This window comes from Dryas octopetala, chromosome 8 (genome assembly GCF_963921425.1).
Source record: "Dryas octopetala chromosome 8, drDryOcto1.1, whole genome shotgun sequence".
NCBI classification, from domain to species: domain Eukaryota; kingdom Viridiplantae; phylum Streptophyta; class Magnoliopsida; order Rosales; family Rosaceae; genus Dryas; species Dryas octopetala.
Genome location: NC_141373.1, coordinates 9,845,349 through 9,900,901, shown reverse-complemented (window position 1 = coordinate 9,900,901; position 55,553 = coordinate 9,845,349). Strand labels below are relative to the sequence as shown.

General features: G+C 33.7%; 4 protein-coding genes and 1 pseudogene across 11 annotated transcripts; 2 read left to right on the top strand and 3 right to left on the bottom strand.

Moving 5' to 3' along the window:
- Positions 1-428: 428 nt before the first annotated feature.
- LOC147277030 (DNAJ heat shock N-terminal domain-containing protein) lies at positions 429-5,529 on the bottom strand. Of its 2 annotated transcripts, none has more exons than XM_086253182.1 (10): positions 5,403-5,529; positions 4,989-5,105; positions 4,457-4,516; positions 3,974-4,056; positions 3,413-3,578; positions 3,193-3,322; positions 2,136-2,294; positions 1,845-2,017; positions 1,000-1,080; positions 429-815 (listed from the first exon to the last, which is right to left on the bottom strand). In XM_086253182.1, exons 2-10 carry the CDS (start codon positions 5,073-5,075, stop codon positions 735-737), a joined length of 1,020 nt encoding a protein of 339 aa, XP_086109308.1. In that variant the 5' UTR covers positions 5,076-5,105; positions 5,403-5,529; the 3' UTR covers positions 429-734. The 2 variants fall into 2 exon arrangements, with proteins under 2 accessions (XP_086109308.1, XP_086109309.1); XM_086253183.1 differs by having other exon boundaries at positions 4,989-5,092; positions 5,403-5,489.
- A 2,118-nt stretch (positions 5,530-7,647) lies between these two features.
- On the bottom strand, positions 7,648-11,373 carry LOC147277029 (chaperone protein dnaJ 10-like). The gene is made up of 9 exons (XM_086255594.1): positions 11,287-11,373; positions 10,996-11,055; positions 10,542-10,624; positions 10,118-10,286; positions 9,903-10,032; positions 9,249-9,463; positions 8,744-8,860; positions 8,435-8,515; positions 7,648-7,713 (listed from the first exon to the last, which is right to left on the bottom strand). The coding sequence occupies exons 1-9, from the start codon at positions 11,371-11,373 to the stop codon at positions 7,648-7,650; spliced, it is 1,008 nt and encodes a 335-aa protein (XP_086111720.1).
- Positions 11,374-15,349: 3,976 nt separating this feature from the next.
- Positions 15,350-17,707, top strand: LOC147277028 (pentatricopeptide repeat-containing protein At4g21065 pseudogene; annotated as a pseudogene).
- Positions 17,708-28,378: 10,671 nt separating this feature from the next.
- LOC147277027 (bZIP transcription factor 44-like) lies at positions 28,379-29,976 on the bottom strand. Its single transcript, XM_086254528.1, has one exon. The coding sequence runs from the start codon at positions 29,150-29,152 to the stop codon at positions 28,667-28,669; it is 486 nt and encodes a 161-aa protein (XP_086110654.1). The 5' UTR covers positions 29,153-29,976; the 3' UTR covers positions 28,379-28,666.
- A 10,856-nt stretch (positions 29,977-40,832) lies between these two features.
- On the top strand, positions 40,833-48,570 carry LOC147277026 (Homeodomain-like superfamily protein). Of its 7 annotated transcripts, none has more exons than XM_086255407.1 (15): positions 40,833-40,968; positions 41,572-41,640; positions 42,747-42,809; positions 42,902-43,290; positions 43,365-43,431; positions 43,517-43,753; positions 43,837-44,171; positions 44,286-44,691; positions 44,772-44,872; positions 45,028-45,071; positions 45,512-45,707; positions 45,812-45,956; positions 46,552-46,673; positions 47,479-47,822; positions 48,251-48,570. In XM_086255407.1, the coding sequence occupies exons 3-14, from the start codon at positions 42,764-42,766 to the stop codon at positions 47,629-47,631; spliced, it is 2,241 nt and encodes a 746-aa protein (XP_086111533.1). In that variant the 5' UTR covers positions 40,833-40,968; positions 41,572-41,640; positions 42,747-42,763; the 3' UTR covers positions 47,632-47,822; positions 48,251-48,570. The 7 variants fall into 7 exon arrangements, with proteins under 7 accessions (XP_086111533.1, XP_086111531.1, XP_086111535.1 ...); XM_086255405.1 differs by having other exon boundaries at positions 42,714-42,809; XM_086255409.1 differs by having other exon boundaries at positions 42,689-42,809; positions 43,520-43,753.
- The last annotated feature ends 6,983 nt before the right edge of the window (positions 48,571-55,553 follow it).

Here is a 55,553-nt window from a genome sequence, read left to right as displayed (position 1 = left end):
ATAGAATTAAAGCATCCAACCCAAAACCAATTGGCAATGGGAGGAGTAGCCCAAACCTTTAGACAAGGCCTCAGTCACAGTGAGAAAATTTTTAAGTGTAACGAATGTACACAACCCTTCTTTCACAACATCTCCTCACATGTTGATCACATTACCACTTATTAGAATAAAGCGTTGCAGAGACCTGTCGCACCTAAGAACTTCTCCAATCACCTCACCCTCTACAGCTCCAGCCTACCAAGGTCAGACTGCAATTTGACTATACATTCACTGGTTACCACCGTCAATAGAAAACATTTTCCAAATGTGGCAAATAGGTGATCAATCCTGCATCTAAAATTCACAAGATTTCAAGGTGAATTCTGTCAGATTTCGAATCAGCATTCCTGGGCCTAATGGCCACTCAATCATTATGGAGCTCAGTAAAATAGATTGCTAGCCTTAAAATTACTATTGGCTATTGCTTCAACTCATTCATATACATAGAAAAGGAATACAGTTAAACATGAGCTCACAAGGCAGCAGACATCACACAATAAATGATACATTGGAGCACAAATGGAGAAAAGCCTTAGGTTGAATCAAGTCAAGGGTGCATACTAAACTACTACAATCAAGTTTAAACATATTCTTCAAATTCAGCAGATGGCTATAACACTGTAAAGACATCCTATCACCTTCAACGTGGCCACATATATCGGTGAAGATTGAAGTACTAGGTGCATGAGGAAAAATTATGATGATGAAGCAGGATCTAGATTGCCATCATTTTCATGGCGGAGACTGTTCTCTCTACTGTAAGCAGACTTTGCACCCTGTCAAATAATCGAAATTTGAGATTGATTAGATGAAAACCTAGTTATATATGCAAATAATATTTAATGATTTCCATCTATAATTGATCCCTACCATATCAATGCAACTATAGCTCAAAAGTTTAGGTCCTGGAATAATATATTGTAAGAATGCAAAATACATGCAAAGGAAATTGATGCTTACCTGAAAGATTGTTCCGAGCTTTTTTAATGCTTTAGCCCGTGCCTTCAGAACATCCTTGGACACAGTGGGGTCTCTAAGTATCTGAAAAAGAACACAGTTATCAAATCATTTCTTCAAATGCTACTAGAGGTTGTCTTCAATTATATTTACCCTATATCTTTTTGTGATCACTCCCTTGAAATTGATTAATTTTCCTTTGCTTTTTCTCTGTTTAAATATAAGTTCAGCATGTAACCATGTTTACCATTGATATATCCACAAGTAGATATATATTATATATAGCAAGGAAAAAATCATTGATCAGATTAATTACAAGAACAAGCAGCACTAAAAGTAATTCAATACCATGGAAGATGGAACTCTTTCATCCGTCTGTAATTCAATTTAGGGGCTAGTACAAAACTTAAATACAAAGCAGATCAATGATATTAGATTTAGCTGCCAAATGCCACAAGGGCTGCACGGTAAGCAATTGAGTCTGCTGGCACCACATTTATTACCAAGTAAAAAAAGAATTGAGGTCGACTGTCAACCTAATGTTTTCAATCTCAAAAACCATTTAGAAATTTGAAAAGGACTCATCTAAAAACTAAGATAAGAGACCAAATCCAACCACCAATCTTTTCTTCCCTTTTGAACACCCAGAAAAATGTGAAGACAATACCGTTAATGATCTATTAAGATCTTTCAACTGAGTTATATCTTACGTCAAAAACTTGCATTAGACTATGCAAGACCCATAACCTAAGATATTACTCAAATTATTCAAAGTAATATGACAAAGGAATAGCTTGCAGGAAAAATGAATATTTAGTAAGCTAAGGAAAGGAAATACTGGCACTCACTGTTTGGCAGACACGTGACAAAGTTGACTCGATATCAACCACATTAATCTGCCATAGGGAATTAAGCACTGCATCCTTCTTCTCTTCAATGGCTTTCATTAAGTTCTCTTCCTTGTTTTCACCCTGGTTTATCTTCCTCAGCTCTTCCTGTAGTTGAATTAAAGATACAGCAGCTACAAGTAGAGATAAGCATCGTTTCGTCAGGAACTCAGGACCATAAATAGTTCTCAACTTTTAAGAATATATAGCCTGTGTTTCACCAAATATAACTCCCTGATACCGAAAGTGTACCTGAAGCTGCTGATACTTGTGACTTTATCCGGTGTCCTTTATCCCGCACCCATTCTGCTAAAAATGGTACCTTCATGTACCGTGTGTCCTTTCCAAGTTCTTTTGCAGCTTGCCTTGTGTATATATAACCAATTGTATGTAGCATAGCCTCGCCAAAGGCTGATTAAAAAAATAAATAAAAATCAATTATGGTTCAATGCAAATTGCAACTAGTAAAGCAAATTTAAAGTTTTGTTTAGTTATCATCCGAAAAGTTTGAAAGTTACATTAAAACCAATATAACTGAATCCAAACGCAAAATTTCTCTAGATTTTGTATTTATTTTCTAAACAAAGCATGTCATTTTGTGAGTTCAATATAAGAGAGAATTATGTGTACAGTTTTTAGGCAATTGCTTATCAAGAAAATTATATCTACTTTTTTTTCCGTCAATTATGTTTTTAGATGAATTTTTCAAGGTTATTGTCAATCAGAAAATTGCTTGGGTTAATATAATTTACTTAACAGATAATAATGGTTTTTTGAAAAAAGAAGTTTCTATTACCTAACTTTTTTGTCTCCCGTTTGCATTGCATGCATGTAAAACAGGTTTCAAGATATTTGCAATTGGGCTAATCATATGCATATTTTGGTGAGAAGTTACATATCCTATGGAAAATTTTGTCAAATATAGTTCAACCATGAGCAACCGAGTGGATGACATAACTTGGTGTGAAGTAGTTGTCAATGGGCTGACCAAGTAATGGCTTCAGAACACCTCTCTCTTTAAAGACTTACAATTAAACGTTATGACAGTTTTTTTAACTTTTTCTTTCGAGATAAACAGGACATGTATATTCTCATTGTCCTATTATACTATCACAATAGTACTTAAAATGAATTCTAATTTGGTTATAATTTACACATCATTATTCAACCCTGGGTAGATACTCATGACATCATTTTTTGTTTACGCAGATGTTCTGGTAGATTTTAAAAGTCGTAACTATGTGTTTTTCTAAATCTTTCTAGGAATACAATATACTCCCTTTGGAAGGAGAAAAAGAAAAGGGTTTACCTGCTGTTGAGAGGCGCCGTGCTTCTGAATTTGCCCATTTTACAAACTCATCTGTACGACCATCAACAAATGGTTGAAGACGATCTTTCAGAATGGCTACAAGCTTTGCTTCCCTTTCCTTTTGCAGTGTCTGCACAGTAAAAAATGGGGAGGGGATTCCATTAAGCATATTGAAAAGTCAACATTTTGATTACACCAGCGTAAAAACTAAAAAGCATACCCTCATTTTCTCCTGAACTCTTTGCCTACGGGTTTCAGGATCATGCATCTCTTCTTCAATTCCAATAGATGACAAAGAAGCCAAAGCAAGTTGACCAACATAATCTTCAAAGTATTCACTCCCAAAAAGCATCCCAAACACAGCTGCAGGGTCTACCATGGAGTCCCTGGAAATGAGAAACGGATTTACAGAAACCAATATCTTCCCACATATTTGACTTTAGATAAGTATCAAACAATGATTAAAATAAGAAATGAGCGTAATTTCAATTTAGGAAGACTGTAGGAGCCTGAGGGTATTATGCATTTTCATCCAAATGGTCTATACAAACTCTCTTATTAAAATCATTTCATCATTTGATTTATTGATGCAACCAAAGGAAAAATTCACCTAGGAATTAGAAAAGGTTCTTTTATGTAAAACTTAACAGCAAAGAGATTAAATGGAAGTTAATATTTTAAAAACTGAATTGCAACAACATCTGTCAAAGAAATTAATTAGGGAAGGGTATAATTGTTATATTAATAAAAGATTTTTTATTCCCAAGTTGTACAAACTTACTGTTGTATGCCTCCCTTTCCTTGCTTGTCATATGCTTCACGCTTCTCAGGATCACTTAAAACTTGGTAAGCTTCACCAAGTGCCTTTATGCATATACAACAGGGAAAATAAACCCCAAAATAAGAAAATTATACTTAAAACTGAAAAATAGGAAGCAACATAAGATGCCAGTGAAAATTTTCTCCTTTACTTTTACATGACTCTGAAACTATAAACCAACCAGCCAAATCACAACTAGTATGAGGAAATGTGCACATATGTTACGGGCACTAGGGCAGGTTACAATATAATTCTCTAAGTCTTGGATTTTTGTTTTTAAATAATGCATCTTGTGGCTTCCCAATAAAAGAAAAGCATTTAGTTTATAACTTTAACTAGATGACTAGTAATGTAGCTATGATTATGTACATGATGATCTCAATCATAAGGTATGCTTGCCTATAAACAATTGAATTTAATAGCTTATATTTGTAACTCGCTTACTTGGAAATTTTCAGCAGCCTTCGGATCTCCAGGGTTTTTATCCGGGTGAACTATCCTTGCCTAGAAAGAACACATAAACCATATTGTAATTTAGTAAATGCCACTATCATCAAAATGGCTTTTCTTAGTATACAAAAGAGCAAGTCCGAATTTCTAACATGAGAAGCGAATCAAGAAAATATTTCACAAAGCACTGTGCATAATGATGTGGGGGCAGCACTAATAATTGGAGCAATGCTGCCTATGACTCGGTTTGGACAAACAGTAACTTTGAGGCTTTAGCCTGTGGAGTAAAGCCAGATACCAAGATATTGAATTCAATCAATACACAAATAAAAAGGGGCAACTCGGTATTCAACAAGTACTTCAAAGCAGCTGCAACATGTCTAAACTTTTGATTGGAGGAAACAAAGAAAGAAACAGAAGCCCAAAATATAACTCTTTCCAAAAACTTATCTTTCTTGTCAGAATTGCTTCTAAAGGAGTAAAAGTTAATTTGAAGAAACTGGGAAATTGGGAAAGCTTTGATTACCTTGATATAGTAAGCCTTTTTAATCTCAGCAGAGGTGGCGTCAACTTTGACGCCCAATGCATCATAATAGGCAGTTTCCTTCACCATACTTCTCAGATCACAACCTTATCACACACACTGAAACCATTAAATGAACAAAAATAAATGTATATTCAAAACCTGCTTATACCAATCCATCATAAATAAGCTAAAAATAGCTTCGAAATTAACAACTCCCAAGAAACCAAAATAGGGTAACGAAAATAAAGAATAATTGTAAAACTCGAAAATGATTGCAATGAGCAGTGAGATCTGTTAAGAAAACGCAAACCCAGTACAAGGAAGTAGTATGCAATAATTATAGAATAGCCCAAAATCTAAACAAGGAAAATGAAAAGAAACCCAAAAAGGAAAACTTTGAATCTAGCAACTTACGTGTGGTTCAGCTCAGGTAATGAAATTTAGAGACGATGTGAAGAAACAAAGAATAAGCCAGAAAGAGATCGCTGTTATTGTTTTGCACTATCTTTTTTTTTTTTTTTTTTTTTCCTAGGCAGGTAAGGTAGATACAATTATTTTTTCCGTTTTGTCGGTAACGAATTTAACTGACCCCTCGCATTATGGGTTAAAAAAAAAAAACTGACCCCTCGCATCTTTTAATCTTTTAGAAAACGTATATGAGTAGAAATTGAAAATTGCGGTCCTTGAAGGCCTGAACGTACATTATATAATTGCTTAATTGGCTATATTATATGATTAGTAATTTAGTACTTATGGTTTAATATTTTTGGGAAATGATTTTCACACTCCACATTTCTTCATATGCACTCCTTTTATTTTTTTTTTAAATATTTTGATTATATTTTATTACTTATATTTCCAGATTCACCCTTATAGATTTTTACTAGCAAAATATTTTTTATTATTTTTAAAAATTTTCATTGAAGACATTTTTTATTATTTGTTCTTCTAATTAAAACGTTAGTCTTCTATATGATCGTCAAACCTTTTCTCTTTCTGCCTCTTTCTATATTCCTAGTGTTTTCTTTCATACCTAATCCATTTTACACTTTATTCTTAATTTTTATCTAATTACAAACAATATTTTCAGCCTCTATGATTGATGGTCAAAGATTAAAAATGAATGAGCAACACACCATGGATCCGGAATTGCAGAAAATTTTAGACATGGTATATATGCAAAGATGATATGAAAAAAATTTCAGAGTTTAATCATCCTTTTAACTCGTTTGTAGCTATTGATCATGGTGAGTTTTATTACTAAGTATAATTTTTTCATTGTATTATGTACTTTAGATAATTTTTATAATAATCTATTGGTGGGTCTCCCTTACAAGTTGCACTTTTCTCATACTATCTTTCTAACTAATATATGATATAATACTATATATCAATTAATTAGTTGTGGTAATAGTTACTTTTTATCATTACTTGCAAGTAGTGTGACTTTCTTATATACAGAGCATTAGTTTTACAAGAATTCATACTAACTTACTATTGTTCTAAGATGATTATACTAACTGACTATTCATTCTAGAATGCAGTGTTCTGATTAAGTTTAAAGAACTCAATTTTGTAATATGTTTAATTGTTTTAATAAAGAATGCACAAATGAGGGAGTACATCAGTCTAAACAAACAAAAAATTAGTACAACGGTCTTTTAAACAAAAAAACAAATACAGAAGTCTCCTAATGAAAGGATTGTGAGGACACAAAAATTCACCAATTAAAGGCAAAGGTTAAAGTTGTATAATTCAAAGAGAAGCATATAGTTCATAGAAAAAAACATAGAGAGAGAAGTGTACATGGCTAAATCTAATCGTATTAAAAGAAAAGACTTAAATGTGTTAAAAAGAGAATTGAAAAAAAAATAAAGAAATTATTTTGCAAGTCAAAGCCATAAGGATAAATTTGGAAATATAAGTAATAAAATATAATAAAATATTTTTATAAAATAAAAGTGGAGTGCGAAAATTGCCTCCCATATTTTTTAATGTTAATTTTGTATTAATTTTTTTAATAAAACTCTATATAACAAAATCTCAATTTTCACCTAAATGAAGAAATAATACAAGGTTCAGTACACCACGCAGAGGGACTCAGGTTTATGTCTACGGGACGACATCCATATGATATAAAATATGGTGAAAAAATAGATAACATTTGTCTGTATTCTTGGACTGACATCAACATAATAAGTCATAAGAACTAAATTCATACACATGATCCCGCATTCACCCAAAAAGGTTATGAATTTATCAATTTTTTCTCACATATTCTTTAATACATTTCTATTATTACAAAGAGAAGCTATTACTGTTGGTGTCAAGACTTCACCAAAATGTGAATTGCCTAAATATTTGTTAACAAAATTGGTTAACACAATATAATTACACATTTGAAGGATACACATTTCAGTTTGACAGCAGAAATGAACCAAAATTCCGTTGAAAATATCTCACAATTTACTTATAGCATTATTTGTAACTTTTTTTTTAATATGGGGGAGGAGTTTAAATTACAAGGACGAATTAGAAACCCACGTAAATTGCTGAGATGAAAAGTGTAATTTGGAAAAGAAAAAACAAGGGCACATACTAGACTAATACAATCAATAGCAAACACATTTTTCGAAATTTATGAAGCGATTATGATGAATCAAAATGTTCCTGGTATATATTCTCTGCGGAGACTGAATTCTCTGCGGTAAGGAGCCTTTGTATCCTAAAAAAAATTTGAGATTAATTAGATTAAAACCTAATTCTATGCAAATAATAATTACTCCTTTCAAGCCAAGTTGATCCCTGCCACATCAATGCAACGATAGCTCAAAAGATTAGGTCATGGATAATATGGAGGCAAACTAGTTAGAACCTAATTAAGTTGAGGATTTAACTTGAGGGCTACATATGGAGCTCATTCCGCAATGTGATCTCATGATTTAAACCATCCATTTTTGAATGTTAGTTGAAGGATTGTTCTTACAAAAAAATCAGTCAAATTGAAAATTTTTTAATCACCTAATTATGATAAAATAAATATATGAATACTGTAATTTTGTTAAACACTAAAAATAGTCATAGTAATGATAAATTGGTTAAACGGTATTTGGTTTGATTAATTTTCTACATGGATGATATTTGAAAAGGAACATGAGAAATGGATGGTTCAGATTCAGAATCAGAGGTGGGCTCCAACAATATGGTACTCAATTTAAGTCTTGGACTTAGATTCCAATAATGCAAGAGACAATCATAAGAATGCTCAAATTTTGATACCACATTATGTATCATATCTCTACTAAGCGAAACCCGGCTATAGGTGAGCTCTACCTCTATTAGAAATGTGGTTCATAGTGTGGTATCAAAATGTTGTATAAATAGTTTTATCCACCGGAATATGGCAAAAATGTAATAATACGTGCAAAGTAAATTCTAAGGCTTACACGGAAGACTGTTCCAAACATTTCCAATGCATCAGCCCGTAGCCTCAGAACATCTTTGGACACAGTGGGGTCTCTAAGTATCTGAAAAAGAACACAGTCATCAAATCATTTTTCTTCATAGGCTTCTAGAGCTTGTCTTCAACTATATGTACCTAGTATATCTTTTTGTGATCACTCCCTTTCGAAATTAATTAATTTTCCTCTGCTTTTTCTCTGTTTGAATATATAAGTTTAGCAGCTACGTACATGGTAAATCTCATTGGACCAGACCTGAATATAAGCTAAAGAAAGGAAATACTAGGAACTCACTGCTTGGCAGACATGTGACAAAGTAAACTCAATATCCAGCACATTAGCTTCCCACAGTCTCAAAATAGTTGAACCCTTCGAAACTTCATTAATTTCACTCCGTAAGTGCTCTTCCTTGTTACACTGTATAATTTCTTGTAGTACAACTATACGTTCAGCATCTACCAAAATTCAGATAATTAAGAATGAGTTTGCTGGGCAATCCGTTAAAAAAAAAAAAAACTTTAAAGGATGAATAATTCTAGAGGGACCACATTTCTCGATCACATTAATTCACCACATTACACAACAAGTGGAGTCGATATGTAATATCACTATGACCAATTGTTAATAAACGCATAGTGTGGTAAGCTGTTGTGACTCAAGAATATAATTCTTAAGCATTACTCTTAAAGGAGATATAACTTAATTTTCACGAGTTACTATTTGGACCACATTTAATGATCACGACTCATAAGTGGCACTCACCTCTATTAGAGAGATAGTCAGTAAATGTGGTCCAAATAGTTTCATTCTTAATTTCTATTTGTTTTAAATAGAACTCCCGAATAGGGGAAAGCGCCCCTGAAGCTGCTTGTACTAGTGACCTTATCTGGTATCCTTTGGGACCTTTACTTTTCACCCATTCTGGTCTTTCATACCTGAATTCAACCTTTTTTTCTTTTGCAGCTTTCATACGGTAAATAACACCAATCGTATGTAGCATAACCTCGCCAAAGGCTGATGAAAAATGTCAATTATGGGTCAATGTAAATTGCAACAAGCCAAATGCAAAATTAAGTTTTTATTTGGTTAGCAATTGAAAAGTTTGAAATGTATATTAACAGCAATACAACTGGATGAAAATGCAATATCTCCTGAACAAATCAGGCCACTTTGTGGGTTCAATATAAGAGAGTATTCTGTTTTCAGAAGTTAAATGGGGTTTGCAATTGGTCGAATCATATACAATTTCAGTGAAAACTGAGAAGTTACATATCCTTTGGAAAGTTATATCAAATTTACTTGTTGCAAAAAAAGAAATTTTACACACAACGGGGATATATAAAACCCCTCTGACAATAACAGGTGATGTAACTAGAATGTGAAGAATTATTGTGCAAGAGGTATTGTATGCAATAATTTTTCATTTTGAAGGTAGGAACACAAATGGATTTACCTGCTGTTGAGAGGCGTCGTGCTTCTGAATGTACCCATTTTTCAAACTCATCTGTATGACCATCAACAAATGGTTGAAGGCGATCTTTCAGAATCGTTATGAGCTTTTCTTCCCTTTCTTTCTGCCATAGCTACACACACAAAAAGATGGGGAAGGGATTTCATTAAGCCTATTGAAAAGTGGACATTTTGATAACACCAGTGTAAAAAGCATACCCCCATCTTCTCCCAAACTCTCTGGTTACGGACTTCAAGATCTTGTGTCTCATCTTCCATTTCAAAATATGATGTGAAAGTGGCCAAAGCAAGTTGACCATAATAATCTTCAAAGCATTCACACCCGAAAACCATCCCATATGCAGTATAACTATGTAGCCAGAAGTCCCTGCAGGCAAAGACAGTGTAAATTCAAATACATAAGCCTGCAAGAGCCTGAGGATGTCATACATTTTCATCCAAATGGGTTATACACCCTCTCTTACAAAAACCATTTCACTGTTTGAATATTTTATATTGGTTAATTAGCAAAAGCTTAAAATCAAAGAGATTAATTGGAAGTAAATATTTCAGAAGCTGCATTACGACAATGTCTTCCAAGCAAATTATACAAAATTATACTTCCCAAGTTGTACAATCTTACTGTGGTTTGCATAACTTTCCATGCTTGTTATACCATTCACGCTTCTGAGAATCGCTTAAAACCTGATATGCTTCACTGATTGCCTTTATGCAGATACCATAACCAGGAAAATAAGCCCCAAAATGATAACAAAATTCATATTAAAACAAAAACAAAAAACAAAAAAGGAAAGCAACATAAGATGCCGAGTGAAAACTTTCTCCTTTACATTTACATAATTACATGACTGATCTCTAACTATAAGCCAACCAGCCAAATAACAACTTGCTTAGAGAGGGAATGTGCATATATGTTAAGGGCAAATACTTCTCCAAGTCTTGAATTTTGGTTTTTCAATAATGCATCTTGGGAATTCCCACAAAAGAAAAGCATTAAGTTTATATGTTTAACCAGACGAACTAATCAAAAGGAACATATGCTTGGTATAGACGACTAATTAAATTTAAAAGCTTACACGGATATCTTCAGCAGCCTTCGGATCTCCCGGATTTTTATCTGGGTGAGCTTGTGTTGCCTAGAAAGAGCACAAAAAACCCTATTGTAACTGAGTAGATGCCACTATCTTCAAAATGTACTTTCATGCTATACAAATCCAACTAAAAGCAATTCCAGATTTTTATAAACATGATGAGAATGAAATCAAGAAAATACAGAATAGAGCAGAGTGCATATATAATGATGTGTGACAGCACTAAAAGATGGAACATTAATTTGAAGAAATTGGGAAATTGAAAGCTTTGATTACCTTCTGATAGTAAGCCTTTCTTATCTCAAGATAAGAGGCATCAACATTGATACCCAAAGTGTCGTAATACTCAGTCTCCCTCACCATACTTGTCAGATCACAACCTTATTAGACACACTGAATCAATTAAATGGGAAAAAAAAAATAGTATCAAGAAATAAAAAATTCTCAGAATATATAGAACGAAAATGATTGTACTGAAGGAGATCAATATATAAGCTTATTATAGAGCCTAATATCATCAGAAAAAGAACCCAATTGCAAGTAATTGTAGCAATGCAGTTTGCATATAGAACATGACAAATTTGAGGATTTTTCTTTTTTCAGGTAAATTAAAACTATCAAAATGAAAAGAATCCCAACAAAAGAAAACTTTGAATCTAGCAACTTACATAGTTACATGTGATAGTGTGATACATACAGTTGTGTATGACAATGAAATTAAACAAAGCATGGGCCAGAGAGGGAATGATAGGATCAGAGAAAAAAAAAAATTGGGTAAGAAAATAAGAAAACAAAATTAATTGAAGTGTCTAGCAAACTACCAATTTACTAGCAGCTCCAAATTCCGACCCAAGTAGAGCTCACCATGCCAACTGCAAAGATGCCCAGCAACACCACGTCGTCACAGACATTGCACCAAGCACCCATTCACTCATGTAGCTGTAGCCTATCTATCATCCCCATAAGGCCATAATTATGGGCCCATTCTCAGGCCCAGAAACAAGGAAATAGGGTCTTTGTATATACTCTGCATCTTCCCAAGTAGCATCCTGGGCTTCGCAGGTAACTCGGCCCATTGGATTAATAAGCGAGTAACAGGCCAAAATTGTAATCTGGCCGAAGAACACATATTAGACTAATACAATGAATAGCAAACAAATTCTTCAACATTCATCAACCGATTGTGATGAATCAGAACCATCCTGGCGAATCATGGACTCTCTATGGTAGGGAGCCTTTGTATCTTAAAAAAAAAATGGTAAATTGAGATTGGTTAGATGAAAACCTAATTATATATGCAAATATTAATAATTACTCCATTCAAGCTAATTTAATTATTTGATCTCTACCGTGGCCCCAAAAAAAAAAAAGTTGATCTCTACCACATCAATGCAAGGATAGCTCAAAAGATTAGGTCATGGATAATATATATAGAGGGAAGCTAGTTAGAGCCTAAATTGAGGATTTAGCTTGAGGACTACATGTGGAGCTCATTGTAGTGATTCAATGATATGAACCATCTATTTGTTATTTTTATTGAAGGATCATTTTTGGAAAAACTTAGTTAAATTAAAAATCGTTTAGTTATCTAATTATAATCAAATAAATATGCGAATATTGTGCTTTCGATAAACACTACAAAAGTCATAGTAATAATCAAATGGTTAAATGGTTTTCGGTTTGACTGATTTTTTGCATGAATGAACTTGAAAAAAAGACATGAGAAAATGATAGTTCGAATTAAGAGGTGGGCTCCAATAAAATTGTACTCAATTTAAATCTTGGACTTAGATTCTAACAATACAAGATGCACAATCATAATAATGCTAGATTGCTAAATGTATCTTATTTTGTATCATATCTCTAATATAGGTGAAACCCGTTGATAGATGAGCTCCACCTATTTTGGAGGTGTGATACATAAGTGATATTATAATATGGAATAAATAGTATTATACATCGGAATATTGCAAAGATAAATGCAAAGTAAACCCTAAGGCTTGCTTGGAAGATTGTTCTAAACATTTCCAATACATGAAAGCTTTGATTACCTTTCTTATCTCAAGATAAGAGGCATCAGTATCGATGCCCAATGTATCATAATACTCAGTCTGCCTCACCATACTTCTTCACAACCTTATCAGACTCACTTAATCAATTAAATGGAAAAAATACTAAAAAAAACATATAAGAAATTATATAGCATATATTCTACTTACAGAACTCCCTAGAAACTAAAATACGGTATCCAAAAAAAAAATTCCTAGTTTATACAGAACAAAAATTATTGTAATGAGGGAGACCCAATATATCAGCTTATTATATACAGAGACTAATATCATCAGAAAAAAGAACCCAATTGCAAGTAATTGTAGCAATGTAGTTGGGTATGAAGATAGGAAAATAAAACAAGAAATTAATGTGAAGTGTCTAACAAACCAGCAATCTTCTACTTCTGGCAGCTCTATGATCCGAAATTCCCGAGCAGAGCTCACCATGCCAAGCACCTCACGCATGTAGCCTTTCATCCCCATAATTATGGGCCTGTCCTCAGGCCCAGAAACAAGGAAATTGGGTCTTAATATCCTCTACATCTTCGAAGTGCCCAAGTGGCATTCTCGTCAGGTAACCCAGCCCAGCCCACGATGCCCAAGGAACCTTTGTGTCCAGCTAAGTAGGTTTTTTTTATTATCAACAAAGAACAACTATCATACATGATATTTGAATTCAGAACCTCCTCTCACAAAGGAGAAAATGAGGGCCACAACTAAACCAAATGGTCATTGATAGTTGGCCAATTTGTGACTAGTAAAAGAATGGAATAATGATATGATCTTGTTTAACACACTTAAATTTGTATGTTTGTTAGAGAGTTGTTATTGAGAGAGATAAACACATTAAATGTATACACCCGTGATATGAAAGTTTTTGTTTAATTTCTCTAATAGAGGTGAGACTCACCCATATAGGAATCATTCATGTCTGTCTCACATTTATTAAAAGATAAAATATCATACGGTTAGTTAAGATGTTCCCAATAGCAGTATTGTAGTAAAATTAGTGAGCTAAAGCATTTATTGCTACATTGTGTGGTTGTTATCTCTTCATATTATGTGGTTGGAGGTGACTACGATTTTTCACGACCATGTGTGATCGGTTTGGCTCGTCTATGTCTAGGTCAACCATGTTGAGATCGACTGCGTTGAGGTCAGTGACGTCGGAGTTGGCCATATCAAAGTTAGCCATGTCACGGTCGACCATTTTGAGGTCCAAATGTCGAGTCATCCTAAATGACAATTGTATCTGATAAAAACATATTAGATGTAAGAGCACATAATGCTAGTCTAATTTAACTGATTGAACAATCGTCATGTCATGTTATGGAAAAATGACCACGTGGCAGAACGTTAATAGTTATTTTTGTGGTGCTAGACAGGGGCGGACTTATAGAGGAGCCAGTGAAGGAAATTGCCCTCACTTATTCTTTTCCACAGCCATGAGCTTCCCCCAACAACATAAAAATTTGCTTAAGGGTAGGGGCAAAGTGTTTGATAAAATGCCTCAAACAAAAGCTGATAATGACAACTTGGCAAGCTGCAGGGAAAAAACACACGTGACTCTAATTCTCTAAACGCTAAAATTTTGGTAACTTAAAGAATCAGAGCATTGGGTTAGAAAGATGTTTTGGCTAGTGAAGGGGAGATGATGAAGAAGACTAGTGAGCAGAAGAGAAGGCAAATGGAAGTGATGGTTAATGAAGTAATCTTATGGGTATAGGTGGTTGCTGATTGTTGTTTTATATATTCTTATCCTCATTTATGTTGGCAGTGAGGTTAGAGAAAGAAACATAAAAGAGAGAGTTTGATTTAGGGAAGAAGACAAGTGTGAAGTTAATAGAGTTGTATTTTTTTCTTTTTCTATTTTTTAAATGAATTAACTATGTTTAATCAAGTTTGTGATAAAATATTTCATTATATTGCAGAAAGCGAAGTTACAAATTAAGCAAGATATAGATGTCACAAAACCACATAGAGGATAGGGTACGTGGAGACATAGATAGATCTATACTCTAGAAAAAAAAAATTCTAAATATTATAAAAATAAACACATTTTTAAGTGTACATGTTTTAAATTTTTAATGTTGAAATATTAGTTAGTGTCTATTTTATCGACGGTCGGTAAAGGTTTTTTTATTTTTTGGGTCCGCCACGGGTGCTAGAATCGGTATCAAAAGTATACACATATATTTATCACACATTCACACGATTAGTTATTGATTTAAAAATGGATTCCAAATTTCTTTGGCCCAATGATGCCAAAATTGAGATAAGATGATAAGACACTGCATAATGTACTAGGACTGCCATGCACGAGCATAGCAGCATCTCTCACTCTCTTTCAAACAAATGGAGATCACCACCATGTCCCAAGCCATGCAACTCCATGCCCAAATCCTCAAAACGGGCAACCAACAAAACCCAAACCTCTCTAAGCTCTTCACTTTCTCAGCTCTGTCACCTTCTGGAGACCTCTCCTATGCCCGTCTCATTTTAGCCTCACTCCCTACCCCAAACTCTTACTACTACAACACCATGATCCGAGCCTATTCTCAAACCTCCGACCCGACGCAAGCCCTCTACCTCTTCCTACCCATGGTTGAAGACCCGACCCACCTCACCCCCCGTCCCGACAAGTTCACCTATCCGTTCCTCCTCAAGTCCTGCGCCCGTTTGAGACTGACCCACGAAGGAAAACAGCTTCATGGGTTGATAGTCAAGTCGGGTCTCGGGTCGGACCGGTATATCCAGCACTCCATGATCCATATGTATTCGTTGTGTGGCGAGTCGGGTGTTGCTTATAAGCTGTTCGAGAGAATGTCTGACAGAGATGTGGTGTCATGGACGTCAATGATTGATGGGCTGGTCGAAGATGATAGGCCCGTCAAGGCGATAAGGTTGTTTGAGCAAATGGTGGATGATGGGGTTGAGGTTAATGAAGCGACAGTCGTGTCAGTTTTGCGAGCGTGTGCAGACACCGGGGCATTAGGCACAGGGAGGAGAGTGCATGGGGTTGTTGAGGATAGAGGGATTGGTTTGAAGCCTAATGTTAGTACTGCCCTTATTGATATGTATGCAAAATGTGGGTGTCTAAAGAGTGCAAGGCGGGTTTTTGATGACATTGTCGATAAAGATGTTTTTGCATGGACTGCTATGATTTCCGGCCTTGCTAGCCATGGTCATTGCCAATATGCTATTGACTTGTTCAGTAAGATGCAAGATTTTGGTGTGAAACCAGATGAGAGGACAATGACTGCAGTTTTATCGGCGTGTAGGAATGCAGGTCGGGTTGGTGAAGGTTATGCATATTTGAGAAGTATGCAAAAGAATTATGGAGTTAGGCCTACAATTCAACACTATGGATGCATGGTAGACCTCCTTGCTAGAGCAGGTCGTTTGAAAGATGCTGAAGAATGCATTCGAAAAATGCCCATTGAACCTGATGCAGTTTTGTGCAGAAACTTCATATGGGCTTGCAAAGTCCATAAGGATACTGATAGAGCCGAGCGTTTGATAAAACATCTCGAGCACCTAAAGGTGGATTCAAATGATTGTGGAAGTTATGTGCTTATTGGCAATGTGTATGCATCAGCAGGCAAATGGCATGACAAGGCAAGGGTGAGAAAATTGATGAAGCAAAAAGGACTAGTAAAGCCACCAGGGTCTAGCATGATTGAGGTTGATGGAGGAGTTCATGAATTTGCTGTAGGAGATTCAGGTCACCCTGAAGCAGAAACAATATACAGAAAATTGGATGATATAGAAGAGAATTTAAGAAAAGAAGGGTATTCTCCAAAACTTTCAGAGGTTTTGCTTGAAATTGATGATGAGGAGAAAGCTTTTCAATTGAGTCACCACAGTGAGAAACTTGCTGTTGCGTTTGGTCTAATTAAAACAAGTTCGGAGTCTGAAATTCGGATTGTGAAGAACTTGCGGTCTTGTGAGAACTGCCATGCTGTTATGAAACTAATTTCAAAGGTGTACCGGCGAGAGATAATAATGAGAGATCGAATACGCTTCCACCATTTCAAGAATGGGGATTGCTCTTGCAGGGATTACTGGTGATAGTCTAATAGGAAGATTCATTTTCAGTGGTCATCAATTCTTATCCACTTTCAAGAGTGCGAAGGCAAAAGTAGAAGAGAAGTTCAAATGAAGTGTTCATTGTTTTAATCAGGACTAGTCAGCTGATTCTTTGATCTGAAGTGACATGTATAGCCGCAGAGTATATACTCATGACAATCCGTTCCTCAATCATCATGAGAAAACTCAATGGAACTTGGAGGACAAGAAAAAATGCTAAGAATTTGGGCTTGAACATGGTTTACCAGGGAGTCAAGAAACAGTTCTCACTTTAATTCTTAGCCAACAGAATTGCATATAGGCTATAGTAGATGCCTAGCAAGGAAAGTCTATCTGCCACTAACACAAGGTCAATAAGTAACATTTTAGCATCACTATTCTTTATTTATCCGTATAACTGTGGTCTGTGTATGCATGTAACTACACATACACATATGGCTCTTTCCACCTGGGGACACTAGTGTCATGAACAGTGATCAGAGAATTATTGAATTATATACACCAAATTTGGAAGCTAGCATATTTATCATCAAGGAAGGGTGAGTAGATTCAATTTGTCAGAGTTAAGCACATGGCATATATATATATATATATATATATATATATATATATATATAACATTTGAAGAGCCAGTCCTCTGCTTATAGCACAGAAAAGCCTGGTTAAATTTTTGGCCAAATTATACCTACAGTTCCGTAGTTTTCACGATTTTCCACTTTAGCCTTTGTAGTTTTAATTTGGCAATAGAAGATTTATAGTTTACTCTAGCTTGCAATTAATCACATTTCATCAATTTCATCAACTTAACAAATGGAAAGATGTCATGGTTGCATGTGATAATCACGTGTAGGGGTAAAATTGATCCTTCAAGTTGATTGTTGGTGATTATCACATGCAAGCCACATTGTGTCTTTCTATTTGCTCAATTGATAAAATTGACAAAATGTGGTTAATTGCAAGTAAAGGAAACTACAAGTCTTCTATTGACAAATTAGAAACTTCATGGACTAAAGTGAAAAATCACAAAAACTACATGGACCATAGGTGTAATTTGGCCTAAATTTTTCCTAGATATTGTTTAGAATAGGCCAGATATAGGTCATGCTCATTTTCAATTGAATCTTCTCTTTGAGCTATACTGAAAGTCTAGGATAAATCCGAAAGTGGCCACCCCATTGGGTTGACTTTATGTCATATGAGATATGAGATATGTTAAATTTTAAACATGTCTATGGTTTTGGTTGGTTCATTTATATTCTATGTTTATGAATTATATCAGTTGCTCTAAGGGTTCAATCCTGAATTCTTCCTTGTTTTATGGGTTGTACACTTGTACTACTTCTGTTAGCACTTTGTGTAAGTGAAGAACCACTATAGGCACATAACTTGCTTGTATAAATATAATTCTAGGTTTCAGCAATGATAAGTGCTGTCATAACTGTTTGTTTTTGCCCCCTAGATGAAATCTATGAATGCATAATAAATCTTTGGATTTTGGACTTTCCCACCTAGCTATCCCCACAGATTATTCTTTTACACATTTTTCTCTGTTTCTACATGATAAACTTTAGAAGGGACATCAATCATCATAAGAAGGACTGGTAGAATATCAAGCAATTAAAAAGGAATACTCCTAACTCTTATAGACACCAAGATGGGTATCTTATAGTGCAGAATCTGTCAACTTGCATGATTGTAGTTCCTGATTGAAGCACTTCTAAAGTACTAAAATATACAGAAATTATTACTCCATAGAAGTTCTGCTTCTTCGCAAGTGCACACCCACTCATCTGCAGAGTACCAAGTGGTTACATGCGCATGTCCTTTTATTCCTTCCTTTACCACATCTCCTATGTTATCTTGCCATTTACTTACAAACCAGATCGATCTGAAACTATTAGTATATTTGCCGACCACACCTGACGTAAGGATAGCATTGAATTTGACATCAACTCATAGGTTAGTACTTGAAAGCAAAAGATAAGGTACTCAGGCACTTGACAGCAAAATTAGTTCCAAAGATTGAAAAAACAAAGAGTACTTACTACTTAATAACAAAATCAGCAGGAGCTAGTTCTTTCTCTTCTTTTTTTCTTTATGAAATTACAACAGAATCTCTATCGATTCCACAGTTTAGACCCACAAAGGGAACAACTTCTTCCTCTTTAAACCCAAGATCTCCATGTCATTGGTTATATTAGAGCCATGTATATAAGTAAAGAATTATCCGTTAATATATAAGAAAAAAACTACACCACACTAATATCGAGACCTTTTAGTAAAACTCTATACCCAATTGGCGGATCATGTGGTTAAATTCAATCAAATGTCAATAATGTGTAGATTTCATGGCCAAATTTGATCTGATATAACAATATCATTAGGACTACGCCATGGTCATTTGATTGCTGCAATGGCCCAACTTTTTTTTGTGTGAATTTGAAGAGTTAGATGCAATTCTAGTTGGGTTGTGCTTTGCTTTGCCTTTTTTTTTTTTTTTGGCCACGGGTTGTGCTTTGCTAAAGAGGATGGGATCCATCAATTCTAATTGGAGAGTGATGGATGCCCAGATGTTAGTTATTCTGAAAGGAAAAGAGAAAAGACAATGGACACAAATCAGCACTAATTGCACATTTGTCAAATTGAGATTTTAACATATATGCAATTCTATATTCTCTCTCATATACTTAATATTGTTTGACACCGTTTTTAGAATTGGTAAAAACATTTTCAGATTAGTAAAAACGCTCTTGATTGCGTTTGGCAGAAATAAATAAAAGTGTTTATGAAGCACTTTTAAGTAATTTTTTGAGAAGCATCTAACACAGGTGCTTCCTCAAGAAGCACTTGAATTTTTTATAAAAATTTATATGTGCTCATGAGTTAAAGCGCTTCCAACAAAAACACTACTAATTATAAGCGCTTTTAAAAAGCAGTGTCAAACAGGACATGTCATTGGCACGCAGCATTAGGTACAACTACTAAGACATGGCTCTTAATCTAAGCCTCTTTCTTTATTCAATTAATTAATAATCCTTAAGATCGATCAAGATCACATATTATAATATTATATTGATGACAATCAATTGCTAAAAACAACACCAACATAATAAAATCTTTTTTTTTTTTTACCAATTGAATATAATAAAATCTTTAACAGCCTTTAAAGTCTTATATTACAGCCTATGTAACATCATCAACATTATTAATTTAAGCTTCCATTTTAAAATTTCCCACTAAACAAAACCCAAGAATTGGGACACCTTTTGGTCCTTTTCCCTAATGCATGTGAGCCATTCAAGAAGAGCATGGCTTGAAGTCTCACCATCCCTAAACTTTTCCCTAATGCTCTTTACTCTTTAGCTCTTCTTTACCAACATGCAATCAAATCCAAACACAAGAAAGCTTGGCAGGTGATTGCATCATCTTTAATTATTTTTTCCCTTCTTTTAGATGATGGGTCTATTATAATAGATGCAAGTACCATACTTTCTTTCTTTCTTTCTTTTGGGCTACTACAAACCTAAATTCACCGACTTTCGTTTTAGCCCGTCAGTACTACCTTTACATTTGGCCTTGTCTGAAACTTTTAGTTCTTATGGTGGTGCACATTTATCCTTACACTCTAAGACTAAAATTTTTGATAATTTGTAGTTCCTGTGGTTGAAAACATTTATTCCTATACTCCAAAACCAAAGTTCGAATATGTTTTCCCTATTTCCCTATCTAACCTCCTTTATGACCAAGAAAAACTCGTCCAAACTTAAAACAAAATAAAAACAATGCCCAAGATAAGGAATTACTTAATAAATTACTTTCAAATCTTTTTTTTTTGAAAAGATTTTTAAATAGAAACCCAACAAAATAAAAAATTAAGTTCAAATCCAATATGTCCTTGTACGCGCACACAAAGTGAAAAAAGAGACTACTGAGTGCTCGACAGATGCATCATGCATCTGCATCTACACAATTTTAGGTTGCAGATGCATCTTTGTAGGTTGCAGATGCATTTTTTTAGGTTACAGATAACATGTTTTAGGTTTCAGATGCAAGTTTTAAGTTTTAAGTTGCAGATAAAGCTTTCAGATGCAAGTTAGATTGCAGATGCATTTGACGAATGCTCGGTGGACAATTTGAGCTTTTACTTAATTTTGGGCATGCTGGAGTTTGGGTAAATTTCTTTCTCATTTTGGGTTTCTAATTAAAACACATTTTTTTTTGTTCTAAGAAGACAAATAAGAGATCATTTTCTTGTTCTAGGAATACTTTTTTTTTTTTTTTGAGAAAAATTCTCTCTAAAATTATTGATTCTCCCCTAGTGCCAAACTGAAATTTCGGAAAGACGGGCACAAGAATATATTTTTCCTTCTAAGAATATTAATGTTTTTGGTAAGTAAGAAAATTTATTTTCCACCAATGATTATCTCAAGCAAATTAATTATGATTCTTTTAGAAAAGTTTCTTTCTAGAACCTAGATATTATTCCCTCAAATTTAGTGTCAATATCCATCTGAATTTGGTTTTTTTTTTTTTTTTTTTTTCTATAAGGAGGAAATCTCATGATCCAACTTTTCATTAGGTACAAGAATTAAGATAAATCTCAGATACCTATAATTATCTACATACTACAGTATAACTGTATAAGGTAACTTTGACGGTACCCTTTCAATTCCTTTTTAACAAGAGACTTTACCTACCCACTATTCTTACGAATCTTACCTACTTTTTTTCTAAACTATCAACTATGTGGTAAATATGTGATGATGTGGTGTGAGCTGGTTTTTTTTTTTTTTTTTTTGACCCGGAGTTGGTTTTAGTGTAATGATATAGTATGACATATCATGTGTCATGTAGATTAAAAAAAAAAGTAAGGATAAATAAGATTTTCCATAACCTTCAGGGGACTATAATTTGGTCTAAAATAAAAAATAATGATATTTGTACATATTTATCTCACCATACTAGTTGACCACCTTATATGGTAGCTAATATGATCATACCATATCAATGAATAGAATGAGTTTATATGGATTTAGAGTTTAATCCCTAAATCTTAAATCATGAAAAACTATACTCTAATAAATCTAAAAAAAAGTCTAAATAAATCACACATTATAAATTTTATTGAATTATTTATTCTTAATTACAAAGAAGGGCAAATGATCATTTTGGTTTGTAATTTGGTTCTTGTTCAATTTTGTTCATGTTGTTTTGATTTTTTTCAATCAAATCACTTAGTTTAGATTTTGTTAAGTACAAAATTAAAATTTCATTCAAATTTTAGACAAAATTTTCATCTTAAAACCGCATACAATATTAGCTTTTGCAAGTTTAAAAGAAGAACTATCATAAAATGTGTATATTTGTGCACTCCCGCCTTGATAAAAACAAAGATTTCACGGTCTAAATTTATATGAAATTTTAATTTTAAAATTGGTTATAACAATATATAAAGTACATGCAAGAACTTAATTAAAAAAAAAAATTGAAACAATAGTCACAAAATTAAAATAACTAATAAAGTGGTGGTGGCGGATCAATCAGCCATCAATCACATATAAAACAAAGTTGTCATGATTGAAAACCAAAATTGTTTTTGGACTGATCACAAATTTCTGGTGCAATCTTCACTTGAGGGGTATGTCGATCATTGTACCTTCATTTTTTTTTTTCCTTTTTATCAGAGGCGTGCTACGGTTGTGTTTGTGATAATTTTCTTTTTGCTGCGAGTCTTTGTGATAATTGACCATCTTACATCATGCACACTTTTGAAAGAAAAAAAAAAAAAAAAAAAGGAGATTAAGGAAAGTGAGTTGTTTAAATGCTTACGGAACCATGATTAAAAACATAGATTGCTGCGACTCGCGACTTAAAACATGACACAACCAAGTTTGCCCCCTTGCAATGTTTTGTATTATGTGGAAGAAGAATGTGACATTAAAGGACAAAATTAGTGTGATTGAACTTTTATCTAAAACATATAATTATCTTGTTTTTGTTTGTTTCTTTACTTTAAAGCTTGGGAAGTGAAAAAAGTTAATTGGAATCTTAAGAAAACGAGAGCCTCTGCCTATTTCTATATGCCAAAAATTCAAGTTGGAGGATTAATTAGAGCCCATTTTTCCATTTGCTTGCCTTTTTCTTCACACAAAAAGTGCTTTGTCCATTTTTTTTCTCTTCTTTTTCAATTATTGAATGAACTTTTGCTATGTTATTGTCTTTATAGAAGTGAAATACATATGAATCTATACTATTGATTCTTATTGAATTTATGAAGACTTCCAAAGTCAAATATTTGTCACACTATAGCTAAAACTCTTCTCTATGCTTTAAGTAATTGGAAAATGATAGGTGATTATAACTTTAGTGGTAACACTTTACCTACCTTTATACACTTACTGTAAAAAATTCACTCTTTCTTTGAATAGGAAAAAGTAATTCGAAACGGTACAATAGTAAAAATGTCTTTGTTCAAACTTCAAACCAATATGTACTAAACCCATTATTTGTAAAAAAAAAAATGATGACTACAATAACATTATTGTTTCGTTTTTAGGCTCTAACAATGGTCTTGATCTATTTTTCTAGTTCACGCTATTCGTTTCTTTCTTTTCTTTTTCTTGGTTCACTATTCCTGTGTCTCTCATTTTAACTTTATAAATCTATTCTATAATGCTTTTTAAAAACAAAAAAACAAAAAAAGTGTTTATTTAGTTTATTACACATGCACAAACACATGTATAAGCTTTGTGTTAAAATGGAAGTGCTTTTGTTTTGACCAAAACCTGCAAATCAAGGAAAACCCAAATCTCAAAACTAGATCCTATCTATCAATTACTACTCAAAACTAGAAGGCATGCAAGTCTTGTGACTGAAGATGTGTTTGGTTTTGCTACACCTGGGGATGTCCTTAGTGTAGTTTCCTATTACCTTTGGCTCTCCCATGCACCCAAACGACAACCTCATATTTGAAGCATAAATTGGGAATCAATATTTAAATTAATATTAAAGACCATAAAGGATTAGATTGAAAAAAAAAAAAAAAAAATTCTATGTTGATGAATTAGAACCCCTGCGACATCTTGTGCAGATCAATTTTGGACACGTTACACATAATATCATAGGCCATAAATTAAAAAAATATCAATAACAACTCCTTGCAATTACAAAACATAGTTATGGATAAATAAAAAATATTTGAGGGAGGTAAGGTTAATTATATATAATAATATTTATTCTTCTTTTACTCTTTCACAAGTTGGGGCAAGGTCAGGCAAGCAAGCGTGCACTTTGCCTTGAGTCCATTCAAACAAAAGTCTAATTTTGAATCCTCCATTTTGCGAACTAGTTATTGATCTAGTAGGATTTCTTTATATTTATTTGAAAAAATCTCAAATTTGAATTCCATTTCTCCTAAATTTCCTTTAAAAAAAAAAAAAACTTTTATTTTATTAAAGTTCTCTTTTTTGAGTATTTATTCTTTGTGATGAAAAAAAAAAAACTTCAAAATTTTAATTCAGAGTCTCATACCCCAAAAACTAACTAAAAAAATCTCACTATCACTCTTTTTAAAGGCCTTATACAAAGTTTTATGAATCTCAATCCCCAAATGAAGAAAGAACAAGTCCACTAACTTTAGGCATTTTAGATTTTATCTAAACAAAAGAAAAAGAAAATTACTCTATAAAAAATTAGGATTTTGAACACTTGATTTCAGTTAAAAGATAGGTGGGGTTCCTTGCAAAAAAGAAAGGCAGGTGGTGTTAGGATGGTACTATTTCTTTTTTGTATTTTTCCCTCTAAACTCCTTTACCATTTACTTGTCTCTCTAAATTAAAGAAGAAAAAAAGTTTCTCTAAATTAAAAAAAAAAAAAGTTTATTTGCTATGAGGGTGAAATTGTTTTATATTTTTTCTTATCCTCATTAATGTAATCTTGCTTTTCTTTTAATATAAATAAAATTTAAGTGTGTACTACCCCATTTTACTAAAAAAAATGGGAAGATAATTAACACATTTTTGTGTGTGAAAATATTTTATATGAAGTCATTCAGGTGCGAACGTGCGTACTTGATACCTTGTCAACACCGCCGAGAGGTCGGAGCTATTTTTCTAAATCAACTGAGCATTTTTTGTAGTAGAATGGCTTTGTGAAAGCTTTATGTTAAGGTTTCTAATTTTGAAATTTTGAGCGGACAAATTAGGTTCGAGCTCTTAGCGTTAAAAAATTTTGTATTATCAAGCAGTCGGCAAAGGTCACTGAGCGTTCAGTGCTATGTGCACCTAAATGAGCTTATATATATGTAAATGACATGTTTTGAGAGTTCCCTAGAACCCCCTTGCTCTTTCATTATTCACATTTATTTATATCCTCCCATCTCTTATTTATTTCTCTCTTCAATCTAAAACTAGAAAATAAAATGCTAACTTGAAACTTTGAGTATATCTAGAAGTAAATACTCTTAATCACTAAAGGACATGTTTTGAGAGCTCCCCTTGCTATTTCATTATTCACATTTCTTTATTTCCTCCCATCTCTTACTTATTTCTCTCTTCAATCTAAAACTATAAAATAAAATGCTAACTTGAAATTAACTTTGAGTATATCTAGAAGTAAATACTCTTAATCACTAAAGTTACAGACCTCAACAATTTTTATTTTCATAAAATAACTTTATTTCAATCAAAAGTCTGTTGCAGTTGAAAAGCTTTGTAGATTATTCTATGATGCGATTCCAAATCATTACTCACCAATTAAATGAAATTAACCCTGTAAGAATATTGAACTTAACAAATTTTTATAGTTATTGGAGTAGCCTAGTCTAGTTAGAAGGGCTATAAAATTACTTTCTATAAACCCAAATTCAATCCTTTTGCCCTTAATAAACTCTAAAGATAAAAATATATTTATTCGCTTCTCAATGATAAAAATGACATAGCTACACTTATCAAATTTTGTTTACCAGAAAATATAATAAATTTCATTTATTCGAGTTTGATTTACATTAAAACTTATTTATTTTTAACAAATAAAATGTAAACATGTAGAAAGAGTTAAAGAGATATTATTTGATGAACAAATTTAATAAATCTATCATTTGCTAAATTCATATACACAGGGCTACATCATATGACAAACACGAGGTAGGTAAAAGCTAATTGTAAGCGGCATCTAAGCACACGCTTGCTGTCTGATTATCATTAATTTTTTTTATCATAGTGCAGCAGGTTAGCAGGTAGATGAGATCTCATAAAATTAATTAATTACTTAATTCATACATGACCTGATGACCATAACCTCATTATTTCTGATGCCTTTGATGTACATGTGTTGAGAGAACTTGCAGTGTAAACATTGTTCCCTGCACGTGGGACTTGCTCCTCCACAACATGAGCACTCCCAATGTGACTTCTTACCAAAGCCTTTGTTCCTTTATTTTTTCAGCTTTTCACTCCCCCACTAATTGGTCACTTTAACCATAATTCAATTTTAATTTTTTACTAACTTTTGATCAGCTAGCTTTATTACCTTTACACCTTTTCTTTTTTTAATATTTCGTCATCATTTTGCTTTTTTCTCTCAGAGTCACTATTTAAAAAATGGTGGGTTGAGAAGTTGAGATCTCTCTCAAAGCAAAGAAAAGGAAAATACTGAGTCTAGATCTTGTGAGAATCATAAGCTAATATGGCTTGGATTAAGTACCTATCTGTTTATACTGTTTGTATTGATGGTATGTTTAGGTCGAATTATACTTTAGTCCATGTAATATGGGTCATTATCCATGTTAGTCTCTATTATTCAAAAAGATCCTATCAATCCTTGTAGTTTACTTTTGCATGTTTACAATTGACCAAAGCCAAATTCATAAATTCGTTTATTGTTTTGATAATTTGATGAAGTTGCAACACGTTTTGATAATTTGATGAACAACACGTAACAATTCTAGATTGTCATGAGTATGAGTATTTGACTATTTCATATAAAGTTTAGAGTCGTCACATCTTTAAATCATCAAAAAAAATTAAAAAATTAACAAATTTGTTCTTAGTCGCAATCTAAAATAAATCACAAACTATAGAGACTAAAAGTATAATTTAGCCTTATGTTTATAACTAAAGTTAACAACACTATTCAACTAAGTTCTAATATAAATCATAAATCTTAAAATCTTAATTCTAAATCTTAAAAGAATTATTGTAAGTATATGATCTTTGATTGTAAGATGGAGTCGTATGTTTACGTGTTCTTAATCTGAGGAGCTGACCCATAATTGCAACTCCAATGAGAAGAAAAGCAGCCGCTTTGGTACCTCTTGCTCTGTCTTCTCACTTTCACGGTTTCACATGATACTCATTCTGATTCCAAGTCTCATTTTGACTTAATATGTAATCAGCTTACAACAAGAAGCAATTGAAGATGTGAATTCTACTCTCACTACTTTGTGGTCCAAAAAAGAGACAATGAAGTGCATAAAAACTGACCTTTCTTAACCCATGGAACTTTACAGCCCTTATGAGGCAAAATATCCATGCAATAATGCAACTTATGGTACATCTCAAAAAAATAGTTGGCTTTGAAAGCTCCATATAACTAGTTCTGAATAAGCTATAGGTACACCAAGAGAGAGGTAGATCTATAGGTAGGTGATCAAGGAAGATCAATCACCATCTCATGCCTATACTTGTGGAAAAGTTAGCTGGTGTAATCCACTGAGAATCTGCAGCCTAATTTTTTTGATATCAACCTATTTTAAGAATAGTGATATTTATGCTCCCAAAATACTAAATGCGCTCCTTTACTAGATTGTAAATAAGAACACCGTAATGGACCAATGGTCGAGTTATTTACACTTCGATAAAAAGGAGTATGATAGTGTAAAACATGTGTGCCAATAGCGTCTTCCTATCTAAAATTTTATCCATAGAACACATAGTCGCCATCCAACAATTGGAGTTTCCCTTCCAATTTGTCAACCCTTTAGAGATGAACCATATGGGAGAAAATATTGCATTACTTATAGAAAACTAGCATATGTACATTGTACAACACATGCTAATTATATATAATGGTGAAATTCCATCATTTGCATTTTGTCAAACATGTACACAATTAGCACAAGCAAATATTTAATTTATCTGATAATTTTGAATAAGTTTGAATCAAACAGAAAGAGCTAGTGAAGTTATTGTCAAAACTCAAAAGTTTCAACATGAGTTAAAGAAAGAGAATTTGAAGAGAACTTAGGCATATTATTATAAAATTACTAGCAACAACCAGCTACATCAGTAGCTATTAAATTCAACAATAGTAGCCCCCATTTACATACCAAGAAGCCAATACTCCAATACACTACTACTCAATTTGTTCGACACAATAATTAATTATTTCTTAAAACACCATCTAATTAGCATAAGCTAAGTTGAAATAAAAATACAACTTCTCTGGCTCTCTCTAATCTCTATCTTACTTCATCCAAAACCCAAGGAAGCAAATCCAAAGAAGCCCATGGGTAGAGATCAGTACTGAAACATCTCTGCAGAAGCCATAATAGGCTGGTTCAGATATGACAGATTCAAAGGGTTGAAGAAGCTGATGTCAGCAGGCTCATCAGTGAAGCTGGTGCTGCCAATTGGATCCCCAGCTCCAAGAACACCATTGCTTGCATTCAAGAAACTGATGATCTCATCCAAAGACTGCAGTCTGCTGCTCAGTTCACTCACTTGGGCTCTGAGAATGGAGTTCTCTGCCTCAATACTCATGTAATGCTGGCTTGTGATGTTCAGGTTGGTGATGATCTGATGGTTCTCCTTCTTCAGTTGAGCCATCTGGGCCATCAGATCATCCAAGTGCTTCTGTTTCCTCATCCTGGACCTCCTTGCAGACTCACGATTGGATATCATTCTCTTTCTTTTTCTCTGGTCCATCAGAGCCTGCAAGTCCTCCTCAGAGCCTGAGTTTTGAATCATGGAGGAACCTGAACATGTCCCACTAGAGGAAGCCATTGAAACCACAGAAAAGTTTGCAGATTTTGATCACAGTAATCAACAGTAACTCAGAGAGAGAGAGAGAGAGAGAGAGATAGAGAGATAATAGCAGGACCCAGAATCCCAGATACAAAATAAACTCAAATATTGCAGAAAATAATAGTAATAATATTATAAATTTTTATTAAAATAGATTATAGTTGTCGCCTTATTATCAGAGATTGAGAGGTGATATCATGAAACGTAGTAAAGCCAGTAGAGGAAGACAACTGAGAAGGATTGAACTAAGTGGGTCCTGCGCCTGAATGTGGAATTGATCATACACCCGGAAAGAAGAATTTCACTCAGAATTGGAGACATGAATCTCAAACATCAAGAACAAGATGTTAAGCATCAAGATAAGCTTTCTACAAACACCAACCAATTCTCCTGAGAAAGTTTTGTGAATTGGGTGTTTGAAACAGGCCTCAAAAACCCCAACCCAGCATGAAAGTTTGGAATTTCTGAGATTTGGTGTCAAGAAACTGGGATTTTCAAGAGAAAAACAGAGAAACCAGCAGGATTTGGAGATGGGGTTTGAGGGTTTTGAATCCAAAATCCCAACTTTAACAACAAAATAAGAGATGGGTCAAATGGGTTCTAGGAGCTAGACCCAAGAAACCAGAAAGACAAACAAAGATCAAGAAGAACAAGTGGGAGAAGATGGCTTCAGCTTAAAGCCAGAGCTTTTAGAACTTATCAATGGAGGAGTGACCAAAAGAGAAGAGGGCTTAGAGGGATTTGGGAATGGAATTTATAAGCCAAAAAGAGAGCAACTTGATCATAAAAATGAATATTTAAAATGAGAAAACAGTGTGATAAAAAGGACTTTGGAATCTCATATTATAGAAAAGTGACGGGACATGTGAGGTGAGGAAAGAGAAGACTTCACAACCGTCCAGATCCAGCTGGGAACCAACAATCTCGTATTATTTGTTACAGACAATTGTTTTTAACCGAAGATACTGTTTATGTGTGGTAACTCACTCGTGTGCTTCAATTGTATAAATCATTGCTCTGGAATCATATATGGAGATTTAAAAAAAGTTATTATTTTTTGATATATATTGTTGGCCGATTTTTAAAAGTTAAGTTTTTGAAGTATAATAGTTGTTTAATGGAGTATAAATGTCTATATCTTAAATTTAAATCTTTCATTTCTCAATTGTCTATCAATATATATATGTAAGTTGAAACTATACGTGTGAAAAAAGATATTAGCTTAATATAAATTATTAGCTCATTCTCTCACTAAGTACTGTTTGGTCTAAAAAACAGAAAAGATTCAATGAATTACTTCTTAATTTTTTTTTCCTCAAATTATATAATCTTATTTCATTTTTTAAAATTTAGAACAATTTTGAATCTCAATTATTTTTGGTGTAAAAAACACTATTAAACATTCAAACAGGTCTCTCACACTCAAAGATCATTCAAACAATCTCTCACATTTCTTACACATTTGAATCACACCCTAGATCCTGGCCAAAAAAAAAAAGAATCACACCCTAGAGACCTCTTCTTGCAAGTCGACGAGCTATAACTCAACTGTGTGAATTTCTCTCTCGTACTTAGGAAAGACAGCTTATTGCTTTTATTATTTGTTAATGCAACTGCAGCAAAACCATAGCATTTTGGAATGCTTGGTGAACTGTGTGATACAAAAGTAAGATAATCACCCCCTGCCCCAAATGTTGCCTATTTTTCACCAATTGTACCAAATGGATCTTTTCGTATTTTGCACAGCAATAGCTATGTTTATATTATTTTATATTAGAATAAAACATTATTACTTTCTTTTTTATTATTATATTGTTTTAGTTTAGCATCACATTCATAATTCTTTTTCGAAATTTTATTTGGTACATTAAAAATACAAATCTTTATGCTTTGTTGTAGAGTCTCTGGCAGACTGACACGAGTCAATTTGGAAATTTGCAAAATCTAGGGATGTAGGTAGGTGTGAGTTATTAATTTACTTTTGGAGTTTGGGCCCCAACATCTAGGAGACTAGAGCTTATCATTGGAAGTCCAAATTGTCTAAATTAGCCCTGGAGTTTGTACAAATGGCGTGTGAAAAGGAGAAAAGCTTGCCTTTAGAACGAAAAAAAAAAATAAAAAACTTTCTTTTAATAAATAAATAATTACAAGACTAATATAGTAATATACTAATATGTGAGGAAATTTGTAAAAAATTGAGTATACACACTTGTGACATGAAGGGTGCATGATAAGGAGAAAAACTTGTCTTTAGAGCAAAAAAAAAAAAAAAATAGAGAAAACTTAGGTTGTAATAAATAAAAAATTACATGACTGATATGTAAAGAGATTTGTAAAAGGGGGGAGGCTATACAGATCACTCAAAAATGCTGAATTGACCACCGTTCTTATTTATTTTACAAATATTCATAATATACCCTTAATGTAAATAAAAAAATTTATTAAAAAAAAAAACTACAAAACCCCATCCCTCCCACCCACCCGACCAATCACTCTCTCTCTCTCTCTTCGGTGTGCCGCCGTCTAGCGATTAGTGGCGGCGAGACCATTACCAGTCAACTCGCCTGCCTCTCCTTTCTTTCCCCATGGTAGCCTTCAAACCAGGAAAGCCTAGAAAACTCGAAAGTAAAATAAAAATTGAAGAGTAATTAATAATATTTCATAAAAATCGAAGAGTAAATTTCATAAAAATCAAAGAGTAAATTGTAGTTAAATGACGAACTCTTGCAAAGGTTACAACTTTTCATTGACATATACATTTTTACCCTTTACTCATCTCATCTCATAAGGTTCATGGCCTTCAATAATGCACTTGTTAGTATGCAATTTTTTTTGGAAATAAAAAACAAACAACGTTATGAAATGAGTAAGTTTTCATTTTATTTTTGGGTAAAATATTTAGTCCATGTCTTTTGATTCGAAATTCAATTTGGTTCTCATGATTTAAATTTTGATAATTTAATCTTTGTGTTTTATTTTGCTTGAAATACTAGAAAAGTCTACACTCAACATGAAATTTTTTTCAAATTGAAATTAATAACTTATTTAAACTCATGAGTTTTATTCAAGAATGACCACAAATCATATTTATATATAACATTAAATTTGATTTTTAAATAATAATTTAAAGCATCTCAAACTTAAAGTTTTAACTCTAAAAAATTGGTGAGCCTCAACTTCTTTAGGAATAAACACGAAAATTGAAATTATTGTTTTGAAAAAACCCATAATATAGTCTTTAAATCCCCCCAACAAAATTTCTTAAAAATAAACGGATAATTTATCTTCATCGAAAATCTGGGCTCTATGAAATTAATTGATTAAATTTTAAAATTTCCGTAAGATTATAAATGACATTTAACACAATGATCAAATCAGAAAAATTGGCAAAATTTAAACCATGAATACCAAATGTGATTTTGGGTAAAAAAATGACAAAAAATATAGTTTACCCTTCAATTTTTTTTTATAATGAGTTTAATTTACTCTTCCTATTTGACAATTAATTATTTGTGAGATGTGATGTTGCACGATATAGTTGTGTGAGGCTTTTCAACATAATTAATTACTAATGCTATTAATATGATCAAGAATGAGAAAAATTTCTCTATATCAATTATATATGAGTATACAACGAGAGTGTCTCACATATATGCATCATATAACCAGCACGTAACTAATAAATACGAGACACTCTGCATCAAAAAAATAACAATTAATTATAAAAAAATCTATTTTTAGAGCCATTAGTACAAAAAAATTTACCTAAAAAGTTGAATGACAAATAAGTTCACTTTGTACAAATAAGTCCACGTTATTTTTTTTTTATTTAAAAAAAACTAAGCAAATTGCCACAGTTCAACAGTAATAATTGATAGTGTATTTTTGCAATTTAAATAGTTACTGTTCCACAGTAACAATAATTTGAGAAATTATTCTGTATAACCGCTATCTTGACACGTGGTATAACCAGTCTATTTGTTATAATATGAGTGGATGTTATTAATACTATACCCTACTAATATAAACACATCATCCAATAATACCCTCACACGTTGGATTGGTTATACTACGTGGCGGTATATCGGTTATACCCTATAATTTTTCCAATAATTGTTATTGTTGATAGTAGCAATTAATAATGTATTCTTATAATTTAAATAGTTACTGTTAAATGATAATAATATGATTTTTTAAAAATGGGTCGGCTGAAAATTAGGCTTCAGCATTTAAATTTTTTTAAAATTATTTTTGTCCAAATAGACTTATTAAAAAAAAAAACCCCAAAGAATAAATACGAGACACTAATAATATACCACCATTGTACAGTATATAAGTTTATCTCCATCAATAACATATCATGACTGGTGGTTTTTCTCTTGGAGCTTAATTACTTGGTTTTTGTTCTTGGCTCAAAAAACAAAAAGTGTGGGATTGGGTCTTTAAATTTCAAGCACGAGGCATGCCGCTGTTGCTGCAATAGAAAGTGGTCACATCACATGTATTATTGAAGTCAGTGGCGCCGGCGGGGCAGGATTTTATCATAATGGTTCATGCTAAACAAAGTTAAAAATGTGATTTCCTTTCAACAATATCAACAAGTCAATCATAAACAAAATACATAAATACAACTAAACATGTTAAACTTAAACATCAGCCAAATGAATTCCATGACAAGGAAATATTATTAATTATCATCCAATAGAAATTTTTTGACTGCAAAAAATGCCATGAAAATGTAAGATCTTTTATTTATTATCATTTTTCCACATTCACAAATGTAATTTGCATATTTGCAACTTATAAGGAGTCTATATTTTTTTTATTTGAAACAGATTATGGGTTCAAAATTAAATACACGTAGGCAAAACAATAGACTTATTGGGGTCACATGCCACCAATGACCCCACCCCAGTGCCGGCCCTGAAAGGGGGCACTAAGTGTGACCGCCTAGGGCCCACCTTTAAGGGGGGCCTACAAATTTTTATATTATATATATTAATATATATAATATAAAAAATATATATATTAAAAAAATAGCTATTGGGTTTATTTATAATGTCTTCGCTGCAACTAGGCCATTCTACTTATTGTGTCAGAGCTGTAGTTATTTAGTTTCTTTATTTGGGCTTAGGCCCCCCTTTATACAAAAAAAAAAAAAACTAGGCCCTTTTAAGATATAAAATTTGGGTTCTGCAACCTATTTTTCCTTGATTATTAGTTGAAAGCCACCTTTTTATTTCTGTTTATTTTCTTAATTTGTGTTTGGCCAACTTGCTTCATTTTTTTTTTGGCTTCTCACGTACGTGAATCACAAGAGAAACAAGCCAACATCCTCATCTGCATGGCAGTGGGTCCTTTTTAGGGGTGGGCACAGTCCAGTCCAATTCAGTTCTCCCCCTAAACCGTGCACTGGACTGGTGGAGGTTATTCAGTCCGGTCCGGTGTTGAGAACTGTACGTTTTGCACCAGAACTGGACCAAACTGAACTGTAACAGTTCCAGTTTGGTCCGGTGCATTGTTTGGGGTTGGACCAAAAATTGCACTGCACCAAGCCACCAAACAGATTCACAATTTACAACCCCAAATCAACCAAGAAATGAAGAAACAAACCATTGTAAAATTCGACACTGAACAACATTTGATTGAATACATACATCCCAGAGAAAAATTTCTAATGAAAAACAAAACCCAAATTGGATTTGACAACAACAATCGTTTGACTTTACTGTAAAATTAGTAAACCCCTAACCCTTAACCCAAAGTCAGTAAATCCCTAACCCTAAATCAAACTCTAAATCCCCAAATCAAACCCCTAACCTGAAATCAATAATACTGTAATAGATTGAGATATGAGAGACGAGAGATGATAGTCTGCGACTAAGTGAAAATGGCGGTTCTCACAGACCCATAGCTCATGGATCGAACCTCTCTTCGTCTTCCTCCAAAATCGAGATCGAGAGGCGCTGAGAGAGTGAGAGATCGAGAGCTAGATTGAGAGGCACTGAGAGAGTGAGAGATCGAGAGGCACTGAGAAAGTGAGAGATCGAGAGCCGGCTGGGTCGGTGAGAAAGTGAGAAAGTGAGAAGTCTGACTGTCTGAGAGAGTGAGAACTGAAGTCTGGGTCGATGAATGAGCATATCGAGAGCTAACTGAGTGACTGGGTGAGACATGAAAGATGAGATCGCGGCAGCGTCGCAACTTGACTGAGAAAGTGAGAACTGAGAAGTCTGAGAGAGTGGCTGGGTGGGTTGGGTGTTTGTCTGTTTGAGTTTGACCGTGTTTGACTGTTTGTGTTTGTGTTTGTGTGTAATTGTAATTTGTTTGTGTCATTGTGTGTTTAATTTAACAGTTTATGTGTAATTGACTAATTGTAAATTGTAATTGTAATTTGCTTAATTGGGATTTCAAGTTTTCAATTTTCAATTGTAATTTGTTTAATTGGGGTTTCAAGTTTTCAATTTTCAATTGGGATTATATACTTATTACTTATATATGTAAAGAGAAATTAATATAATTTATGGTATATGGTTATAATTGTATTAGGGTATAGTTGACTATGAGTCTAATTGGGGTTTCAAGTTTTCAACTTTCAATTGGGGTTATATACTTATATATGTATAAAGTAATTAATATAGTTTAGGGTATATGGTTATAATTGTATTAGGGTATAGAGTTATAGTTGACTATGAGTCTAGTTAGGGTTTCATTGGGGTTTCAATTAGGGTTATATACTTATATAGTTATATATGTTATATACTTATTACTTGTATATGTATAGAGTAATTAATATAGTTTAGGGTATTTGGTTATAATTGTATTAGGGTATAGTTGACTATGAGTCTAATTGGGGTTTTATGTTTTCAACTTTCAATTGGGGTTATATACTTATATAGTTATATATGTTATATACTTATTACTTATTACTTATATATGTATAACGTAATTAATATAGTTTAGGGTATATGGTTATAATTGTATTAGAGTATAGGGTTATAGTTGACTATGAGTCTAATTGGGGTTTCAAGTTTTCAACTTTCAATTAGGGTTATATACTTATATAGTTATATACGTTATACACTTATTACTTATATATGTATAGAGTAATTAATATAGTTTAGGGTATATGGTTATAATTCTATTAGGGTATAGGGTTATAGTTGACTATGTGACTTAAATGGGGTTTCAAGTTTTCAACTTTCAATTGGGGTTATAGGGTTTAGGGTATATAAAATATATTTTAGGGTCTAAAATATAGCTAGGTTAATATTAATTTTATTATCTAAAATGTATGTAAAAATGTGTATAAAAATTGTATAAATATTAAATATGTATAAAAAACTAATATATATTAATTATCCGGTCCGGTTCGGTCCAATCCGATTTTGTGAAGTGTGAAACCGGAACCGGAACCAAATTGAACCGGTCCGGTCCAGTTTGGTTCCAATATTGATTTTTTTTTGTCAACACGATTTTTTAACGGTGCGGTTCGGCTGATTTTTTCGGTGCACGGTTTAAATGCCCACCCCTAGTCCTTTTTGCCCTTGGGTTTACACCTTTTTTTTTTTTTTTTCAACAAAAATACATGCCTTTTTTTTTAAAAGTTGGATTTAAAGAGCATATTTGCTTTGAATTGGCAAAGACGGATCTCTACCTCTCCATATAGTCTTGTGAAAAATTGGGTTTTTTTTTTTTTGTTCTCCACAGGCTCTTTCAATATGAAAGAAATTAGAGAGGTCTCATTAAGGCAAAAAGGTAATTAATGTTTGAGTGTGTATTTTTCCCTTTTAATTTTTCTCTTATATTCCTATAAATTTTTTTTTTCAATTATTTTCTTAACGTTCAACCGAAAATTTCTTAACTGATTTCTTGTCAATTGTGAATTGTTTTACAAAAGATTTTATTAAGGGCCCAATTTAGATTTCGCCCCTGGGCCTTTCAAAAGTCAGGGCCGACCCTGCCCTACCCTGGCTCCGCCACTATAGTCTAAAGTCATGCTAATATGGTAAGAACTTGAACATAACCCTTAAAAAGTTTATATATCATTTTATTTTATTTTTGTTTTAGTTTGAAAAGAGGTGATTTGAGCTTAAGATTTCTTTAATATTGTAAAAGAAAAAAAGTTTACTAGACTAATAGATAGGGAGATGATCCATGGCATCCTATTTTTAATACAAATTTTGATACAAGTTTTCAATAGAGCCTACTCCATATAAGAGTTTAACGATTCAAATCGTCTATTTTGTAGGTCTCCATTAAAAGATCATCTTTGTAAAAAATTAGATAAATCGGAAACCATTTACCTATAAAGATTAAATGGTCAACATTTCAAGTGTTTATTTTGTTGACTACTTAATCTTTGTAGGTAAACGGTTTTCGATTTACCTAATTTTTTGCAAGGTTGATACTTTAATGGAAACCTAAAAGATAGACGATTTAAATCGTTAAAATTCTATATGGAGTGGGCAATATTAAAAACTTGTGTCAAAATTTGTGTCAAAAATATAATGTCATGAATCTGCCCCCATTAGATAGTTGATATATGTTTTCTATTAGGATGTCCCATTTCACATCTCAAAACTAATATATCACTAGACTAATATATTAACACAAGTTTGAAAATGTTTTTTTTTGTTCCATTAGATGGTATTGTGAATCAATCATAATCTTAACCTATTATCCTACCCACTTTTACCAATTGAGCTAATCTTAATAGCTTAATTTTTTTTTTCTTTTCAACAAAAAAAATGTGTACAGATCAAATAAATTCCCTGATTATCCTGGTATTGTTGTACTTCTAATTCGGGCCTTGTGTTATAAATTCAAGAGTTCTCAACATATGTTCCTGGATTCAGGCTTCAAAGATATAATTTAACTGTTAGAATTGTAATATACACAAAACTCAAATTAAAAAGTCATACTTCTCATTTGAACAAATAACATGGTTACTTAATACTTAGTAATGGAAGTGACCGGTGACAACTTGTGTAACTTGTGTTTTACTATTTCAAGTAGATTTTCAATGGCAACTAAAATACTTTGAACTATCTAGTTTGGGTTTGGTCATCCCAAGTTTCTCTTTTTTCTTTTCTGTGTCAAAAGGTCTAGCCGCCACACCAGTAATCTTGCACACACGTTTTTCATGTTGATAAACCCATTTAGAGGAAGCTCGAAGGTTATCTTAGGAGCTTTGTGGCCATCAACCATTTGTAACAAAATTTTAATACATAATAAAGGATCATAAAATAAAACTATATGTAACACCTGAACTGATTGTCTTGTGTATTGTTTTTCTAATAAATGTGATATCAATTTGTATAAATTTACTTATATAAATCTTATTTATATTAGAGAGGATATACAAAATAGTGAGTCTAGTACTTTTCAAGACAAAAGGTTTGAATGCTAGTCTTGTAGTGCCAATATGGTCAACATAAAAATTAATACTGTGTTTCCTGGTTTGGTGCAATGTATTTAGTGTGCTTTCCATGTTGTCTCTCTCAAAGACTCAAATTGCAACATGCTTAGCTCAGTGCCTTCATTGTGAAGAAAAGAATGGGTGGGTTTGTGTGGGCACAAATTTAAAAGCGACTGAAAAGGCAGGGTTTATTTGGATTTATTGTTGTACGTAGCAAAGGCCCCCATCCCACTTAATTGGCTACTTGCAACTTGCAAGGCATACCAAAATCAACTCATTCAATTTGGCACATCATGAATCAATTCCACTTTCTAGACAATGTTTTAAGCATTTATTTTTATTTTTCCTCTGTTTTTTTTTTTTTAGCAGAGCAGAAAAGAAAGGAATTTCCATTTTAAACCTCAAGTTTTCCCAAGATATTTTGTGCCATAGCTTTTGCTTACATACCCTACTGTCGGTGAAGGTTGTCACTATAACTGCTCTCAATCACCCGAGTTATAACTTATAAGTCCTACAATTTAAAGGTAGTGTTTGTGTTGCGAGAATGAAAACTTGTAGATACGTATGAGATTTTCTTCCCATATTTGGTATACACTCTGAAAATGAATTATTTAATTTTACGTGAGAATGAGTACCCTCAAAATGAAAGAATGTGAAACTTTTATATATATAATAGATAAGATATTGGAAAATGGAACATATTTTAATATTTATTACTACACAAATCAAATATGAGAATATAAATAAAAATTGTCTAATGGTTATCATTCCCAAATTTTTAAACACTATAACAAATGAAAATTATTAATTTTTACTCTCCTGTCATGGAAAATAAATAACAATATTTCCAAAAGGTAACAAAATGTAATGTTATGTCACCTATCTTATTAAAGAAAGGTAGCAAAATGTAATGTAATGTCACCTATCTTATTAAAGAAAGGGTAACTTCACATAAAGTTGTTGAAAGTCTAAAATATCTCTGTTTCTGATAATCTGATATACATACAAAGTTCTTTATGCACACTTTATGAGGAATAAAGAGAAGAAGGTTATCTTCTTCCAATGAAGTCTTCTTAAATTTTATGCATTTGTGCTCTTGTAGTTAGGTGTTACTGTGAAATTGATGTAGCTAATAAATGGGTTCTTTAATTAGATAATATATATGCTTAAATATTTCATGAACTAATCTTCTTAATTGTTTGAAAATGTAATTGTGGTGGATAAAAATGACAACAGCCGAGAATGACAATGGTGTTCTTCCAAATACAAAGATATGGAAACATTTTCGTGGTACATAGACTTTTGCAGGATGTCTAATAAACGGGTGGAGATCTCCTGTCTCCAATCTCTCGTGTCCTTCCCTGTTGTCTCTCTCAAATTTTGAAAAAAAAAATATTTTTTTTTTTAAAGTAAAACAAGAATTAAAAAGAGGCCCTCAAAATCTGAGAGAAAAGACACGGACATGAGAATTGGAGACAAGATATCTCAACCCCTAATAAACCATCTCTCATGGTCAAAGTCAAAACTAGTTTTCAAGGAGACATTAAAAGTAATGGCAGATAACCTTGGTTGACAGGGTTTAAGTATGCAATGTGTGTGCACTTGTAGTAGGAGTTATTAATTAGGTTGCTTTTATAAGGTTTGGCCGTTTGGGAGACCAAAGTAGCAAAGAGTTATAAGAAGGAAGACCCCATGACCTTAGGAGGATTTTTAGCCCGAGCAGGTATTGTAATCATAAGTAATGTTAGGGACACCAACTTTTATTCCAACAACTTGATATCAATTTATGGTGACATATTTTATGCCAGTTTCTTATTTATTAATTATTATAAATAAATAAGTTTCAAAGTAGGCCCATATAAGAACAAACAAAATATTAACACACCGATTTGGAACTAATAAATTGGTTTATATACAACACTAGGCCTTCAATTTGTGCAACCCTTGAAGAACTATGAAGCCGTTCGAAAATGACTGTACATTTACTGCAAGGTTGCCAGCCTCCTTTAAATTCGAGAAGGGACCCCAAGCGAGAGAAAAAGAGCTCTTGTGTTTGATTCACCTTTCCCCCCACTATTGCTTAACTCAAAAATGAAAAATTTTAAAAAGTTTCAGAACAGGCCCAAACCACAGCCCATCTTCTCCCACTGAAAGCCCAACCCTCAGCCCAAACCCAAACCCCTGGTTCCCCGCCACTAACCCCAACTTCTGAAGTTGCGAACGTAACCTTCTACCTTCTCCCTTCCCTCTCACTCTTCTCTGCGTTTCTCTCTTCGCTCTTCTCACTTTGCTTTCCTTTGATTATTCCCCTAGCTGCTGATATTGGGACCATCTTCTTCTTCCAAGCCTCACAGCCTCACTCACCCACTGAGCCCAGGTACTCCTCTTTCTCTTCTTTTAGTTTCTGATTTTATTTTATTTTTCTAATTTAGGATTTAATTAGGGTTCAATTAAGATTGTAATCTAAGCTTTAATTCATGTTTAAATTTGGGTTTAATTTAGTTTTAAAATTAGGTGTGACTTGTGTCGTGAGCTTGATTTTTTTCAATTTTATATTTGGTGTTTAATTTGGTTTGTATTACCTTCATAAGAAAACTATTAGTGGCACGGTTTTATTTTTCATGGGATGATAAGGAATGTCACCAAGAGACATTGGAAAATCTGAAGATGACAATAGAGAGCACCAAGATGCTCTGTGAATTAAGCCTGCTATTCTTATGTGCTCTGTATTTTCTCTCTTTATTATTTAACTTTATAATGATCCTTTGATTCATGTGTGTAACATTATTTGCTGTGCATTTTGTATACTGCATTATTTACCGTGTAATGTTCTTTCATTAAAGCACCTTACCCGTTTGCAGTCCTCATTTAGTACATAAGAAAAATTTTGCTGACTTGGGTTGCACATTCCGATTTTCATACCTTGCAAACCTTTGGGAATGTTTGCTTACAAGTTATTTTTTTGACATGTTCTTCTCAGGTTATGTTAGACACAGTGGTTCCAGAGTTGCAGGTAGTGAATAAAACCGAGTACCAAATATCTCTTCAGGTAGAGACCCTGGTTGGCTTAACACCAGATTAAGACAAAGAGGCCACTTCAAATGTATTTCCCATAAATTTTGGTGGACTGAAAAAGTTATGTATGATTGAAAGATGTCACTCTGATTTCATATATGCTGGGTCTGCTTGATAACCTTGCTATATTGGAATCTGTTTCTCTAGTTCTTTGAACTTTGCTGTGTCAATCTATTTCTTTTAGAGAGATTATGAAGTAACTGTTTCTGCACTTACTAAACTAAGCATACCCTAGGAAAAGGCTGCCTTATCCTCACACCAGTGAGCATTGGGGTTTATGACGCATTGCTTATTTGTTCAATGGAGTTCAGCTATTTGGTGTAGAATTAGGGTTTAATATATGTATACTATTATTTGTAGCACAGTAGCAATAAATAAATATTTGGGATTATTTTTTTGGTTAATTTTGGCATCATCACTGTACTGCAGCTGTGCAGGGGTGTGATTTTTAATTTTTTAATTTAGATTGGGCCAAGGCTTCAACTTAAAATAAGATGCATTTGCTAACTTCCAATTTAGGGCGCATTCGTTTGGTGATCACTTATAATGGTCTAGAGGATGCATTTAACTTAGGTGCTGAAATTTGGGCAGAAATTTTTTACTGTAGAAATTCGATTTCTACTTAGGTGCATTGGCATTTGTTGAATTGAAGGCATTTACAGCTTTTTCTAGGAAAATTATTTGATTGTCGTTAAAGTTCAAATCAAATTATTAACGGTGTTTCGGTCAAATTTGGAAGCCAGAAAATTATTATAATTCTTGCACATATAATTTTACTATTATAGAAGATAACTTTTGTTAATCTCTGGGTTCTGATTTTCCTAAGGACCACCTGGGACCCAGAAAGAGAAGGAATTCTGAAATAATTCTCGTAAGAATATAATGCGATAGCATAGTTTGAAAATTAAAGCAATTTGTGTTTCTTTTTTTCCCTCCTTAAAATTTAATAAAATTTGTACTGCAAACAAAACTAACTTGCTTTAATTGTTTTGGATCCATTGAACTCATGTTATTTTTGTTAGCTTCCTCCCCTTACGTTTTTTGAAGACAAGGCCTCTTACTAATATACCTAGAAATCAGTTGGAGTTAAACTCAAGATGGACATTTTGGATGATATTCTTCTTGAGCCTGCTGGTGCCCCTGGTATGTCTTGCATCTGGAACTCAATAAACTTGTCATATTTTCTGTCTGTATTTGCCTCAAGAGATGGGTGACTGATTTCAAGGATTTTGCAGTTCGTGCTGGTGGCAGATTTCGACCCAAGGCAAAGCCCCAGTCTAGCAAGGTAGCATCTATAGCAGTTGCTTCTGCTCTCCCAAATGTCATAACAGAAACAACCGTCACATTATCTACCACTGTCTCAGATACTGCTCCATCTGCTAAATCTGTTGATGTTGGAGATGGTAAACTAGCAGATGCAGTTAGTTCATCCTTAGCTACCTCGGAGACCCCTGGGAGCATAGAGCCATCAGAAAACAATGGGAATTTATGTCCAAGTGTACGATTCTCTGATGGTGACAGAAGCATCAAGCCTTTACCTGCAACAGATGCTCTGCAACCAGAGGTTGCAGCTTCTGATGGAAGTGGGGATTTGCATTCTGGCTTTGGAAAAGCAGCAGTAGAGGTAAGAAAATTTAATACCTATTTCCTGGTTTCATTGTTTTTCGGTTCATATTGACAACTTATGCTATCTTCCAGAATGCGGACATATTCTCTGGGTTGGAATGTCTTGACGATTTTCTTACCCAAAATTCAAGTGGTACAGGTGAATTATTCAAAATGCAAAATTTTTCTAAACCGTAAAAAAATTAGTACTGTCTCTTGACTGTGGTGAGCTCTTATTCTTTCAGCAGTGCATACTTCCAGCAAGTCCCATGATAAGGTTGATATGGATACCCAACCTGGTGACAAGTTTTTAGGTTCTGTTCCTAATTCAGAAGTGGGAACTTGCCCAGAGGGAAATTTTGGTGCTTCTACACATTGTGAAGTTAATTCTTCAGCATTCATGGTATGTGATGTTGCAGAAGCTCAAACTTATTCTGACTTTGAAATACTAGACGTTGTGTCTGAGGCTACCATTTCATCTGGTATGTACACCATCATTTGTCTTTGTGGTCTTGCTTCTATATTGTTTGTCGAGCATTTCTTTTTAAGTCTGGGGATGATTTAGGACGACCTGGTAAATTTCAACCCAAGCTCAAAGTGAAAAAAGGAAAAGAGAATCTGCACATCCCTCACTCTGAAGTTGAGTCTACTACACTTCCACAAGATGTGCATTTGGTTTCTTCCGAAATTGGTGACATGAATGAGAGCTCACTTCCTGCCTTCCCATCTGGAGATGTTCTTGATCACTCGTCTCCAAGGTTTGGTGATTCTATTGCTCCGAATCCGACTTCTGATTTCCAAGTGAATGCTGAAAACCGTACAGAAACTACCCACTTAGATGGCGCCATTTTTGAGGATGCTGTGCATTCAGAGGATGTTCCTGGGACACCTGGAAAAGTGGTAATTCTTTTCACCGATAATTTTTGGCCATGCTTTCCTTATTTGACTTAAAAGTAAATCTTTTGTTTAATTGTGTTGTGACACCTGCTTTTCTTTGTTTATTGGATTGCACAGGGTCGTAAGAGTAGAAAGGGAAAAGCTTCTAAAGCATCAAGTCTTCCTCAGAAGTGCAAATCTTCCACAGCTGGTGAGGAGGCTGAAAGTGGGACATCATCCAGGAAGCTGAGGAAGCGGTTACCCCGTCAACAAGTTGATGAGCCAATGCCTGAGGCTAATGATGACGGTTTCCCTTCTGAACCTTCTAATGATTCTAATGTCGATCAAGATGAGTATAGTGATGATGAAGATAGGGAGCATAATACATCACAGAGGAAAAGAGCCCCAAGAAAGTCCAAGAAACCTGTATCTGAAAATGAAAAACCAGTCCGAAATCGTAAAAGGGCCAACAAAGCACCTGATGAGTCAACCAAAGAACCTCCCAAGAAGTTCTCCCATTCAACTCGTAGAAACAAAAGGCAAGGTAAATGTACTTTCTGGGTGTCTAAGATTGTGACATGGAATTTATATGTCCATGCTTTTGATCTCCTTTATCTTTTGTAGTGGATAAGTCTTTACTTGAAACTCCGGAGGAAGAAATTGACCCTCAAAAATTGCCTATCAAGGATCTTATTCGTCTAGCAGAGTATAGGGAGCAGTTAGCGGTACATCTAATTCTCTAGAATTTCATATGCTTTTCTAGTTTTCCTAGTCAAATTTTCAAATGAGTATATGATGTTTCACGTCATAACATTTTTATAGCTATATCTATTTAATATTTTCTGCTTCTTTGCCTGTTCCTATCTGTCCACTCATTTAGATTAAAGAGGCAACAAAATCAAGAACTCCACTGCCCGATCAAAGGTACTAGAATTCTTATAGAGAAATCTCTATTGGCAAGGTCTTTATTTTGATCATATTTGCTTAAGTTGTGTGCTACTGGTTCATGCAAAAACTTTGAGATACTATAGTTGTCTAAGTTTGCACAACCTTGAGGCCACGTGAGGCTACAACTGTGTCACATGATGTATATCCTTGAATATAATTAAGTTGCCTTTTGAGAACAGGAGGGTGGGAGCCTGGTAAGTATAGGCCACCTTTGGCTTGGTCAATACTTGTTATATGGCATCTGATGAAATTAGAACTTTGACTTTGAGAAAAACCTGTTTTTGATAAATTGCTGCTATTGCTGTTGTGACTTATCTCTTGATCACACACACACAAGAGATTGTTTTCACTATCATTCTTGAAGTCATATGTAGTCCATTGATCCACATTTCTTATCACTATTTTTTTCTGTGCAGTGCTAACAACGATGTTCACAAGGAAGCTTCTCACAATGAAGATGAGACCTTTGCTTCAGAGCAGGACAGAAGCTCTGATGAAAATCAAGCAAGTTATAGGGTTGATGCAAGTTCCTCTTTCCTCAATTACCAGTCTTACATGGACAAAGCACCCGTTGCAAGATGGTCAAAACAAGACACAGAAAATTTCTATGGGGTAATGTAACTATAAGAAGGTTTTGGATGGTATTCTTTTCTAAATAAAAGTGGGAACTAACCATATAATATCTCAAATTAAATCTGCCTTTTCATGTAATTTAGGCTGTTAGGCAGTTCGGATCAGATTTTTCTATGATTGAACAATTTTTTCCTGGTCGAACACGTCGTCAACTCAAGTTGAAATTCAAGAAGGAAGAACGTCAACATCCATTACGTATCTCTGAAGCTTTGATCAGTCGTTCCAAAGGTTAAGTCCTCAATTTGTTATTTATTGACTGTTTTAATCTCTCCCTTTTTTCCCCACCACTTCCTTTGTACAGCTGATAATATGGTCAGAATATGCTGATTCCACATATTTGTCTTACATTATAGAATGTTATTCATTCATAGATTTTTCAAAAGCACTTTCAAGTTGAATATATAAGATGCAGAAAATCAGCATTGTCTGAGGAGGATAAATTAGATATCTAGTGCATTTATATTTTTCTTTCTTTTTCTTTGTTTTTTCTTATTTCATTGGTCACACACAAAAAACCCAAAGATGCAAATATATGCTACATAGTCTATATATGGATTTGAGTAAAACTAATTGTACTATCTCAAATGACTACATCGTATCTCTCTAATAGAGGTGGGAACCACTTATATAGGTCTCACTTGGATTAGAGAGATGGTACCTTTGGCGGTCAGTTAAGATGATACAAATAGCATTACTCTATGACTTTTATTGGGGAAATCATGGCAATAAAATATAGAACCATAGTTTCAATTAGATGCTTTAGTGATATTTGTCTTTGTGAATTAGCAAAATTATGGCACAATAAAATAATTTTCTCCTGCAGATAATTCCCAATTAGTTTCGTTGATTGAGAGGCTGCAAAAAGTGGATAAACAGGAGCCTAATGCCGATGAGTCAATTGACATGACAGGAAAGGAGGAGGTGGAGCTGACTCATGATACTGATGTATGAATTTTCTATCTTTTCTCTGTTTCTCTCATGCTGAAATGCTAATGTACTGCTGCTATAGTTTTGAGGAAAAGTGCTTGAGTGTCTATATTCCGACCTTCACGGAGAGTAATAGTTACTCATGTTACTAGACAAACCTCATTTCTTCTAATTTTTATTCACAAGTGTGAGGTAGGTAGTATGTCAGACGTAAGAAATCTGCATATGGGAATTGTTGATGGTTAGGAGCTAATACCTGTTACATTACATGATAGAGATCTATTTGAAAGAAAAAGAAAAACAAAAAAAAAAAGGTCTTCAAGAACAACCTGTTGGATGTATAATACTGAAAAGGAAAATGCTTATTGCTCCAACTATTTTTTCCCAACTTTTGTTTCCAACTTACGTAGTTTCGTGACATCAATTGATTCAACAAGTTTTTTTTTTTTTTTCTTTGGAGAGTACAATGTATGAATGCCATTGAAATTGGGAAAGAATAGTTGGGAGAAAGTGTTGGGGCAAATAGCGGTTCTTACTGACAATTTGTAAGATACTAAGATGACTCATTGACTATGTATTTTCCATGTCATGGCTCTCTTGCCCTTGGGGAGTGGAGGTACAAGGTTGTATGATAACTGAAAAATAATACTTGGGCACTTTGGCAGTCTTTTGTTAGTTATTTAACTGATAGTTTTGCAATGTGTGTTCTTATTAGTAACATCACGTCTAATAATTTATGTTTAGTATAACCTTCTATTACTTGTTATAGCTTTTTCTAAATTAAAATAAATAAATAACTATTTTTGCTTCTTATTGCTCACAGGAGGGAGTGGCACCACCTGAGTTCGATGAAGTTCAAGATCAGGAAGCTGTTGTTGCTGAAGTTCAGGATCAGGAAGCTTATGGTGCTGAAGTTCATAATCCTGTGAAGTCTGATGAAAGTGATGATGATTTTAGATGGACTGATGATTTTTAGTGATGAGTTTCTTTCTTTGCTAATATTTTTGGCGATGAGTTACTTGCAATGAGAAGATATAGTTCTAGCAAATCGAAGGTGATTCAAGACCTGTTATTGGCAATGTTACAGGGGAAAACTAAACTTCATTTGGACCATGGAGCATGTGGGAACACATTTTTTGAGAAGCCAATACACTTGCGGATGAACTGGTAAGCTTGCAACACACAATACCTCAGGCCCAAATATGGGAACAAAACTATCCTATTCTTATCAGCTTAGGTGTTCCTAGAGACTTCAATTTTGTTTTTGTTACAAAAGTAAATTAAATTAAACATGGACCCCTCTCGTATAAAGATATATTTATAGATGGGGAAATTCTTTGACCTTTGCAACTCTTGTTCCTTTGGATTTTGGGTTTTGTTCCTTTACTATCTGGCTTTTGGGTTTTGTAAATTTTGTAACTCTTGTTCCTTTGCTCTTAGTCTTTGCTTCTGCCCTCTTGTGCTGAAACTTCATGCATAGTTCACTGTATTTTTTTGTGCTTCTCCCCTTTTGTGTTGAAATTTTGGTATCTGGTTTTAGTTTTGATTTTGAATTTTATTTTGTATATTTATTAACATTATGAATATTAATGCAGAAAAGAAGGAAAATGGAGGAGAGGGGGAAGAAGGCAAAGAGATGGGTGTTCTACTGTTCTTTGGGTTTTCTTCCTTTTGTTTTAAAAAAAATAATATACTGAAATGTTTGAATGACGAAGATACCCCTCAGACAGAAGTCACATGCACATGTGCTAATTTTTTACGGAAATCTTAGACAGAGGTGTCTATAAGACCCACATTGCAACAAATCAATAATACAGGGCCAATGTGGTTAATTTTTTTGGGGGGCAATGTGGGACACCCCATAATTTGGGGACATTGGTGTAATTTTCTCATAATTAAAATTTGGGGTTGACTATCCCCATCTAAATAGAAAATGTTTAATTCTAGCATTATAGTAGGTCATCTTGCTCCCCAGTCTTATATTCATATCCAATTTGTGAATGTAGCCCATTGTTTTCGTAATAATATGTGATTGTCATATGATTAGATCCATCAATCATCATGTGCCCACAAGGACATGATTATTTCAAAGCTAACAGTATTTAATGATGATAATTTTATCCAAGAGGACTGGATTTATGATTGATCTCTGATGATATTTGATATAACGTTTTCCCAATATTTTCTTTTAGCACATTTCACCCACAATTTCCACATACCTTTACTGACATTTAATATATATGTATTTGGGCATTGACAACAATATTTAAGTTCCAACTGTCCAACTCTTTTATGAGTTTAAGCCAAAGCCATACCTAACAAATAAAGATATATTATTACGCTAGCATGTGCTTTCTAATAATACCTTTGTACAAATTGAAATTAAAAGCATTGAAAATTTCAGTAGACAAAGAAAGGAATTGAAAGCAATGGAGAAAAACAAAATGCAGTCTGACTTGCTTACAAATAAGAGAATTGCTTATAATTAATCTTAGACAGCTAATAAGGCATGCATAATAACAATAATCTCATAAACTATAGGCCGAAATTGACAAGTTCTTTGACAGATAGCAAAGTTGCTGTTTTGAATTAAAATGGCATATTCCCCAGCTTTTATCCATTACATAGCCAATCCAAAAAAAAGAATAAAGTAAATAATATTAAATATAAACAACTTTTCTCACCTCTTTTTTTATTTTTATCAGATGCTTTTCCCACCTTAACAAGTCTTTTCTTAGCTGTTTCTGTGGAAATATCCAACAGAAGTAAATTAGAATCTACGGCCTGCAAAAGATGATATAATAACTCCATGTGAATTTCCAATATTAAAAAATTTGGGTAATGGTTAGGGTAGATTTTATGCTTTCTTTCATTTATGGAAGACAATTTTAGTATATATTTTTTTTCAACCTGTACAAGACATTTTTGTGCGTATCATTGAAAAGTCAGAAATTTAGTTGCAGGAATCATAAAGTTTTGTCAGATAAAAAGAAGATATCATAAATGCTTAACATGCTGGGCTCTTTATGGACAGTCAATCATTCTTCTTTTACTTGCATAATAATGATTTGACTTCTTACAAAGAAAACAAGAAAATAACATGCATATATGCTTGTGATTTGTTTGTAAAAGGAGTCCCAAACAATTTTTCTAAGAAAAGACATTATTGGTGCATTTGGATGAAGTAGTTTGAAACTATTTAGGAATTCACAAATAGCAGAATTTAAAATGACGTTATTTAAAATTTTAGAATTTATAAATTATCTTGTTTGGATAAATGTAATCATAATAGAATTTAAATACGAAATTTATAGTAGTTTTATAAAAGAGTGATGGTGATGCATGGTGGCAACAATAAAAATAATGTTTGTGGTCAGTTGACGATGGTAGTAGGGGTAATGGTCTACGAGCGGTGGAAGAAATGGTGACGGCGAAAATTGGAGTATTGGAGGTGGCGGCAACAGCGGCATTGGCGGTGGTGGCAGTGGTGTCAGTGTCGGTAGTGGTGGTGGTGGTGGTGGCGGTGTCAGTTGTGGTGATGGTGGCGGCGGAGACGCTAGTGGCGGCATAGGTGGTGGCGGCAGAGGTGGTGTTGGTGGTTGTGGTGGTGATAGCAGTGGTGGTGGCTGTGGTGATGGCGGTGGCGGTGGCGGTGGCGACGGCGGTGGTGGTTGTGGTAGTGGCGACAGTGGTGGTGGTAGTGGTGGCAGAGGTGGTGGTAGTAGAGGCAGAGGTGGTGGTGGCGACAGTGGTGGTGGCGGCAGAGGTGGTGGTAGCGGCGGCATGGTGGTAGTGGTGGTGGTATTGTGATTAATTGGCAAGGTGATTGGTGAACACGACTTTTTCTTTTTTATAAAAACTGAAATTTTGAAAATGACACCAATTTAGGTGGAAGTTAAACTTGAAATTTACAGTCTTCAAATCCCAAGTTTTTTTCACATAGAATTTGCAAAATTATGTATTTATGTACCCAAATAAGGAAATTAGAGCATATAATTTCTTAAATGCTGAGTTTTATTTAAATTTCAATTTTTTTTTCTCTATCCAAACGCACCATAGAGAAATTATATTTTTTATCACATGATGTGATAGTTAATGTGTATTTGTTATATCAATTATTATTATTAATGGTTAGTTAACACATCAACTATCACATTATGTATTTAATTAATATGATTATAAAATTTGATTATTCTAGTATTATTTTAATAATCTTTAATTTTTAATTTAAATCGTTTAGTAAAAATATAAGGATCCTCTTGTAGATTCTTTAAGATTTAATAGTAAAACTAAAAATGTAACAATGTAACTATCTTATAATAAGTCATTCTAGAAGCGACTTTTGTGAAACATATTCATTATTCAAAGAACGAAAAGATCAGTAGAATGAGAAAGAAAAGAAAAAAAAAAAAAAAAAGATGAAGAATAAATCCACCAAAATAAAGCAAAAGTGAGTCAAAATATTGAAAGCGCCATGCCGCCATGTATTGGTATTTGGTGGGTCACCCACACAAAGCTACGGGTTTATTTTACGGTTTTACCCCTTCCCTTCTTGTCAAAAGTGAAAATTGAAAAACACACATTTAATGTGAAATGAATTACCTAGTAAAGGAAGGTGTGACAAAATGTGGATTGTGGATCCCAACCATACACATACATACAAGATTTAGGGACTTGGAAGTTCTTTTTAGATTCTTTTACAATGTGCTTTTGACATTTTCATAATACTTTCATTTCATAACATTTTTGTATGTTTCTTCTTTTGCCTTAGCACTCATATCATAAGATTGTTTAGGCCTATTTTATGTTGAAGGAGCCACCCAGATTCTTATTATTGGTTGCTTTTTTTCTTTCTTTTTTTGCTTTTTCTACATCAAGATTCTTCTTTTTGTTAGATCCTCCATCTGTCTAGGGACCAAAGATATACAAACTAATGATGCACAATTGTTAGTTCAAAATTTGGGAAAAGAAAGGTTGTACTTGTAGCATTTTGTTGTTTCTGGAAATTGGTTTTCCTTTTACACAATTAAGATGACTATTGATTTTTTTTTATTTGATTGATCTCTATATAATGATAATATTTAGTAAAAGAAAAAAACGATTTAATGCAATTCTGTTTTATTGTTGCGCTTGCTACTTAATTGCAGCAGTGTCATTGAATGATATTAATTCTCATTGAATTATAATAGTATTATTGAATGACAGTAATAATATTGATGTAAACTATTTAAAACCTCATAATTAGAGCTTAGTTATTTCAAAATTTTTACTCTTAATAAAACTAATTTAAAACGAGTGGCTGCTATTTGTACATTCTTTTTTTCTTTTTGCACATCATTTCTAAACAAAAAAAAAAAAAAAACACACACCCACATAGCCACACACCCATCCCCGATCACCTCCCTCCCCACCTCTCCTATCTCCGGCACACACCCATCCCCGACCACGCCGAGCAGCCTACCACCACCGACGACCACCCTACCCCCTCCCTGCCCCTCTCTCCTCTCTCCCTTTCTCTCTCTTGCTCTCTCTTAAAAAAAATTGGAGCGAGTTTGGTGGACCAGTGCCGAACTCGATGGTTTCGTTCGGTAGGTACCCACCGAACAATCCTATTCTATTCGGCGGGTACCTGTCGAACGAAACCACCGGGTTCGGCACTGGTCCGTCGAACCCGCTGCAATTTTTAATTTTTTTTTAATATTTTTTTGGCTGTATGCTTGGGTGAGAGGAGAGAGGGAAAGAGAGATATAGAGAGAGAGGGGAAGAATGTGGTGGTGGCTGTTTTGGCTGTGCAGGTGGTGGCTGTTTGTGGGTGGCGCATGCGGAGAGGAGGAGAGGGCTCGGGGGGAGGTGGTTGGGGTAGGGGGAAGAAGAAGAAGAGAAAAGGTGGGGGGTAGGCTTCGACCGTGAAGAAGAAAAAGAAAAAAGAAAAGATGGAGATGGGGAGATGGGGATGGGGGTGTGTGGGTGAGGGGAGGGGAGGGCCAAATGGTCTTTTTTCTTGAATTTTTTTTTTTTTTCAGAAAGGGTGTACAAAAAGAAATTTAGGGGTGTGCAAATAGCAGCCCTCTTTAAAACCTTTTATTAATCACTTAAACTCTTCCAAAACTCCCTGGTCAACTAACACCCAGCTAGATTTGACCCTCATTTTTTTTAATATTCTAATTTTTCCCTTTTTTAATCTCTCCCATTTTTTTAATATTTGATTATCCTAAGAGCCCAAGAAAAAACACACAAAAGGCCAAGCCCAATTTGATTTGAAAATCAAATTCATTTCTCTCTCTCTCTCTCTCTCTCATTATATATGTTCTCTCTCTCATTAGGGGGTTTAAAATTACGGACTGATAATATTGTTAGTGATATACAAAAAGAAAAAAAGGCGCACGCGTCCACTTAAAAGTGGGTAGAGATCTCCTGTCTCCAAATCCCCCGATCCTTTCCTGTCCCTCTCTCTCATATTTTGAAAAAATATATATATATTTTTAAGTAAAACAATAATTATGAAAAGGCCTTCAAAATATGTAAAAGGGGACAAAGAATTTGGGGACAAGAGATCTTTACCTCTTAAAAGTGGACCACACAAGAATAAACATGCACCCCTAGACTTCTAAAAAAAAAAAACTGAATTTTGATTAGGTAATTTTTCTATATATGAAAGAATTATCTAGAGCTGATAATTGTACCTTTTTTGTTTGTTAAAGATTTGTATTATTGAGTGATCAATAAGATTGTTGAGTACTCGATACTTTATTTTTAAAACTATCCATCACTATAATCGACATAGCTTTCTTCGCTATTTGTGACTTGTTTTTTGACGAGTTCATCTTTATAGGGTGAAAAATCACTTATAAAGGTTTGATATTAAATTTTAATTTTATGATTTTGAATGGAGCTCTAAATAGCAAAATAAAATCTAATTTCAAACCGAAAATCCAAAAATTATTGACTCAAAAAAACAAAAACAAAAATAGAAAATTATAATTAAATACCAAATTCTAATAATTTTTTGTTATAGCATGAAGACCATATAATATTTCAATTGAATTACCAAATTTAAATATAATTTTTTAGATTAGGTCACAAATATATTGACCCATTTGATTTGAACCTTTTCCATTTGACATTTTTATCCTTTGACTCATATGATGAGTGTTAGTTAAAATTTATAAAGTTTTGACAAAAGTGCCCTTGAAGCTTTTATATTATCTTAAAAATTTGCTAATGTAGTCTCAACTTCACATTTAGTTGTGACTGTACGACACTTACAACTTCAAATTTAGTTATGACTTAATTGAATTTTTTTTAGAGAAATTATATTACAATATATTATAAATAGAGGTCAAAACAATACTTTTACTCAAAATAATATATAGTATAGTAGTGTGAGTTGTTTCTTTCAATTTACCAAGACAGTCACAGTTAAGTTGTGACTGGATTGATTTTTTTAATACAATATAATATAAATTAATGTAATATTTGTGATGTAATATTTTTTTATTTCTTTTATTAAAGTGGCATGTGATGTAATATTTGTAAATTATAATACTTTTTACTTTATTAATTTGTTTGACTTTTCAACTAGTACCTAATCTAAAATGCTATCTAATTTTAGTACAAATAAAAAGTTAATAAAATTTAGTAGTTAAAATGGATCTAAACAAAGGACTTGGATCCTCTGCCAGACTGTTTGGTACCAGACTGGTACCAGACTTCTAATCTAAGCCTTTCAATTTGTTTTAATGGTTGAGATCTTCTCACATCTTAATTTTTATATTTTCATCCAAATAATATTAAAACATTAGGCAAAAAAAAAAAAAACTCATTAGTCCACTGCCCAGTGCATACCCCACCCCCGCCTGACGCCTTCTTCCTCCCAATCACCCTAAAATGGCTACTATAAGATGGGGAAGAGACTGACCCAGATCATGGTGATACTCATAGGGGTTCCTCATCATCTTCTTCATAACTGTATTGTACTCCTCCATTGCATTCTTGGAATTGGAGGCTCTGTTGCTTGTGGGGTTCTTTTCAATTCCACTCTCAAGCAACCCACAATAAACTCTGTTCAATTTGAAGGAGTTATTGGGCACCATTAGACAATTGCAAGCAGATTTCTTTATCTTCTTCAAAAGCACATCGTTTTCAAGAGGAGCTATGAAGACTGAACTCAAACAATTGTTGCCAACACTTGCCATTTCTCCACTTCCTTCCTCGAAGCTCACGGAGAATCACCCTCCCCATCTCCTCCCCTTTCTTTCTCTCTACACTCTCTCTTCCCTCCACGGTCTTAGGTGCTGGATAATTTTCCAGCCCTTCCTCTCTCGCAGGTTGTCCTTTTCTCCACCAGAACACAACTCCATCTTCTTCTTCCTCTTGTAAGCCTCATCTATTTCTCTCCAAATTAATGGAAATTATTCCTTTGTAACCCCCACTTTCAACACAAGTTGAGATATACCCATTTTGAAGATGAGAAAAGTTTTGGCTGAAGCAGAAAAGATACCCAAATTGGGGCAAACTTGGGCTAGAAAATTATCCAGCACCTAAGATCGTGGAGGGAAGAGAGAGTGTAGAGAGAAAGAAAGGGGAGGAGATGGGGAGGGTGATTGGGAGGAAGAAGGCGTGAGGCGGGGGTGGGGTATGCACTGGGCAGTGGACTAATGAGTTTTTTTTTTTTTTTTCCTAATGTTTTAATATTATTTGGATGAAAATATAAAAATTAAGATGTGGGAAGATCTCAACCATTAAAACAAATTGAAGGGCTTAGATTAGAAGTCTGGTACCAGTCTGGTACCAAACAGACTGGCAGAGGATCCAAGTCCCTAAACAAAAACTGTTGAACACTCACACAATGACTATTAATCGCTTGAAACCCTACACATGTGCATATTCACATCCCAA

What these genes read in the sequence shown, in the direction of transcription:
- LOC147277030 (XM_086253182.1), bottom strand. Translation starts at nt 5,075, where the DNA reads ATGGTGAAGGAAACTGCCTATTATGATGCATTGGGCGTCAAAGTTGAC. An exon ending in GAGTTCAGGAGAAAATGAGG is followed by an intron (nt 3,323 to 3,412) that starts GTATGCTTTTTA and finishes TTTACTGTGCAG; the next exon opens with ACACTGCAAAAGGAAAGGGA. An exon ending in ACGGCGCCTCTCAACAGCAG is followed by an intron (nt 2,295 to 3,192) that starts GTAAACCCTTTT and finishes TTTTTTAATCAG; the next exon opens with CCTTTGGCGAGGCTATGCTA.
- LOC147277027 (XM_086254528.1), bottom strand. Translation starts at nt 29,152, where the DNA reads ATGGCTTCCTCTAGTGGGACATGTTCAGGTTCCTCCATGATTCAAAAC.
- LOC147277026 (XM_086255407.1), top strand. Translation starts at nt 42,764, where the DNA reads ATGGACATTTTGGATGATATTCTTCTTGAGCCTGCTGGTGCCCCTG. An exon ending in TGAGCCTGCTGGTGCCCCTG is followed by an intron (nt 42,810 to 42,901) that starts GTATGTCTTGCA and finishes AGGATTTTGCAG; the next exon opens with TTCGTGCTGGTGGCAGATTT. An exon ending in AGCTGACTCATGATACTGAT is followed by an intron (nt 46,674 to 47,478) that starts GTATGAATTTTC and finishes TATTGCTCACAG; the next exon opens with GAGGGAGTGGCACCACCTGA.
- LOC147277029 (XM_086255594.1), bottom strand. Translation starts at nt 11,373, where the DNA reads ATGGTGAGGGAGACTGAGTATTACGACACTTTGGGTATCAATGTTGAT. An exon ending in GAGTTTGGGAGAAGATGGGG is followed by an intron (nt 10,033 to 10,117) that starts GTATGCTTTTTA and finishes TTGTGTGTGTAG; the next exon opens with CTATGGCAGAAAGAAAGGGA. An exon ending in ACGACGCCTCTCAACAGCAG is followed by an intron (nt 9,464 to 9,902) that starts GTAAATCCATTT and finishes ATTTTTCATCAG; the next exon opens with CCTTTGGCGAGGTTATGCTA.